This window comes from Actinia tenebrosa, unplaced genomic scaffold (assembly GCF_029948245.1).
Source record: "Actinia tenebrosa isolate PJP-AT-01 unplaced genomic scaffold, QUT_ActTen_1.0 PGA_scaffold2__45_contigs__length_23673736, whole genome shotgun sequence".
Taxonomy (NCBI): Eukaryota; Metazoa; Cnidaria; class Anthozoa; order Actiniaria; family Actiniidae; genus Actinia; species Actinia tenebrosa.
This window is the reverse complement of record NW_028292579.1, coordinates 22,510,162-22,575,627: the sequence shown is the minus strand read 5'-3', so window position 1 is coordinate 22,575,627 and position 65,466 is coordinate 22,510,162. Positions and strand designations below refer to the sequence as shown.

Below are 65,466 nucleotides of genomic sequence, written 5' to 3'. Positions count from 1 at the left end.
TGTTTTCGCGCGTTTTTCATGTCGCAAGGTTTTCACTGGGTACTCTGACAGAAAAGTTGGATTTTGGATACAAAATTTGCGTTTTGTTCTATTATTGAAAAAGCATTTGTATTGAGTTACTGAGCTTTTAATTTTTAACTTTCATTATTGAAGTTTTCTAATCTTTTCAAGCAAGTTTCAATTATTTTTATGATTTTTATCTGGCGTTTTGGCGCGCTTTTCATCTTCATGAAGTCGTTGACCAATCTCGTCAAAACTTCGTACTGCTGCTGGTTTTTTTTTTTTTAATTCTTACTATTTCTTTTTCCAGTTATGCGAAGATCTTTTTCTACCTAATACTAATACTTTTATCGATTTTTCAGATCAAAAATCATTATTGGAAGTGGTTATATAAAGTACTAGAAGCAAGAAGAAGACTACTGCGTATTGTAAGACGAAGTTGATGGTGGAAGATCGTGAACAAGTTCAACGAAAATTAACTGAATTGCTTTATAATCATTTTTTGGTTTGGTTGGCTCTAACTTGTTCTTGATCTTTCTTATTGTTGCATTGCAGTTAGAAGGAAAGAGGTGGGGAGATGCAGTTCCTAAATCAAAAGGAACTTTTTCAAAGAATGACTCACTAGGTTAGGACTTTGACTTGCAAACATCTGTGAAAAATATTCCGCTATCATTTACAGAGAAATCGGGTCATATGTTGCAAGTCAAAACTATTCTGCAATGATTTTTTTCTTCGTTATTTTTTCTAGAAACGTTTTAGGCTAGCAGTAGGAGGGGACCAGATGTAAGGCTGATCCCAGGGATTATTTGTTTGACAAGAAGCTACCACTATCTTAAAACTAGGTGGTGGGTATGGCGGATATTAGTGTTTTTGACTGGTCATCTCGACCAGGGTCAATTGGCCAAGACTAGGCTAGTTTTTCAAATGAACTTTAGTCACCAAGCTGGCAACGTTGCACGTCGATAAAGACACAAGATCTACAAATATAAGGTGTCAACTTTAGTCAACTGGAGTTCAGTCCTACTTGAGTAACGCTGGCCAGTTCAGATCACTCACTCCCCTCACACAGCGCCTAAGGTTAGATGTCTTCTATTCTTAGCTTAGACTGGCCAGTTGCGTGCTCTCGTAAGACTAGGTACAGTCAGGATCACCCGCCGGATGAATGACCTCGCCCCTCCTTTCGGTTGATGGTTGTGATGGAATCCTGACTTGCTGCTCCAGTGTAGTTTTTCTTTTCAGTCGTGGCTCAAGTCTACCAAGAACAGCCAAACTCGGCTGCCTCTAGTTTCTGTTTTATCATGCACCGGGCATGTCAGTGGTAGCTTCTTTAGGATAGAGTTTTGTATAAAACTAGAGATGTTTATGATTGATGTTTAATTTATGCATGTTCGTTTCTTGTTTTTTTCTTCTCTCCACAGTTGTATGTTAATTCTTTTACTTTAGATTTATAGTATGTTTTCACTTCGATAGCATGTGGTAGATCATCGATACTAACTTCGTACTTCTATATTTCGGACTTTTTTCGACGACAACTTTAAGATTCGTGTTCGAGAATATTTCTCTACGGCTCGAGGGTGTGGGTCTTGGATATTCCAGCTCTCTCTGAAGTATTCATTACTTCCTTGAGAATCCTGGAATATCCCCTCTTTTCTTAGTTTAATCTCATTCGATAGCATGATGTATAATAATAGATTCGAGGGTGTGGGTCTTGGACATTCCAGCTCTCTCTGAAGTGTTAGGTACTTCCTTGAGAATCCTGGAATATCCCTTCTTTTCTTAGTTTAATCTCATTCGATAGCATGATGTATAATAATAGATTCGAGGTGTGGGTCTTGAATATTCCAGCTCTCTCTGAAGTGTTAGGTACTTCCTTGAGAATCCTGGAATATCCCTTCTTTTCTTAGTTTAATCTCATTCGATAGCATGATGTATAATAATAGATTCGAGGTGTGGGTCTTGGATATTCCAGCTCTCTCTGAAGTGTTAGGTACTTCCTTGAGAATCCTGGAATATCCCCTCATTATGACTTTAATCTCATTCGGTAGCATGATGTATAATAATAGATTCGAGGGTGTGGAACTTGGATATTCCAGCTGTCTCTGAAGTATTCATTACTTCCTTGAGAATCCTGGAATATCCCCTTTAGTTTTATGCACACACATGTACAGACGATCATACATTTTTTTCGGTGACGGGTGGGGCTTCGGATATTTCTTTCTTCACTGAAGTATTTCTACCTCATTGAAGGCTCAGGAATATCCAACCCTTGATTACTAGGTACGAGATAATGTTGAGATTCAAAAGTATAAAACATATTTATGCTTTTGTATCTTGATTTGATATCTTTTCTAAATGCGGTGTGTTTGGAAAGATAAATAGTTTTCAGACAGTTAAGATTCAAAAATATAAAACTTATTTATACTTTTGTTCCTTAACTTTGTTTGAAAGAAAAACTTTGAAAAAATTCGAATGCTAACATATTTTCCTTTTTCTTTTTCTCGTTTCAGATGAAAAAATGTGAGGTTTATTCCATGACCTCTCAATATTCTTCTTTTTAAATTTAACAATTTAAATTTTGATTTTTTATGTTATTTAATTTGCTAAATTTGTTATTTAATTTTAATTACTTTTGTTTGTTTGTTTGTTTCAGGTGTGGAAGAGGAGCTTCCCAATGCTTTACATTAAATTTTGTGTTAACATGTTTGTTAAATTGAATAAGATATGTCGGCATGCAATGTACTAATATTTTTTTCTTTTTTTCTCCTTTCAGATAAATCCACGTTAATGCAATAATATTAATTAACGTGCACACGCAATGCACACTCTTTCAGTTTCAGTTATGTACACCTTTAACCCTCCAAGGTCGTGCGCTTGCATAAGGTGGAGGACTTCGTTTCCAGGGAGATTTTTCGGCCATTCTCTAGTCTCTGGTTTTTCGTAGCTGGCAGCGCACCAAAATTACACTAGTGATTTTCACGGATAAAGTTTTTATAAGGAATCTATCTAATTGGCTTTTTTCACTTTCTCAATTGGCTTCTTTTATCTGGCACACTATTTATGTCTTTATGTCTATTTATGTAAATAAAATGTACATCACTCTTGAGCCTTGTTCTAATGGATCATAAAACTTTCAGCTTTTTTGGATTTCAACCCCAGAAGTTTTCAACAAACTTTGAGCTGTTTTTTTGGAATTCAGCTCCAGAGGTTTTCAACATTTTCAAAGATGCCTTGGTTTTTTCCAGATGTCAATTCCATCGACGACGCCACGCCTAATTTTAAGGACGCTGTTAGGATATAAAAATAAAAAAAACTTCAATTAATTTGCACACACACCTTTTGGTATTTTTATTTTTATATTTTACAGCGTTCTATAAATTAGTCGTATTCAAGTTTTGGTTTTCCAACGAATCAGCATCGACCACATTGGATTTTGGACAAACGGCGACTCTTCAACGTTTTTGGTTTATCATCAAACGGGTTCACTGTTTTTGGTTTTTCACTGAACAGCGTTAAGGTTTTCTTTGGATTTTCAACAAATGCGTCCACTTGTTTTGGTCAAATGCGTCAACCTTTTGGTTTTTCAACAAACGCCTTAACTTCTTTTGGTTTTTCAACAAACGCCTTAACTTCTTTTGGTTTTTCAACAAAACGCCTTAACTTCTTTTGGTTTTTCAACTAACGCCGTAACTTCTTTTGGTTTTTCAACAAACGCCTTAACTGGTTTTGGTTTTTCAACAAACGGGTCAACTTCTCAGTTTGGTTTTCAACAAACGTATTACATATTTTTGGTTTTTAAACGTCTTCCAAGATCCCATGCTATCCTACTATTGAAGATGTTTCTGCCAGACTCGAGATCCATTCCATGTGGCGTTCATAGATGCTTTTAGATGAACTCCAAGACTCTGAAAGAGGCCAGTTCTGAGATGCTAATGGTTGAAAAAGATATATCCCTTGATACCTAGTTTTTTTTTAAATGTGTGCCAGTTTAAAATTTTACGAATGTTTAAAAAGTCAAATTACTTTTTATTTTGTTTGGCATTGTGTTTTGGCCTTCCTGTCTCTAAACACCACCTCCAAACTCAGTAGTGTAATAGGGCACGCTCGGCTTACGAGCCGAGAGGACTGGGTGCGATTCCCAGCTGAGTTGGTGGAGAAAATGAGTCGGGTTTCAACATCAGGATCTCGCGCAGTTTTAATTCCTGTCTGTTAATGATATTTTTATTTTAATGTTTTTATGAATAACCTTCAAATTTTATGAATGTTTCCGCGTTCCACAATAATACGATAGGCATCCGTTATCAAATGTCATTACCGTAGAGCATTTCCAGGTGTTTTTCGATGAAAACGCTCAGCATTTTCGATCGTTTTAGATCGAAAGTCTCATTAGTCTGACTGATAGGGCTGTTTGCGTAAGGGTAAACAAATATCAGATATTGCAGGGCCTACTAAATGAAATATAAGAGGACGCATTACTGATGTTTGGAATTTAAGAAATAGGATTTTTTGTATTGCGCAGAACCTACTGCATGATAAACATGTTGGTAAATTTAAATATATAAAACTTTTTGCATTGTGCAAGACCAAGCACATGCTCACAAATCCGTAGGTGTGTTGTTTTTCGTTTTGCACAACTAATATTCGGAATTTTAGAAATATAGGATTTTTTGTATTGCGCAGGACCTACTACATGATGAAAATGTTGTAAAATTAAGAAATATATATCTGTTTGCATTGTGCGCACGACTAAGCACATGCTACAAATCCGTGGGTGTGTGTATTTTTTTGCATTACTGATGTTCGGAATTTTAGAAAGAGGATTATTTGCATTGCGCAAAACCTACTACATGATAAACAGGTTTAGAAATATAGTTTTTTGCATTGCATTGCGCACGGCCTAACATATGATAGAAATTGGTGTTTTTTTTTTGTTTTTTTTTTTTGTTTTGCATTTCCGATGTTTGTTATTTTAAAAAAACAGAACTTTTTGTATTGCGCACGACCTGGCATATAAAACAAAATCGTGCTTTTTTTTGTCTGTTTTTTTTGTCTTCTTTTTTTTTCTTTTTTGCATAGGGGATGTTCAGAATTTTAGAAATAGGATTTTTGTATTGCGCAGACCTCATGTTGAATTTAGAGATTTTTTTGCGTGTTTTTTTTTTTTTTTTTTTTTTACATTACTTGCGGATTTTAATCATTAATTACGTGCGGATTTTTGGAATTCTAGGAATAGAACTTTTCGTATTGCTTATGACGTAGCACGCACAAAAAAATACGTGTTTTTTGCATTGCGCATGTTCAAAATTCTGAAAAAACGTTTTTTTCGTATTGGGCAAGACCTAGTACGAGTTAGAAATACAAGAGGGTTGGGCTGTATACTTACATGTACTAGTAACTTATTGGAATGTCAGCTTTTTTCACTGCTTGCATGTGTAAAAATGCAGGTATTTTAAGTTGGTCATGCCAATTGATTTTAGAATGTTATTGCATGCACAAAAGTTTGTCAAGTAATAGATGTACTTTTGGCATGTGATAACCTCTCACTATCAATCAAATCGAATCGTAGTCCTAATGTATTTCGTGTACTGCGTTTTACAATAACCTGTGCAATACTGCTTGCGGATCGAGGGAAATTGTTCGGGAAACATTCAAGCTTTATATGTTGCAAAGGAAAATACCGGCAAGCCTTAGAACTTTTTAAAAAAAAACATTAGAAAATCATCATTCTTTCTTACACTTGTGGGTTACCTGTGGTAACTTTTTGGTCGAGTGGAGACTGTTGAAGAGTTCTTCCCGGGAGCGCATTCAAGATGGCGGGTCATTTCTCAGGTGAGTTTTAAAAATGCCTTTCTTTGTCTTTATTTGCTATTTGAATATGTTTTTTTCAATGATTACAAGTCGTTCTTACGATCAGATAAAAGCCTATGATGCCTTGGCTCAGTTCTGCTAAACTTTGAAATGGAAAAAAAATAAATTTACTTGATCAGAATTTTTCCTTTCAAACTTCGAAAAAAAATTTGTGAAAGTTTCTCGTAATTTTCTTCTTCTTTGATTGTTGGCTTAACTCCTGTGTTTAACCAATTCAAGAAGCGTCTTAATGATGTTTCTACGACAACTTCACAAACTATTACTGTTTTCGACTCTCCCTATTAAATCAAAAATCAAAATTTTATCCGGCAATGTGACGAGAGAAGCACAGAATGCCCCCCCCCCCCTTTGAGGACCTAAGTTTCTATATCTTTTATACATAGAATTTGGGCTACTGCCAGAGATTTGCCAGGCAGTGGAAGACATGGATTGGTTGTGAGTATTTATTGAATTTATTGTATATTTGCAGAATAATGATTTGTATTTATAATAATTGATTTGATAATACATCCACATAGAAAGGGCGGTATATTTATAAATAATAAATCATCATCAATTAAAGAATAAATTAAAAATAAATGAGCTCTAGCAGTGCCTTTCAAAAAAGTGGTTCTTTATTTTTTATCCACTGTAATCTTACTGGCCTGCAGGTACGTCCCCTCCACCAAGTCTACAGCATGACATGCAAAGTATGACCAGCAATAATGTTTTTGCATACATTTATGCACAGGCTTTTGTAAGAAGTGTAAAAGCTCATTTGGCAGCAAAAAGCCAGTGCATAACTAGAAGTTTGCCAATACATTAAATGTGGTCATACTTTGCGCTTTATGCTATAAATTTGGGAATTGAACCCAGGTCACATTGATGGCAGGTGAGCACTTTCACTGCTGCAACTCATAAATGAGACTAAACTTGTGTGTGTATGAGCCATTACCAAAGATTACAGTGCTTTTAGCGCTATATACTTTATAGCGCTATATACGTTAATACTAAGTTAGAATAGGGACTACTAATTGTGTCACTGCCATTTTTGATATTCTGCAAACCCAGATATTCTGCAAACTTGGATATTCCAACGGCTTGTTGTGAAATTGTTTTTTTTACTGCCATCAATCAAAGACATAAATAGTACCCACTAATGATTTTTCGATTGTTGGTAGCAAAAAAGCAAATTGCAATGTGCAGCATATGACTACAGAGTTCGCAAAATATTGAAAATTGCGGTAAAGATGTTTTGTATATTTGGTACTGTGAATATGTTTCAGTCTACCAACTGATGTACAGGCTGAGGCTATCCCGCTTATCTTGGGAGGTGGAGATGTTCTCATGGTGGGTATCTATAGAGTAAGCTGCACACACATTGTAAAATCATGGTATGGAACTGCCAAGATCCTTTGAACCATTCACAGCAATACCACTTGTCTGTATAACCACTAATGCACTGTCCACATGCATCCAGATATTTTCGAAAACAGAATTTTTTCTTTGCAGATTGGCCTTCCATCCACACATATTCAGTTAATACGCCAATTGAAAATGCAACTTTTAGAAAACCGACACGGATGAAGACTGTTTGGAAAACTACCTTTGGATGCATTTTTTTTTTGAAAACTGAAAAAATATTGAGATATGTGTGAATGGGGTCTAAAAATGAGTGGTATGCCATCACCCTTAGGAGTCACTCATACACAGTCATTTACCCTCAAAGAGAGGAGAGGAACATGTATTTATGATTTACAATGTATATTCTAATTCTTAACCAAATATAACACATTTATTATGTAATACTAGACAGACTTATGGGAGTGTATTCACAGGTGGACATGTCCAATGGTTCTAGCAGTGTAGAACATAGGACATGAAAGACTAAAAATCTGTGCAACTAAATTTATATTAGCATCTTGCTAATGAACTGTACCTCCCTAACACAGCAAACACATACCAGCACACTCCATGCGCTTGTTACTTAAACCATCATGATAAAAACATAAATCTATGTTTCTCCCTTAATTCCCTTATCCCTTCCTCTCCACTCACAAGATAGCAGCTAGCATTATCTTAAAGATGTGTAACAGAAGCAGAAGCTATATATAGTTTATACATATTTTTATTTTTTGTTTTATTTAGGCAGCAGAGACTGGAAGTGGAAAAACAGGAGTAAGTTTACCAGTTTAATTACTACAACTTTAGTATTAGATGACAAAAATTTATTTTATGAAAGCTGGGGATATTATTTTTTTAAAAAGTTCCTTGATTCGTGGTAATTTTTTAGAATTTATAATAATTCTTTCACACTCTTCCTTACTGAGTGCAACTTGCAAAAGTTGGTGATAATGTATTTGGGAATGCATGAAATGTACTTTAATGCTTGGGCTTTTGTATGTTAAACCGACACATTTCAATGAAAAGCTGGCTGGTTTTGCCAATTAAGGCTTTTGAGAGCTGGTTTTGGCAGCAAAAATTCAGTACATAGATGTAAATACATTAATGTAGTCATATTTTTGCACGCCATCAGCAAATTCCACAACCACTATTCTATCCCTCAATCTTCTACCTGCATAGTACTTACTTACTTAGTATGTAAATACATTAATGTAGTCATATTTTTGCACACCATCAGTAAATTCCACGCCCACTATTCTATCCCTCAATCTTCTACCTGCACAGTACTTACTTACTTAGTATGTAAATACATTGTAGTCATATTTTTGTGCTTCATGCTGTAAATTCCACACCTATTACTCTATCCCTCAATCTTCCACCTGCACAGTACTTACCATACTTATTAGACTGCACATAACTCAAGCCTATTCACCTTTCTGAAGTTCAAAAAAAGACTAGATTGGCCTTGTGATGCATAGTATTGTGGGGCTCAGTTGGGAAATGTGAGATGGCCAAGCTTTTTGATCTCCTTTCCAAGTTCAGTCTCATGATGCTTGGCACTATGAGATTATACAGGATTTGCACCATAATGTGATGACAGCCATGTTAGATGGCAGGAACAATACCATCGTTTTACAGGAAATAATTCAATTCCCAAGAGCAAAGTGATTTTATTTTTCTGCCATCTAACCACATAACAAGGCAGCCCAAGTTATATTAGTATGGCAAAGTTAATAACTAACTAACTAACTAACTAAATACTGTAACTATCGAACGAATGAAAGAATGAATGAAAGAATGAATGAACAAATGAACAAACAAACGAATGAACAAATGAACGAACAATCAAAAAAATAAATAAATAAACCTCTATTACCAGAACTTTAGAAAGGGGGATTACTCCATGTGGTAATAATATGGTCATCTCAAATTGCAGGCATTTTGTCTTCCTGTCATTCAAATAGTCCACGAGACCGTTAGAGATGCCATGGCAGGCAAAGCTCCTAAATCCCTACCAAAAACAGCTGGTATGTTCTTTCTTTTATCATTATTCTTTTCAGTCCTGTTTTTGTTTAGATTGTATGTCTCAACAATTATGAAAAATGAAGAGGTTGGGCCCGGTTGTACGAAGGGTGATAAGCACTATCTGATAAATCCTTATCCAGTGGATGAGTCTATGCTGTTATCCAATAAAGTTATTCACTGGATAAGATTTATCCTTCCAATAGTACTACCTTCATACAACAGGGCCCTGGTGGTTTATTACCAGGAAGAGGGAAGGCTGGCAAGTTTTTGAATGAAATCAAGAATTCAAAGCAAAACTAACCTCTTCATATGCATACCTTCACCAAAAGAGAGCGAGCATAAATCAGCAACCCATCTTTGGGTCACTAAAATTGGCGGGAAACAAGATGGGAAAGTTTTTCGTCCAGGGCATGTGATCCTGGTTGCTCTGCCTGTACTCAGTTCAGTGTGGGTGAACTAATACAGAGATGAAGGACTTTCTTAATGTCAAAGTCTACCAGCCCCACTCTTGGATAAAAAATGACCAGCCCCTAAATGCAATATTGGATAATCTTCATCAAGCTACAAATTAATAACTTTGTTTGTGTTGATGTTGTTTTCAGGTGGTGGGTCTCAAGTGTTCAAAATGAACCCATATGATAGAGATGGAAACTTTGGTAAGAAAACACACCCACCCACCCACCCAACTCTTACCTGTATCTTTTGATTATGTCATGTTAGCATTATCTTAAAGTTTGTCGTACATGTGCACATTATTGGTTAAACAATTGTAAATGCAGTATACTTATACCTGTCATTGAAATTTAAAAAACAATTTTGAAATGACATGTATCACATATATACTATAAATAATTGCAGCCATTAATGAAGATGGATTATTATGTCAAAGCCGTGAGCTATACAAATGGCAGGGATGCCGATCAACTCTTGGTGTCAGAAAGGGTAAGTTGATATTGACTTTTTCTCTGCTTTTAGGTTAGCTTCTCCCTAGTTTTATTTCTCCCTCCATAAGTCCCTTCCTCCATCACTCCCCCTCCGTTCATCTGTCCATCCATCCATTCCATCCCATTCCATCCATCCCATCCCATCCATCCATCCATCCAATGCATTCATGCATCCATGCATCCATTCCAATCATCCATGCATCCATCCATCCATCTATCCCATCCATCCATCCATCCATCCATCCCATACATCCATACTTTATTCTTTTTTCCCTTTCTTTCATTTGTCAGTCCCTCCCACCTTACATCATGCAGTTTTGGACATGGTTTTAAAGAATACATATCATTTCCATTATTTACAGTAATGATATCAACTAAATTAGTTTATTACGTTGTTAAATAGGAAAGTTCTATTACGAAGCAACTGTTACTGATGAAGGCTTGTGCCGTGTGGGATGGTCAACAGCTGAAGCAACCCTTGATCTAGGTAGGCCAGGAAAATCATACAATTGTTGACCATCATATAAAATTTTGGTGACATTTTTTTTTTTTAATCATGAAATTAAAATGTTGTGGCACGAAAATTGAGTAACTCTCAATTTTAGAGAAAAGAAAGATTGAATTTAATGACCATCAAAAAGTATTGATAAAAGACCTTACTGATAATCAATTGATTGAGAACCAGCAATAGTGAATATTTTTGACGGGTGGGCTAAAAAAAAGAGCCATAAGTGATTTTAGAGTGATCGATAAACCACTTGATAAAAATGTGTTTGAAATCAATTGAATTTCATATGCAATGAGCGCACAGGGAAAGATAGATTTTCGAACAGATTATCATAAATGCATTCAACCAGAACTCCATTTTCCATTGGTGCTATTTATTTATATATTTTGGAATATTTTTTTCTATTAATAGGAACTGATGATGCAAGCTTTGGCTTTGGTGGTACTGGTAAAAAGTCGTGTGCAAGACAGTTTGACACTTATGGAGAGGTATGGCTAGGTTTGCCATAAGTGCACTCACCCCCCCCCCCCCCCCCCCCCACTGGGGTTAACTACATGTAGTTCAAGTCCGGGAAGCATCACTTGAACAACTAATAATATTATTAATAATTGAGAATTATTTATAAAATAATTGGGACACTACGTGCGCTATGATTGGTCGAAAACCATGTTTGATGAGAGTATCAAAACACACTACCATCATTTTTAATCTATCACGCGTGCTCATTGGTCAGTTTGAATAAGACTGCACGTAGGGAGAATTTACTTAGACTGCTTTTTTTCGATCTTTTTGTGCATTTGTTATTTCATAAAACAAATCAAAAACAGTTTTCTGTGTTTGATACTCTGATCAAAACACACGGGATGTTGGGAGAACACGAGAGGAGCGTAGGAAACCACGACACGTAGCGGAGTGGTTTCCAGCTTCTCGAGTGTTCTCCCAACATCCCGCGTGTTTTGATCAGAGTATCAAACACAGAAAACTGTTTTTGATCTGTTAAATTAAGGGAATCAAGGCTGGTGTAGGTGTAAGTCCTGGAAGCATCACTTGCGAGTAAAGTTTGTTAGGTTCTTTTTCAATGGGGTTTTCTTTAGGTTCTTTTTTTCTACCTCCACAAAATGTAATAAGCTAAATTTAAATTCTAACTAGCCATGTTTTAAATTATTATTATAATGATACCCAGCCAATCTAGTAAGCTCAAGATACTCCATGTTAATATTCCAAATCATTTTTTTCAGGCGTTTGGTATTAATGATGTCATTGGATGTTACATCGATCTGGACTTTGGAAGTATTAAGTTCTCCAAAAATGGTAAATAATTTAATCTTAGTAGTCAAGCTTATAAATACATTTTTATAAATACATTGAGTATTATTAACAAGCTGGGTAGCCGACACAAAACAATTGATAATTTACGAACAGTAAGGATCAATCATGAGTCAACCATTGGCTGATTGTTGGTTGCCCACCAACTGTCTGTTCCCGGCCAATGATCGGCCACCTGTTGGTGGGGTTTGGGTTAAGTGATGGAGAGAAAAGATGGGTGAAGTGATGTCTGAAACTTTGTTTCTACAGTAGTTGTTAATTTTGTTCACTCATTTCTTTGGGAATATACTCTGCAAATGTTCTTTTTGATCTATGTTTTGACCATACTTCGTTGGTCTTCAGGATCTGTGCGTTCTTGAATATTTTTACACAAATCTTGAACCATGGAAAGCAGTACTGGAAAAAATATTCAAGAACACCAGATCCTGAAGAAGACCAACGAAGTATGGTTGAAACATAGATCAAAGAGAACATTTGCAGAGTATATTCCCAAAGAAATAAGTGAACGAAACGATAGAGAGATGTTGGCGAAGTGACAGTGAATTACTCCTAAGTGTCAAGGATTTGTTGCTATTGATTTACTTCCTCACTAATCACACACACACAGGGGCGGCGGAAGCTGAAAAATTTGGGGGGGGGCACTCCAATATTTCACGGTACCTTGAAATGACCCCCCCCCCATTTAGCTTGATTACAAACGTGTATAAGTGATATTTCAATCAGTAACATTTTGCGCGCATTAAACCACTTGCAATTGTGCTGAGAGACACAAAAATGATGCAAGTCGTCGCTAGATATATCGTATATTTTTTAGATACAGAAAATTATGTAATGTCAAAATAATAAATAATGGTAATCATAACCAAATCTCATGCGGTTTTTTTTTTTGTGTGAGGCATTATATTCTGGGGGGGGCAGGCCCCCCCAAAAAATCTAGTGGGGGGGCCAGTGCCCCCCCGGCCCCCCCGCTTCCGCCGCCCCTGACACAAAAAAGCATTTTTGATCTGCCAAAAAACTAAGTCAGAGCTTGGCTTAGCAAATGATAAATTGAGTGTGCTGGTTTTTTGCAAAGAACCCGGGGGGGGGGGGGGGGGGGGGGATTAAACCATTGAATTAAGGTAGAGAGTCAAAAACTCCACTCACACATGATGCAGAGCCAACCAGAGACCTCAGAGGTGAGAGGCAAATGAACTACTAACTGCTACCCCACCCTTGATTTCCAAACACCTGGACCAAGACCTTCTTAGTCAAGACATTTTGCTATTTCTACTCAGGGATTGACTTTGGCGAGGCCTTTGCCATCCCCAAAAAATTTAATGGAAAGCCATTCTTTGCTGCTGTAGTACTGAAGGTAATCAAACTCCCTTTATTGATTTACAGTGCAACAAGCAAAAGTATGAACATAAATTATTTACTCTCATGTATTTCGCATATTTCTATACATGGGATTTATGTTGCCAAATGAGGTTTAATTTCACGTCTTATTCGGAAAAACCAGCCAGCTTCGCCTCAAAATGTTTTGTTTGTGTGTAAATACATTATTGCCAGTCAAACGTTTACATGTCACACTGTGATATATTTACACTGTATTGATGGTTTTCAACCGTCCTCAAGAGAATTAAATAACAAAAGACACGGCAACCATGTTGGAGGATATAACAAAAGAGTTCATTGACAATTCTTTTGTTAAGTTCCTCCAACATGGCCACCATGAAAACCATCAATATTTTACTGGACAGGTATATATTTTTTTAGCAATTCACTAAAGGTCACTTACACTTGTAACACTGTATATAATATTTATTTTTTAGAATGCAGAGATGAAGTTCAACTTTGGTGATTCTAACTTTTCATTTCCTCCAAAGGTAATTTGTATGCTGGATAGAACAATCTTTGAATTTAACATTTTAATCACATTTAATATATTGAATTTTAGCTACCATGTGTTCATGAGGCATAAAAGTTTGAGGCATTCAAAATTGTGTAATTGCTTGAACTTACTAGGCACCATTTTCTGTCTCGTGTTTAATGTTCAATAGCTTAATTGCATGAACATTCTTTTTGGTAAAATGTAGTATTCAGGGAAAAAGAAAAACCATGCCTATCACTTAATCTGTCAAACATTTTATTGAAGATGACAGGTCTCACACATGCATGTTAAATAATGACAGCACTATGTCATGCTCACCACACTACAATGGCTGTTAGCGTTTGACCACCATTTGGAGCAGAGAATGAGACCATAGACTTTTAATTATCGGCTGATTAAATACTAGCATTAAAAGTTACAAGACAGTTGTGTTTTGGATGTCAGTCAAATGATGCAGAGGTGTCTTTATTTAGCCTTGCTCTAGCTCAAAAGACAAATGGTAACCATCTCATGGTAGACTGAAAAGAGGGAATGAGTAATGAAAACATGCCTTGATGTACCTTATGCCCACTTAGATTTGCCCAACAGTCTTACCCACCATGCTGTTGTCATATACCAGTATCCTCTTAAACTTAGAAAAAAATAACTTATACAACAAATCAAAATATGGCAACCAATTTGAATAACTATTGCTCTGCACTGACTAGTAATGGACTAGCCTCATGTTCACATGGAAACATAATTGAAAGTGTTTTCCCATGTATGAGAGGCTAGTCACCAGTCGCTATTCAGTGCATCATGATAGTTATTCAAATTGTTTGCCAAATATTGATTCAGTATATTACCCAATGTTGTACTGAAAACCTATATAATGATAATATTAGAGTATGTACTTTTGGTATGACTGTTTGCTGTGATGTTTTTTGGAGAGAGCTTTTTGCATTACTGTATTCATATTTCTTTCATCTTCTCTTCTTCCAGGGTGGTTTTATAGCGTTATCCAAAGCACCAAACGATGCAGCAGCCACTAATAATATCTTAAATGTAGGAGGTATAAAAACATGACAATCAACTTACTTATTTATGTTATGCCAGTCATGTACACTGTAAAGGTGTGGGGCATTAAATGTAAATTACCTGCAAGATTTATGATTGCATATCATCACTGCACTCTCACATGACTGAGAAATTCAACTAATGTGGTACACATTACAAGAAATTCTGTAATTAAAAACACTGTTTCTTGTGCGAAACTATTAATAGCAGTCTGGGTTTTTTTGGGGGGGGGGGGGGGGGGGGGGGGGGGGGGAGGGGGGAAAAGGAAAGAGCACCTGCCTGGAAACCCTAGGATTTTGAGTAGCCACCTACTGACCTGCTTATCGTAGCATAACGAACCGCTCCCTTTAATACGCAATAAGAATAGAGCAATAACATGATAGAACCAAAACAAAACACTTGTGCATAAAAACATATCAATACATAAGAGTGGACAAGCATTTACTGCTCATTGAGTCATTAATGCTTGCAAGTTCATAATTTTGTTTTGAAAAAATCACTGTCTTTTAGGTGCTTCATCACAAACAAAGCCAGGAAAATTTAACAACAGATGTGCTCCTTCAGCTATTATAATTGAGGTAATATATTAGTCTAGTTGTCCATATTCGTGTACTATAGAGGGCTCACACAGAGTCATCACAGCCTGACTAGTTGATTTGATGCTAAAAATGTTCTTGTTGCATTCATGTACTATGAGTCATTGTCTTTTGCAGGGTTCGTGCTACTCCTTAAACTTCTTGAAAACTCCTTGAATTTAATTCACGTTTTCAAGGGCACTTGAAAAGCTCTTGAATTTTACGATTTCAGCGAAACTCCTTGAAAACTCCTAGAATTTTTGCTTTGATTATTACTTGCATGTTTCTGAAATAGATCTAGTCAAGAAGATTGGAAAATCTGAAAGTTGGCCATATGCAGCCACCATTCAAAATAGCTGAAAATACTCCTTGAAAATTCATTTTTGGGTCCTTGTTTACTCCTTGAATAGTCCTTGAATTTTAAGTGGTTACCTCAGCATGAACCCTGCTTTTGGCCTTTGTAAACTGTGAGTCTAATTTGAAATCTTTAATTTTTTATTTTCGATTCTGATTTCTTTAAATCCCAGCCGTCAAGAGAGCTTGCACAACAGGTAAATTTCTAAAATAATGCTAAATTTTGTGAACCTGTATGGCAGCAAACGTTTTGCTTTCTTTTTTGTTACTGATATCCTTTCTATCCTCCATTCATGCAGTCATTCCATCCATCCCATCTTATCCAATCCAATATTCCAATCCATCCCATACCAACCCAACCCAATCCATCCCCAACCCAACCCAACCCATACCAACCCAACCCAACCCAACCCAACCCAACCCAACCAACCAACCCAACCCAACCCAACCCAACCCAACCCAACCCAACCAACCCAACCCAACCCAACCCAACCCAACCCAACCCAACTCATCCCAACCCATCCCAACCCATCCCAACCCATCCCAAACCATCCCAACCCATCCCAAACCATCCCAACCCATACCAACCCATCCCAATCCATCCCAATCCATCCCAATCCACCCCAACCCATCCCAACCCAACCCATCCCAACCCATCCCAACCCATCCCAACCCATCCCAACCCATCCCAATCCTACCCATCACTATTGATCCGAATCCATTCTGTCCATCCATTCCATCCTGACCCAACCCAACCCATCGTTTCCATTCATCTACCCATGCACCCATGAATACATCAAAAAAATTTTGTGTGAAAGTGAAAACCTTTACATTTTTGTTGAATGATTGTGTTCCTGTTAGAAAGATTATACATACTCAAAATAGATGTTATTGTGATGCAATGTTTCAGTAACTCTTAGTAAATCTCTTTCATTAGACCCATCAGCAAATAAAGTTATTCCAGAAACAGCTTCCTGACCCAAAGATTAAGTAAGTAGAGTTAATAAGCATTGAGGAAAAAAAACACAATAAAATATTAAGAGCAACACAGCTCAAAAATGTGAGAAAACACAGACCCATTTTTTTAATCATTTTCAATATTTGCTCATCTCTATTTCATCTTCAGGTCAGTGTTGTTGGTTGGTGGTGAGAATACTAAAGATCAGATAAGAGCTATTAATGAAGGGGTAAGGTAGAAATATGACTGACATTACATAGGAATAAAACAAATCAAATTTTTTATTATTTAATGAAGGAAATAAAACATGACTAACATTAGGGGTAAAACAAATCAACAATATTAATGAAGGGGTAGGTAGAAACATGACGTTGCTTTAGGAAGCCAGGGTTGTACATTTTAAACCCCAACCACCCCCCCCCCCCACCCCTCCGCATCCGACTATATGCCAGTATTTGTTATTTATTATATGGTATTTATTATATGGTATTCATATAGCATATATATTTCATTATATGGTATTGATATTGTATTTATTATTTATTAATGTAGGTAATAATTTATTTATTAATGTAGGTGGTAATTGTATGGTGTTTATTATTTATTTTATGTTATTTATATGGTTTTTATCACTGTGGTATCCTAATCCCTACCAATTTAACCACGCTTATTTCAATGACCTTAGTCCCTAATGTCTCATATTCACTCTTCCAGGTTGATATAGTGACGGGAACCCCTGGTAAGCTGAGTGACTTCATATCAACAGACAAGATAAGTTTACACCAGGTACACCTCTACATTCAAATATTGATTATCATCATGTGGGGAAGCGGCGAGACTTCTCACTCCTCACCAATGTGACCTGGGTTCGATACTTGGACTCAGTGTCCTATGTGAGTAGAGTTTCTAATTGGTTCTCTCCTGTGCTTTGAGAGTTTTTCTCTGGGTTCTCTGGTTTTCCTCTCTGCAAAAATCATCTTCTAATCTAAATCCCAATTCAATCATGTATTGAGGGACGCAGTTTTTTAGTCGCTGACTATTAAGTGCTACTCTTGTGAAAACAAGGATGAATCCAAGTATAATTGAATGAAATCCCATTTCCAAATCCCACGACATGGATATCCCAGTTTCCCGTTTTTCAAATGTTATTTGTAATTCATTAATTTGCATTGAATTTCTAGGTCAGCTTTTTCATTCTTGATGAAGCGGTAAGTCTTTAACATCTAATAATCTAATAATCATTTCGATAATTTATCCCTTGTGTTTCTTTATGCATGGGTTCCCTGTGCTTCACTTGCTTTGCTCATCCATCCATCCATCCATCCATCCATCCATCCATCCATCCATCCATCCATCCATCCATCCATCCATCCATCCATCCATCCATTCATCCATTCATCCATTTATCCATTCATCTGTTCATTCATTCATTCATCCATTCATTTTGTTTATTTTCTCTTGTGTTTGCATGTACAGGATGGTCTGCTTGCACAAGGAAACAACGACCTCATAATGAAAATATATAACAAGATCCCCAAGACAAGCCCAACAGGGAAACGATTACAGGTGAATAGACCATGTACTTGATTGCAAAGTCTAGTCGTGTGGTACTTCATGTAGTACAAGCATGTGGATCACCAAATATATTTTTTGACAATAATAAAACAACATACAACGTTCCTATCAGTAATAAGCAAATTTTGGTTTTGAAACGCTAGTCAATTCATTATGTAACATTATAATCAAATCTAAAGCACCATATATATCTACTGTTCTTTTGAAGAAAAAAAGAAAGCCTCAGTCGGTATTGTGATATATTTTTAAAATCTCTAACATACATGCTTAGCCTATTGAAGAGGTTCATGCACATTCAGTCATAATCACAGTTTCATGGTGACCAGCACTCTCACTGTGAAATTTTTCACTTTTTTTCATGTTTTTTGTTTGTGTAGATTATTACATGTTCTGCAACTCTTCACTCCTTTGACGTGAAAAAATTAGCCGTAAGTATTTCTTTTTACTAATATGCCCTCGGTATTCAAATTGTCCAAATAAAAGCAGGTTTTCCAGTATCGTTGTAGAAAATAGAACTCAATTCTATAACTGCAACAAAATTACTAGTCAATTTCCAATGAGGAACATTGCATAGTGTACAAGTAACACTGGAATAAAAGTACTGTGCTTTCGTATGTGGTTTTACTTACGCTGGCATCCCAAATGAAAGCCACACTTCAGGGAATGAAATTCTTTGAACTAAAGTGGTTAGAAACTTTAGATTGAATTGTAATTTTGATTGAATTATTTGTTCTCTGATTTATCTTACGCATATTTTCTGCTCTTATTAATCAATCTTACAATTGTATATTCTTGATTTGAAGGATCGTATTATGCACTTCCCCACATGGGTGGATCTCAAGGGACAAGACAGTGTACCTGAAACGGTACATCACGTGGTATGTAAACTTTCCTAGCTTTGATTCGTTCTCAGACACTAGTTTTTCACTTCTGTCTTGTTCCCTTTGCACTGACTGAATCGAAATATAGTGATCAATTTAAATAACTATTCTTGTGTTCACATCGAGACATAAAAGGGTTTTCACATGTATGAGTCTAGTCTAGTCGCTGGTCAATGCAGAACAATTATAATTTTTTAAATTGGTTGTCATGTTTTTATTCTGTGTATTGGTTAGCTCAATTCTCCTGCAGTACTACCCTGCCCTACCCTTTATTGATATCATATCTTATTTCTCATATATTATATTTCTTCTGAGTGCAAATAAAAGCTTTTCAAAGTCAGATTGTATTACATGGGTGTGTTCAGTGCCTGTTCGAAAATTTGTCTTTAACTTGTTCTGTCAATAAAAATGGAAATTCAGTAAGCGCAAAGTCGTGCGGTACAGATACACTGTTGTACTGTGCAGTACAGCTGCATATTACAATTCCACATTCCACATTTCATTAGTTTTCCTTGCATGGAGGCTTAAAAAAATAACCAAAATTCCCATAAATAAGAAAGAAAACTGCTTTTCCGAGCTGCCCTCACTAATACAGGGTGCAGAACATAATGACAATGTTTAGCATGGTCACAGTTAGAAGTAACAAAAGAGGTGTATCACAGCACTTTTTTACAGCCTCCGTAGAAATCCTTTTATTGAACACCTAATGGAAAATTATTTTCATTTTTGTTAGGTTTGTCATCTGGATCCACGAACTGACACGTCATGGATGAACCTGAAGAATGCTGTTCAAGTAAGAAGAGGCATTTATGATTTTTTTCCCTTGAGGATTGAAACAACACAACCACTTTTTGCCAATTACTGTGGGCCCTGTGGTATCAACACGGGCACTGAAGATGGTCGTCACCAGTATCTTCAGTCTTTTACGTCCACCTTATACAGGGTTATAGAGTGAAGACAGACGGGGCCTACATTTTATGTCCTTGTCCGAGAAGACTTGAATGTCTAACCTTTAGTAGATGTAATTACGAAGGCAGCACCTTCTCCTCAGTTATTTTAAATCCGGTTATTTTAAGACCGGTTATTGGTCCAACAGACCGATGCTATTACCAACATACCGCTAACCAGGTGGCGATATTCTCACTTCTCCTTTTTCCACTTTCCTTATTTTCTTTTCACTTTCTTTTCACTTCCATTCACTTCTCCTGCCATACCCTTGCCTTCCCTTCCCTATCTTCATAACATACTTACTAGAAGTTTCTTTTCTGTTCATTTCTTTATTCATTTCTTTCTTTTCTGCCCAGACTGATGACATACACTATCGTGACAAGATCAAGCCCGGCAGCCAAACACCAGGTAGGTGTAAATGCTCAAAGAAACTAAATCTTGTTTATCAAGATTGCACTTGATATAGATTTATAACTAAGGATATGCGTGACGATTGTTCACACAAATTGCTAACTTTTGCGGAAAGGAAAACGATAGGAATTGCAGGAGAACATTGCGCATTTCTCTGCGCATACGCTTCATGCTTGTCTGTTGACAATAGTTCCCTTCACAGTTCCCTGCGCCATCTTGAAAGGTAGCCGTGCCTTTGCATCGAAGCGAGACGAACGGTGAGCTTGCAATGATAGAGACCTTTTTTAACACCTTGAACAATTATCCTTACGTCTCTATCATTGCAAGTTCACCGTTCGTCTCGCTTCGATGCAAAGGAACGGCTACCTTTCAAGATGGCGCAGGGAACTGTGAAGGGGACTATTCGCGCGAAGTTGCAGGGGGCGCAATGCCTCAGTAACATCAAATGTTTCCCCCAAAAATGGCTTTAATTTGTTTTCTTATAGAAACGCTCTCAGAAGCAGTCAAGATCTTGAAGGCGGAATACCTTAAGAAAGCCATTGATGTGCACCAAATGGACACTGCGATCATCTTCTGTCGCACAAAGATCGATTGTGATAACATAGAACAGTATTTACTGCAGCATGGTGGAGGTAAGACGGTTGAACCATTACAAGAGCCTTAAGCCTGATCAAGGCATTTTTTTAGCCTTTGCCATTTTCTGTTTTTTCCTATGAAGTGGGGGTGATGCTCCTGGTTGGGGCGATAAGCAGCTGTACACAAATTAGTGTCTTAACGCGCATCAATTTTTTCAATCGCTTTCATGGGCTGTCTTTTTTTTTTTATTCGAGGTTTTGTTTCAGTGGTTGCATGATGCCACTAAGAAGAGAGGATTTGAGAGAGTCGCGGCCAAATCTTCCAGCACAGGCATTCCAGCCCTCACAGTATTATTATTAGTACTTACTCGACACTGTCACGGTCACGCAACATCATACGACGTCACGACTGGTATCCGCAGTGTCAGAAAATTACTATGAATAAATGATATGATTTGTTCTTCAGGGCCAAAGTCTATGATAAATAAGTACTCTTGTGTAGTTCTTCATGGAGATCGGTCACCGCAAGAAAGAAAGACAAATCTGCAGCTGTTTAAGGTATATTTGTGCTATAATCTTAGTAATCTCCAAGGAAGTACATGCAATAAGGCAAACTAAGGAAAGAGAGGCAAATGCCTCAATCTCAAAATAAAATTTTCATATTAGCATAAATTTTGATTTTAAAAAAGTCGAAATATTCGAGGAATTCTAATGTTGGGAAAACAGAAAAGCTCTTTGCAAATATATCTTAGTTCTGTTCATTCCATGGCTTATATTTATTGAGTGCTGATTTGGCAGATACTGTCGAGCCAAAAAGGGTGTACGTACACCTACACTACTCACCACACACCCTCTTAGTTCTGTTCATTCCATGGCTTATACTTCTCGATTGCTGATTTGGCAGACAATGTCGAGCCAAAAAGGGTGTACGTACACATACACTACTCACCACATACCCTCTGGGACACTCAAAAGCTGGAAACCTCAAAGTAACTTCATGGGCTAACTGTTTATACTTTACTTAACCTTTTGAAATTTCAACAGGATAATGAGGCTCAGTTTTTGATTTGCACTGATGTGGCTGCTAGGGGAATAGACATCAAGGGAGTGCCTTATGGTATGATATTATTGATAATTTTTTGTTTTGTCTTTTGTTTTAATCTCAGAACATTTCTTCTCTAATTATAAACTGATAAGAAAGAAAAATTGTTTTCTTAGTTTTTGTGCAAAAACCTCATTCCACATATCCTAAAGGTTTATCAAATGCAAGTCATGAATAAAGGCGCGATCACATAAATCAATTTTCTCTGCAACTTGTCTCTCAACAGCGTTGCAACAAAATTTGCAAGAGTGTTTACATGATGCAACGGAGACTCAATCTTTGCCAAAAATAGAAACGAATTCTACTTTTCGCAACAATTGCTGCAACTTGTCTTGCAACATTTAAAAAATTGTTCTGTAGGTTACACACTACAAAGGGTACATGTAACTTTGTCGCAACGCCTTTGCAAGACAAGTTGCAAAGAAAATTGCTCCGTGTAATCACGCCTTAAGTCGGTGTGTGCACTGTCAGCAAAGCAAGAGTTCCAAGAATGATTCTCTTTAAATATGCAGGGGTTAGTATAGGTGCACACCCTCGCCTTCTGTTAATAGCAGTCAGTGAATTTCAACTGAATGGCACTACAGAAATTAAAGCCCTTTACATTTTTCTCTGGGTTCTCTAGTGATTCTGCCCTCCCCATAAATCAAAACATCCACATTTTTTCAATCATGTATCGAAGGTTACAGCACTTCCAAATCACACGCGCAAAACCGTACAATTTGCTGTTGCGACCAAAAATGGCTTAGTGGACTCCAATCAAGGCGTTTTCGCAACATTCCATAGGCACGTGCTCTTGAAAACTTTACATTTCCTGGCAATGTCATGGAAACAGTTTGAGTGACGTCCACCAAAACTTTATTCTGTTGAGACAAAAATTGTGCGATTTTGCATGTGTGATTGGTTAGCGCTGTAAGAGGTCAGGCAAAGTTTTAGGGAGGACCAAGGGAGCACGTTAAAATTTTGATTGTGTTGGTTTATCTTCGATTTTATCGCACGTAATCTAAGATATGACAGGCGTTCCTTGTAGTGCTTGTTTACGTGCGCGCGCTACACTTTATGGCAGGCGTTCCTTGCTTTAGTCGGGCTAGCGAATTTACTCCGAAAACCGACGAATATTTACACTCTATTGCTCCTATTACACTCGTCATTCCCTTCCTTACACGATCGTAGGTCATTCGGATCGGCCGAAACCAAAACACTACGAGGAACGCCTGTCACATGATGGATTGCGCGCGCTAGATAGATCAACCAAGAACAATACCTTTCCTTACACAAACAAAATTTTAATGTGCTCCCTTGGGAGGACTTAGGTGGATCCATGGATAGTGCAACCTTGTCTCAAAAACCTTGGGCTCTGTAACATACTTTTTCTTCTGTGAGCCTATACAGTGCTGGTCTAACGATTTTATAAGTAAAATTGTTTGCAATACCAGGTTAATCCTAATGTTTTTTTACTTAGTTGTCAATGTAACCTTCCCTGATGATAAACAGAACTATGTTCACAGAATTGGTCGAGTAGGAAGAGCAGAAAGGTAAGGAAAGATAAACAACTTAACGAGAGGATGGCATAGGAAATAATTACCTTAAAGTAGTCTTAAGGTGATGCTGCAGCTTTAAAATGTTAAACCTTTTTTTACAAGAGAAGATGAAAGTAATAATTTCTTCCTTGCAATCTTATCTTTATATCTCCTCCTTTGTTTCCACACAATAATAGATTATAACTAAATAAAAATGAATCTTATTTTGAAACAAATATGAAGAATACCAGAAAAACATGGTTAGCAATCAATTCCTTATTACATAACAAGAAAAGCAAATTAAAATCAATTTCAGCTTTAAAAGACAATTCTTTAGATGGTCAGAAGACTAATGATCCTACCAAATTACCTTTTATTCTTCATAATTTTTTTGCAACAGTTGGTGAAAACTACGCTGAAATGATTCCTAAACCAAGCATAGACTTTACGGAATATCTTAAGAGCATTTATCAACCTAATTCTTCGTTGTTTTTTTTCCCTCTGTCACGATGTCAGAGATAGAATATGAAATCTTATCCTTACCTAATAACAAGGCTTATGGCTTATATTCATGCCCTGTTAATCTGTTAAAAGCGTCTAAACATGTCCTTAGCGAACACTTAGCTAAATTAATGAATTTATCAGTTCAAACTGGGAAATATCCAACTAAACTTAAGATTTCCAAAGTTCTTCCAATTTTCAAATCTGATGATGATACTGACCCGAGTAATTACAGACCTATTTCATTGCTTTCAATATTTAATAGAATTTTTGAAAAAACTATGTTCAATAGATTGATTAATTTCGTAGAAAAGCATCAGCTTCTTTCCAATGTTCAGTATGGCTTTAGAAAGCATCACTCAACACATCATGCAATTCTTGACATAGTGAATACGATTCAGTCCAATTTGGACCAGAAATTGTTTACATGTGCTGTTTTTATTGATTTGGCTAAAGCCTTTGACACCGTTGATCATAAGATACTTTTAAAAAAACTTTACACATATGGTATAAGAGGATGTTTGTATGATTGGTTTGAATCGTATTTGTCCGGTAGGTCCCAAACTACAACTGTTAATAATTATATATCTGATAAACGAGAAATCAAATGCGGCGTTCCCCAGGGATCTGTTTTAGGTCCTCTTCTTTTTTTATTATACATTAATGATATTTGTCAAAGCTCTAAAGTTTTGAAATTTCATCTATTTGCTGATGATACCAACATTTTATATTATAATAAAAATGTTAAAAATCTAGAATTAGTTATGAATAACGAGCTTGCAAAGCTGCAAGATTGGTTTACTGCTAATAAACTCACAGTTAACATAAAAAAATCGAACTTTGTTATTTTCCATTCCTCCCGTCGTAAAGTAGGTGATCAAATTAAAATTAAACTTTTTGATTATAGAAATAGTAAATATATTTATCTTGAACAAAAAGATTATGTTAGATATCTTGGTGTATTGACTGATAGTAAATTGTCATGGAAACCTCATGTTGACTTACTGAGCAACAAAATTAGTAGAGTAGTTGGTCTGTTATCTAAACTAAGGCATTTTTTGCCAAAACATACTTTGATAACTATGTATAAATCTTTGTTACAGCCATTATTGATGTATGGAATAAGTATTTGGGGTCAGGCTGGGAAAAAACTGAAAGATAAATTATTGATTTTACAAAAACGAGCTCTTAGATTGATATTTCATGTCAAATCGACGCAAAGTGCTATCCCTTTATTTATTGAAACTAACATATTACCTATATGGCTACTTTATATTGAATCATTAGCAACATTGATGTATGACGTCACTAACAACAATGCTCCTCTCAATGTTAGCAAACTCTTTATTTACATTAAAGACATTCACACTTATGAAACGAGATCCGCTTATGATAACAATCTTTTCTCTAGATCATCGAGATTAAACATTCAGAAAGATTCTTTCTCCAGAATGGGTGTAAGATTATGGAATCAAATCCCAGATCGTATAAGGAAATTATCAAAAAATAGCTTTAAAAAAGAAATTAGGTCATTACTGTTTAAGAGTCTAGATTTAAATGGTTATTATGTTGAAATTCCAATGATGTTTAATTCATAATTCTTGATACGACTTCTCCTTCCGTTTGTGTTTATGTCTCACATTTCATTTTATCCAATTGTCGTTTATATATTATAAACTATAAATGTGTATCAATATTCATTATAAATAATACTTAATCATATCTATTAATTGCAAATATTATTTTCCTTTTTTGGTCTTTTTTTGCACCATAATATTGTAATTATTGTAATTATAGATGTTTGTCTTTCCTTTTAACCTGCCTTGAATAGCTTTAAGCTACTTGCAGGTAAAAGTGTAAATATTAATGTATTAATTGAAAACAATAAATGTCAAATGTCAAATGTCAAAAGACTTGAATCAAATTGAGCTGAAAAAATTTTGAGTCTTGAACGGGATTTGAACCCGTGCCCTGGCGATTCCGGTGCCATGCTCTAACCACTGAGCTAATAGTTTCATATGAGACTTCAAGGACGCATTAGGTGGGTCTATCGGCCCGATAGGAGAGATATATATGAGAATTTATATGAAATATATATTTGTACTGCGGTTGTAGTGTATCAAATTGAGCTGATCCTCGCAGTATATCAAGCAACTTATGCAGCTGCATGTTGACAACTGCAAAAAGACTTGAATTGCATTTTTCCTTTGATTTTACTTGTCAGAATGGGGCTTGCTATTTCTCTTATATCTGATGTCAAAGAAAAGGTAAATCTACAAACTGGTTATACTGGTTAATCCATAAGTCGGTGTTTTCGCTCTTTTGATGATTCTGGTTATCACTCCACGACCCCAGAAAGGAGCGAAAAAATAGGACTTATGGAATCAGCCCTATGAACTGGCACTATTAATTTGTCTTGTATGGGCTATTTTGGGAATCAAAGATGGCATAGATGGCTGCGGATTTGGACGAAAGAACTGACCACCAACCTTAATTATGGTTACTTCAACTTAACTTTGATGTTTTTGTCCAGACAGGTCAACAGTCATGGGCACGTATAATCTTAACAAATCTGCTGTTATTATTTTTAAGTTGAGTTTGATAGTTTACTCTTAAATGCTTTTCCAGGTGTGGTATCACTCGTGTCCAAGCAGAGGGAAAAACTGTAACAACACACGGTTAAAAGAGCAGGGGGGATGTGCAATCTGGTATGACGAAGTTCAGGTATGTAGCCATTTACAGTGGGGAACCCCTATTTATCTGACACCTTCGGGACCTTGCCTGGTGTGCACTTATTAAGGTGACTGCCTTCTTTTGGAAATTGATTTAAGAGTGATTGTCAGAGAAAACCGGGCAGGGGCAAAAGATCGGGGTAAACCGATTTGCACCAAATGTTCAGCAATAAAAGACTATCCGATTAGATGACGAACCATGGTAGTTAAAGTTTCGTTGAGCTTTTTTTTTCCCGAGATAGACCACCCCCCTCGGTTTTCGATCGTGATCGGCCTTTGCGATGCCAAAATCTAAGGCCAAACTTCAACCTCTCAAAAGTCAATTCTTCTTTATCTCTGCAAGTTTTAATATTTTGTTTGGGAAATTGATCATATGATCGAGAAGTCTTGAGGTTTTGAGTCAAATACGATGAGGTTTTAAATTTTGACCTGGACTTGAACTTTGCATACAAAGCCTGTTCAATTCACGATCTAAAAATTCGTCAACTTTCAAACATATTTTCTCAAAAGTGCGGCAGTTATTTTTTAAGTGAATAACATTTTTCCAAAGCTCTACGTCAGAACTTTCAGAAATCGTAAAGTTAAAATTGGGATCTAAAATTAAACGAACGCGAGCAGCTTTCAAAGTTGGCAAAAATCGCCTTCTGAATTTGCGTAATTGCGTTAAGTGTTTACTTCCGGTTGACACAAGGCTGCGTTACTGACTCCCGTCTTCGACAATACAAAGCTTAAAATTTGTTTTCAAAAACAATTTCAACTAGAATAACCTTATTTTATCCAAATTAAAGTTATCTAACGAAGAAATCCCAAGTAATACGACTCCGTGAGTATTAAAAGACTGTTTATATAAAGCTAATTTACATAAATTTTAAGGCAAGACTACTTTATTTGCATTTTATAAGACATATTTAAAAAAACAGTTTTCTCTCTGGGAACGCATGACTAAGACTTAAATACTACAATAAAAGAAGCAAAAAGGCACAAATTATTGCACAAACATTATGTTCGATTCGTTTTCTCAACGTCGTTTTAATTAATGAATTGTCATGGTTTTCCTTGTAAAGTGTAACGCAATACACTGAAATGATTAGTGCCGTCATGTAGACGTGTCCGATCGCTGTAACCACACATATCAACCAATTTCTAGATCTGAGATTGAAAGGTTGTTAAATTAAGTTGAACTGAAATCCCGATACCGCGAACAGTTATATCTAGAAACTATCTACCATTATATAACTACTCCTCCAACTAGGTGTTCTTGCACGAGCATACAAGTAAGAACTGTTCAATTGGTTCTACGTATGTCCTTTTTCTTTTCTTTGGCCCCTCAGCTTGAATTTCCAGGCTTTCGCAAATGGTTTGCAGATCAACTATCTGGAGGCTATTCAGTTTCCCTTCATAGGACAACTGACACAAATTTCTTTTTCCAGCTGTAACAGGATGACTTGGGACATTCATGTCTTGAAAAACAGCATTTCTAAGGCTTTCTAATGACTCCTCGGCTTCTAGAGCTTCTATGTCCTCATCTGATAGCTCGATTTCCTCATCGCTCGGATTCATTTGCTGTTGTTTCCGCTTGGCTGACAGACGCGAGAAAAAACTCTTTATTTGCTGTGCTGTCCTCCATTCCTGTGGCTTGAAAAGAGGCTTTCCATTTCTGTCTTTTACTTCTTTCATTTCCCTTGAAACTTGAGCGGGATCTACTTTCAGGCCCGTTGCCACACCTGAATCAAACTGTTCGATAAGAAATAATTTGGCTTTCTTTCCTAATTGTTTCCATGTCCTCGTGCTCTTTAATGCCCATCCAATAGCCGTTTCATTTTCTTCGATCTTTGAGTGCTCTTGTTCTTGGTTGGATCGTGGGACACTGTCTGCTGTTGTCCCTACAAATTTTACACCAGTCACTTTCTCAGCCCATGTTTTCCTTACTGAGTCATACATGGATTCCTTCTCAGTTGTTCTCACGTGCTTTCCAGTGTCCATATGTGCTTCTGCTTCATCTCTAGTCTTGAAAGTCAAAATGCAATCAGTCTCACTGCATGAGTAGATGTCGTGCTTGATCACAGGGTTTTCGGCATGCCGTGCAGCTACTAAACCAAGTTCTCTCTAAGCCAGTTTCCTGTTGGGCCTGAACTTGAAGCTCCTTGTACTTGATCAGACGTCCTGGTCCGATGTTAAAACTTCGCCAGGCTCGTATCCCATGTTTTTCGTAAGAAAAATTGTTCAAAAGACTTATTCCTGGTATCTTGTTATCTTTACCATTATCTCTCAAAGGATTTACTTTGGCTACAGCAACTCGACATCCTTTGAGGCCACCATGCGACTCGAGAGCTTTTTTCATATTCTCGGCTGAAGTAACATCATGCTTTTCGTTTACCCACCTTCTGATATGAGCTTTCATTGGGGCAATTTTGCGGTCGCAGATGTCCTTTCCTGCTTGAGGATCTGAAAAGTCGTATCTCAAAGGCGTAATACCATTTCTCTTACCAATGTATGGTAGGCTTAGTAGAAGAGGGCCATTGTGGTAGCATGAAGCATTATCTGAGCGCATGTAGGCTTTCTTGATGGAAGGATAATCTTGTCTGACAGCATGAAACAGGTTTTCGACAATAGATGTTACTGAAAAGGCATCTTGAACACAAACATTAAAGAGATGTACATAGCACTCAACGTGGTATGCTCCGTCCTGTTTGGTGATTACAGCAGAGACGTGCCAACTTCTCCCTTTCTTGCCGAAGAAGTCGCTCATGCGCTCTCGATAACGCTGGGGTAGGAACTTCATAGCCCAGTCCATAACGATTAGGCAAACGTCATCAGTGAGGTTGGATAGGGCTTGTTGCTTTGCTTGGTCTTGATTGATGAGTCGCAGTAAATGTGATTTCCAGGCATTGATAGAACGAATACATTCTGCAACTTCAAACCCCTTGATTGCTCGCTGTTCTTCAGTATATGTAATCTCGACAGCCTCGATTTTTTCAGTGATATCTTGAAGAACGCTTTTTAGGGATTCACATCTTTCGCATAATACATCATGGTTGTGTTGACAATCACTTGACAAAGCATCAACGTTTGGGTCGCTGAGGGCATATTTGATGCAATGGTCTTTACAGTGCTCGTTACTGCTAACATGTGATTTATAGTCAGCCTTTAGATACCTTCTCCCTTCTACCAGTTGTTTTTGAGCTACTTTACCCCATTGCTCACCAGCTCCGTTTTCCACGAAGGAATCTACTACTTTCATCACGTTATCAAAAGCCTCAGTCCCTTCTGCAGTCAGGTTGTCTAGTCCTTGAAGAGACTTTTGCATGGATGCAGAACATACTTGAAGCATTCTCCATAGCGATCGATCACTAGCTGGCTGGAACTGATGGAACACGCAGTAGCTTTTGTACTGAGAAATAATTCGTGATGGTATCATCGTTCTGATGACCGCCGGAATCAAAATATTTTCTCCTGAGTCGAGCTTCATGGTTTTGGTTCCAAAAGCAACATCTTGTAAGAATTCTGGTTGGGATATGTACTCTATAAAATGGTCTACCTTTGTTTGTTCGATTCTTTGGCGAAAGAGAGGTTGAGTAGACACAGGCTGACCTTTCCCTGTCTCGATGCCATGTATACGTGCCTGGTCGATTCTCCACTTTGACAGTCCAGGTATTAATTCTTGAAGTTCAGTTTTTGTAAAATCGTTAGCAAAAAGAGACAGAATTTGTCTTTTGATTTGCCATGACGCTGCTTGGTTGTATGCTTTCACAAGAACATTCACCAACCCTTCGGTTCCATCAAAGTGAAGCCTATTAGGACTACCAGTTGGTTCGATTCCAGGTAAAGTTCCTCGTTTGATTGACTCCCACAACTTGTGTTCTTGGCCAGGGCTGAAAGTTGTCAGCGCAGTTGATATCATCTCCTTTGCTTTTCTTGAATAATATTTTTGTTGGGTAATGGAGATGTCATCCCAAGAAGTATTTAACGTTGATAATACAGGACTAATGCGACCACTGCTCAACTCGTTGATCGCTTCATTCAAGGTGTGTCGTTTCTGCCGTTGTAGCTCCATTTCATCTTCCCATATGCTGACTTCCTGGTCAGGTACAGTACTCTGTGATGACTGCGACGATGTTGTTTCAGTCTCATACTGAACTTGCGGAGATGGGGAACGTGGTTCATACTGAACATGCGCAGATGAGGTACTTGGTTCATACTGAACATGCGCAGATGAGATACTACTTGGTTCACACTGAACACGCGCAGATGAGGTACTTGGTTCGCAGAGGTTATCAGACTCCAAGGAAGATAAATGAAATGGTGCTTCATGCTCTTCTTCACGAAATACCTGTCAAATGCATATGTGAACGATTGAACTAAAGTGCACAGGAAAAACAGAGCGAAGTCTAGCGAAAGAAACGGTATAAAAGGGAAAAGAAGTGCATGGAATCACTGGCAAAGAAAACGTAACCAACAGTCAGGTGATCTAGCGATACATTTGTGACAGAAAAGATTAAAGTATGAAATATACAGCCTACCATGCACTTCCCCTTCCGCTATCAATGTCAAAGATGTCTATGTTAACCTGTACCCAAACTTTCGTGTTAAGTTCAATGTGGCCATCTAATCAAGGGATGGTTTAAATGTTTTTATGAGCTTGAATATGAAAACAAAGTACTCAGGACTTTAATTCCTTCCTGAATTTCTTTGCCACGCCTTTTATAATGCATATGTCGGCAGGTTTCGCAAATGGCTGCAGAAAAAAAAGTAATGGCAAAGAAAGCAATATTAAGCCTTTGAAACATCATTCGAGACAGATAAAATTGGAGGGAGGGATTGAAAATGAAAACGAATCTTTAAAAAAAGAATGAAAAAATAGAATAAACTCAAAATTTAGCGTTTGTCAAGGGAAAAAAAACAAAAATCAGAATGAAAATTAAAATGAGAATAAGAATTACACTGGACGACAATGAAAATGCAAAAAGGAAAGAAAAAAAAAAAGAAGAATTAGAAAAGACGGTAAAAATGAAAATGAGAATGGAATATGGAATCAAAAGCCGTACTCACTCTTGAGCATATCAAAAAGCAGTATTATCGATATGACCAATACTTACCAGAACCAATCGGGACAACAACATTAAAAAGATGATAGATTTCAGCAGACATTGAAGCATTTATTCTTCGAGGGAATTGCATCTGTTTTCGGTGACTTTTATGGCATGGGTAGCTGCAAACACGGCTTTTACGACCTTGCCAATCAGTGGTCAGATTTTTTCGATGTTTTGGGCAGATCGTCATTACTTCAGTTTGAGCGGTGCTGAGATCGAACAATCCTGCACGATTTAAGATGAGATCTCTCTCCGAAAGGCCTGTTTTTCCCCGTCCACGTTTACTTGTTACTTGGAGACTAGCTAGATGTAAAGTCATATCCTGAGTACATGCTGATAAAGGGACAAGGGCAGATCCTAATCCAGTGGTACTACAAGAAGAATCTTGAGATGCGAAAGAGCAGCTCACTTGTGCAGCCATTACTGACTCCAGGTATTGAATATTTCACAATCAAGTCGAAACGAGTTGAAGTTTCTAAGTTACGCAAGATTAATAAAATACACTTCATTAAAACGACGTTGAGAAAACGAATCGAACATAGTGTTTGTGCAATAATTTGTGCCTTTTTGCTTCTTTTATTGTAGTATTTAAGTCTTAGTCATGCGTTCCCAGAGAGAAAACTGTTTTTTTAAATATGTCTTATAAAATGCAAATAAAGTAGTCTTGCCTTAAAATTTATGTAAATTAGCTTTATATAAACAGTCTTTTAATACTCACGGAGTCGTATTACTTGGGATTTCTTCGTTAGATAACTTTAATTTGGATAAAATAAGGTTATTCTAGTTGAAATTGTTTTTGAAAACAAATTTTAAGCTTTGTATTGTCGAAGACGGGAGTCAGTAACGCAGCCTTGTGTCAACCGGAAGTAAACACTTAACGCAATTACGCAAATTCAGAAGGCGATTTTTGCCAACTTTGAAAGCTGCTCGCGTTCGTTTAATTTTAGATCCCAATTTTAACTTTACGATTTCTGAAAGCTCTGACGTAGAGCTTTGAAAAAATGTTATTCACTTAAAAAATAACTGCCGCACTTTTGAGAAAATATGTTTGAAAGTTGACGAATTTTTAGATCGTGAATTGAACAGGCTTTGTATGCAAAGTTCAAGTCCGGGTCAAAATTTAAAACCTCATCGTATTTGACTCAAAACCTCAAGACTTCTCGATCATATGATCAATTTCCCAAACAAAATATTAAAACTTGCAGAGATAAAGAAGAATTGACTTTTGAGAGGTTGAAGTTTGGCCTTAGATTTTGGCATCGCAAAGGCCGATCACGATCAAAAACCGAGGGGGGTGGTCTATCTCGGGGAAAAAAAGCTCAACAAAACTTTAACTACCATGGTTCGTCATCTAATCGGATAGTCTTTTATTGCTGAACATTTGGTGCAAATCGGTTTACCCCGATCTTTTGCCTCTGCCCGGTTTTCTCTGACAATCACTCTTAAACTTTTTTTAAAACTTCGATTTTCCGAATTGAAATTTAATGCTGATTCCAAATCTGGAAAGAAAAATAGGGTGTCCCGAGCTCGTTTTCGAGATAATCAGCATTTAATGGAAGCCTACGCACGATTTTTTGGAGTAAAAATTGCGCCACCGGAAGTGATTAGAAAAAAATTAAGATTAATAAGATAATAGTTATTTGCAGACTATGATTGCACGAATGAAGGCTAGTCAATCATTCTACAATAATACATGGATATTTTCGACAAAAATACAAAAAAATACATTGATTTGTCATATTTTGTAGTTTCGGTGCTCTTAAAAAATCTCATAAAGTCGAACAAAAATCCCTACAAAAATCTATTTTTTCATGTGTTACTGATTTAAACTTTTTCTAAAATGTTGATATAACCTAGATTTTTAGGAGTTTTTTCAAATGAGCTATTAAAAAACAGAGAGTCCCGTGCAAAATTTGAGGGTTTTGCCCTGTTGAAGCTCAAAACACGTATGGTTCTTCAATAAAATCTTGTAGATTTTTCAGCGGTTTTTGAGCGCGCGCTCATCGTGGGCTCAATTCGAACGTTCAAAAGTAGGCAGCCACCTTAATCATAAAGGGTGTCCACGGAATGGAAGTTTGTTTTACAGTAAATATGATAAGATTCGGAACTTCACAACTAACTGCCCGTGTAATTGAGTGTCCGCTTAATAGAGGTCTGTTTTACAGAAAATATAGTAAGGAAATTTCAGGACCTTGCATCTAGCTGTTGGTTTAAAGTGATCCTCATCCCTAACTCAATATTTTCAGCATTTATTCTACTTGAAGTGAATAGTTGAATGAGCTGCTCTCAAAGCACCAGAGAAAGTACTTCGTAAACCTGACCCGTCTGGCTGAAAGTCAACTTTCGTTAACTAAAGCCTTATTACAGTCAAACCTGTTTATAAACGGACCTGTATATAGCGGTCACCCCGTACATAACTCAGCAATTCCCCGAAAATCTTGCCATACATTCACTGTAAATTTTACACCTGCATAGTCACCCTTTTGACATCCGGAATAAACAGCTTCATTGTTTTTTTTACCTCTATGTAACGGTCGCTATACGACCTATGCATTAGAAAATCATAACAAATCTTTATTCAATTGTAGCGTGTCATCATGCATGTATTAATACTGTTTACACGATTGATTGACATTTCCGCATTGTTATCACACGATAAAAGCTACTATAACGTAGATCAAAACATGCAGTTTGTAGTATGTTTTAATAGTAAACGAACAGTAAATATTAAATGTCTATTCGAAGCGAAACTTTGTGTTTAAGGAAAACCTTTTTATAATGGTCACCTGTCTATAACGGTCACTTGGCCATTTCCAAAGCGTGACCGTTATAGACAGGTTTCACTGTATTAGAGGAGAGTACAAACAAGCAACTCTACTTAACATATATGCTTGTAATTTTTAAATTTAAATGACACCGAGTTCAGTTGTCTAAGTTGTGAAAAAACACCCAAACATTTCTGTTTTTATTTACTTAGTATCTTGCAGACGTAGAAGATCACCTGGGTGAAACTATCCCTGTGGTCTCTTCAGACTTGAGGGTGGAAAGTAACGAGTTTGACGGCAAGGTCGTGTATGGAGAAAAAAGAGGCAAAGGTACAAACCAATTTCATCAATTTTGTAATTTTTAAGTTTCAGTATTAGTTTCCCTATAATAGTTTTTTTTCCTGTGCTCTCGATGCCTCTTTTTAATCTCCATTTAAAAATAGAAGGAATGATTAGGAATCCAGTATTCAGAAACCAGTCTTTGTGGTTTTGTTGTATTATTGTTTGTCGTCCATATTTTCTCAAAGACCTCAGAATGTGCCAACAGCAGTGCATTCTTAGATCGAGAAAATGGGTATTCTTGCCTAGTGCTTGTGAAACACTATATTATAAATGTGAAGTTCCAGTAATTGTGTTCCCCCCCCCCCCCCCCCCACAGAGAAATTTGGAATTTCCGAGGGGTGGGTCAGAGAATGGCCAAAATTACGTTGTTTGTAGTCCTCCATGCGTGTGTGTGGGGGGGGGGGGGGGGGGGATTATGGGCATGGGAAAGTAGAGAGTGTGCCATTTCTGGTTAGCATTTTTGGTTCAAGAGATACTCAAGTTTTAATTTTATGCTAATTAGAAAGTTGATGACATCATATTCTAAACTCGCATTAACAGATTCCAATGACACTAGAGAAAAGCGTTTGCGCATGCGTGCATTTCAGCACGTTTTCTTAGAATTTTGAAGAGTTTGAGTAGGAAAATAAATGTTTGTTTTCTTCAAGTATACAAAAAAGAGTATACTTTTGTCAGACCAAGATACTGTATTGACAAACACAATATGAAAGTACTAGCATTGAAAATATCGTCATTATTTCCTTTGGTCTGCTTTACTCTCTTCCAGGCATGGCTTTTGAAACCCACGCATCCGAATTGGCACCATCAGTGAGAGACTTGGCTAGTCTTGAACAGAAAGCCCAATCATCATTTTTGGATTTAAAGCATCGTAAATGGATGATAAATGCATACTAAGATGGGCTAGTATTGGGAGAATGAATTACACGATGGTGAAACTGCTACAGTCGTGGCGTGAGACCAATGGATATTGGTGGAATCAGATCTTGGAAAACACAATGTGCGCTTGCCTGCTGGGAAAAGACGAACATTAAGTACTTGAAATAGCAGATATCAGAGTTACATTATATTGCCTTCAAACAATTGTTACATTTGGGACATTTTCTATGTATTTATTGTATCGACCCAAATGCCTAGACTTGAAACAATTTATTGTCTGAAGGCAATAGAGTGTAACCCTAATATCTGCTATTTAGATAAATAATGGGAAAATTGAAATAAAATATAAAAAAATATATGAATCTCCTTTTTTATATGCTGTAGGCTCCAAAGTTAGAAGCTTGTAGGGCCGTGTATATTCCATATATGCTCTTTATCTCAGTTACTGTATTCGAATTTCTATAAAACAAACAACTCTCCTTCCTTCCTCTCCCCAGTTCCCCTTCCTTTCCCCAGTCCCCCTCTCCCCAATCCCCTTCCCTTTGGGCCGTTACGCAGGCTATATGCTGGGCTTCCTTTCACTTTATGAGAAGCTCGAATGCGCACGAGCAGCAGTAAGGGGGACTCGCGATTGATGCCGTATATTTGCGGGTTTTACCCGGGAAATTACGAACGCGGGTACAGCAGATTTACGGAAATTCCGCGGTGTGTCCCTTACTGCTGCTGTGTTGGGTACTGCAAACGAAGTATAAGGTATTCTGTTGGATATACGATGCATGAATGTAAAGAGTTCGTAAACAACTTCTGCATAGTTTGCTTAGCACCTAAAATTAACATACCCAAGCCCAAGGGTTTCTGGTGTTGTGGTAAGAAAATGCAAATAGAAGACGACACGTCAGCACAATGTTACGAGTGTGGTAAGAATATTCGTAATGCTGTACCAAATGCCACCAGAGAGCAGTATTATGCTAATGGAGGCCGTAAGAAGACTCCATACAAAAGAATAAAATACTTCAGAGACTGGATGAGCTACATTCAAGGTCATCAGCCAGTATATTTAGACAACGAAGTAATGGAAAGAATTATAGGCCACTTAGAAGAGCCAACGCCACAAAGCCTGCGGAAAACGCTAGAAAAATTAAAGCTAGGGAAATATTACAAAGCTATTCCCTATCTTTTGTCTGAAATTACCGGTAAGTCTATTCCTGAGGTTTCTGATATGAGCAGAGCCGAGTGGATGTTTTGTCAGCTGAATAAGGATATTCCTTATTACCCTGATGTAATCTATGAAATATTTTACAAAATTGACCCCAACCACCCCCTGTTAGAATGGATTCCAAGGCGATGATGTAATTAAGTCAATTTGCATATGACAGCCGGCGTTCAATATGCAAATAGAATCCTGTCACGCTCTTTTCAAAGCAAATCTTTACTGAGCGAGTTTTCTTTGAAGCTCTTCTTTTGCTTCTTGGTAGATCTTTTTGCGAGATTCCTCGGAAAGATCTCTTACAATTGTTTTTTTATTTCTTACATCCGACTTTAATTTCTCATACTTTTCCTCTTCAGCTAGAATAAGCGAGAATTCTACATCATCTATCTTTCTGTCACACAAAGCCTTTGAAACAAGGTCAGTGATAGTATTTACTTTAGCCTTTGACAGAGCTATTGTCGTGTCATGCTTGGATATCTTACTTGACAACTGTTTCATAATGCCTGTTGTAACAGCGGAAACGATGCCACAGACGGCGCCGACGCTAGCCAAAGGAACTCCAACAATTACCCCAGGTCCAGTAAGCGAAGTAGCAACGCCAGTGCCTGTTAACGCCACGGACATGGAGCCGGAAGTTATTGCGATTTTATGTAAAATGCTTCGGGCTCTGATGTACTTTTTTCGGACTTTTTCATAGTGTTTCGTTTGCCCTTCCAAGTAAGCCAGGATTAGATTTACCTTATTCAAACGAAAGTTCTCGGCATTCAATTCATTAGGTAAATCAGGATAGAGCGGAGGTGCTGATGCTATAACATCCATTATATATATAATGTACGACGCTTTTGGGAATGATATACAGGACAACCAAAAATACTGGAATTGGAGAGAATTTAGGAAAAGGTTTCCACATGCGGGTGCTAGTAAGTTCGAAAGAAGACCCGATGGTATTTACTATAACGGTGAAAGAATGTACAGCAATGAGGATTTAAAACCTACGCTGGTCGATCAGGTGAAGCAATTACCGAACCCCATTAATAAAGCACCTAATTTCCCAAGGGATTTATTAATGAGCAAGGAAGATTACCCATTTTACGATGCTGAAGGTGGTGTAAACGAATTTGAAACAATGGTAACGTTCCTGAAGATTTCAGTGGGTAAGCAATCATTTGGCGTAGTAGTAAGGAATATCTATGGGGATACGATGTTAAAGCATACGTCAGGTAAAGAGGTCAGGGAATGGTTAGCAGGACCCAATATGCGATATTGGCCACAGCAGTTAAACTTTGCTGTCTGGGCTGCCACTAAAGGTTGTGGTGTTGCCGCGGACATGTTCCACATTTCATTTATGCGGTTTCACGTTGCCTTTACGGTTAGGAGGCTGTTGAAGGAACTTAATGTACCTTTACCGGGAGATAAGGCATTTAATCCAATGAATAACCGATATGACGCCGCAGCCCTGGAAAGGTTAATTAATGAGTTCAAACCACAGCAAAAAGATTTTCGTTACAAAGAGGGTAAGACACATGGGCTGGGTATAGTTTACGTTTGGGGTGCCAACGGTGAGAAGCCAGCCGACTACGGGCATCAGGAATATCCAAGTAATGAGTTAGAGTTCGGTGATATGGGTGGTGATAAGAGTAATAATTCTTTAATTACCAGAATTCAATCGAACTACCTCGGCACTTGGGATCCATTCGTGTTAATGAAAGGAAAAGGTCTAAGAAACCTAGCCAGGATTAACCGCAGCATTGAAGCATTCGTGTACTGTATCTTAGGAGCGCAGGTAAATACCCGCAGCCCCATCATTGGATCCCAAGGCGCTTCGCGGGAAACGCAAGAAGAATTCCTAACTTTATTTGAGTCTGCAATAATAGAAAATGACATATCTAAATCGGTGCAGAGATATCAATTAGCGGTGCAGCAGTCTAAAGTACGACTGGATTATGCTTTGTCACCTGGTTGTTGGTTAATGCCAAGTAATTTGGTTATTAACACCAATTCCGTTGTGGGTTATAACAATAAGCTGCAGCGAGCTACCAAGGACATGAAGTTTGGGATGAATGACGTGAACTCTGACATGACCAAGAGCATTCCTCACTTCGTAGAGAAACCAAAAAAAGAGGTAGAGAAACCATCAAAGAAGGTGCCGCCAAAGAAACCAGTAAAGAAGGTTATGCCTGAGGAATATGACCATAACTTACTAAAAGCCGGCTTAGCAGCTGCAAGTATTGGTCTGAGTTATTATATATGGCGATGAACAACCCCTACGTAGCTGGAGTAGATTGTGTTTATACGACTTACACAGGCGAGAAAAAATACACCCAAGCATCTTGGGTTGATGTCACGGGTATGTCAGTGAATTTGAACTACTCGGGAAAGAAGTTAATCCTTTGTAGTATTTGCATTGGTGTGAGTAGTCATGCCAACGTAGGATTTCGCTTCTGCGACGACAATGGAATACTGCAGCCTATGCGTGCGAAGACAAACAACAGGGAGCCTACGCATTTCTCCGTAGAGCCGCCAGCGAATAGCACCGAGAATTTATCGGTTTGGACTTTACACATGGTTACTGATTGCCATGGGAAGGTAAAGCTGCAAATGCGTGTAGATGATACTGGGAGCGTTTGTGTAAATAGCATAGAAGATCAAAGAGATGCGGCTTATAATCACAAGACCATAAGCACCTTGACGGTAATAAGCCTTTAGAAAAATAACCTTGTTACCCCTCAAACGAAGGGAGCCTGTTTTTTTCCTGTAATATATGAATCCACATTTAAGTGAAATGCGCTACGTCCACTATTTAGACGTGAAGGAGTACGAAGGACATGAGTGGTTCGATATGGGAATGTGGGTTAAAGTTGGTGGACCTGCGTTAGTTATTTGCACCATTTGCATTAACACGGGAATTACCGCGAACGTAGGGTTTAGACTCGTTGATGAAAATAACGAGCCTTTGCCTTCCTATCGGACTTCTTCGAACAGCAGAAGAGCTGTTCACTTTTCGATGGAGCCAAACAAAATTAGCTTAGAAGACTTAACGCCGGTTACGTTTCATATGATAGTTAATTGTAAATATGCTAAGTTACAAATATTTCCCGATGATGCTACCAGCGATGGGTCGATACTTAGCAACGCAAGGATAAATAGCATTGGTATAGGTAGTAGCATTACCGACGCAGTTTGGAGTCATAAGCCTATTTCTACTATAAGCGTGCTGCCGCTAATACCAAATTATCAAGGCGGTGTGAATACTATCTTTACTTATCCCCCGTCGAGGACGCTTCGGAGGCTTGACGATGATAAGCCCCCAGTAATACATAAGGATAAGATTAACCCTTCATTTTCTTTAAGAGTACCACGCCAATAGCTACTACCAAGATCCAAACGTTATTCCCCACGAACTTCAATAGTTCTCCGCCGGCCCTAAGTGCCAAGGAAACGACCGAACCCAGCAGCCCAGGCAAACCGGCTGCCATCTTTTTTCCCAAGTCCGTCAGTCCATTGCCTAATTTTTTTACGCCCGCGCCTGTAGCCTTAAGCGCGGTCATAATAACTCCTACTACGCTTGAAATAGCGACCGCGAATGCCAGTGGAATACCATACTTTACCAGAGCTCTTTTTACCTTTTCCTTAGTAGTAAGCCCCAATTCTCTTTCCAGGTTTTCCTTTTGCGCATGTAATTCCGCAAGGCGCTCCTGAAGAGTCTCTACTTCCCTTTGAGCTGCTTCCCTTTCCTCATCGGGGCGAGTTTGATCTGCAACTATTTCCTGCTGCCGCTCTATTTGTCCCTCCAGGTCTTCGATAGCCTGATCTCTTTGTCGGATTTGTTCTTCTTTAGCATTGATTTCAGCAACCAACTGCCGCCGTTCCTCTAAAGAGGTAGCTATGGTGGTACGTAAGTTCCTAGCTTCTTCCTTGTTTATGTCTAGGTCTTGCAAGGCAAGTTCAAAGGCCTTTTGAGCTTGGTCCCTATCGCGTAGGGCTTTGTTTCTTTGTTCTCTCATTTCCATTATTCTTTGGTTCTTGTCGTCAACTTCTCTCTTTTGAGCATCAAGGAGTAGTCGGTTTTGTCGCATATAATCTGCTTCCCTTTCTTCCAACGTTTCTTGTAGTCCCTCAACGCGCTTTTCTAGCGCGACCTTTTCATTCAGGGTTTCCAACCTTTCTAACATGCTTCTAGTGGCACGCTGGAAGCCTTTTAATCTTGAGACGTCACCCCTAACTTCACCATCTTTATCAAAGAGGGGTTGTGGTTTCGTCCAGCGGTCTTTGTCAGGATATCTCAGGTCCTGGACGCTTATGAGGACTTTGTTTCCGCGTTCTGTGAGCCTTACGTCGTCAGCATCGAAACGGGAATAACGCTCATTTAGCTCTTGCATTGCCCACTCTACAGTTTCCCGCGCGGTTGCTTCACCCATGTTTTGAAGCTCCAAGTACTCAGGGATGGGTTTGCCGTGGTGTCTTGATTTCCACATGCGATTTAAGGTGGCCTTGACGCTTTTCCATCTACTACCATATTTATCGTGTAAGGCTGCGTCGTAGATTAAGGGGTCGGTTTCCAGGCCTTTAGTCCATGCGTCGTATTCTTCATCGTTAATATCGACTTGACCTTCTTCAGTGGTGGGATCAAAATCTGTTCCTTCTACTTCCATTATATATGATAAGCTCAAAGTTAAACCCCAATATATTACCTAAGCAGGTTGGCGGACTGAAAGCAGAACGCACCTTTCACCGGGTCACCTTTACCCCCAGCAGCGCTAGACCTGGAGAAACGCTGTACGTAGGTGTTCCCCGACTAACAGATAACCTAGTCTTAGTTCCTGGCACCTTGGCACTAAGGTTTGATTTGACGGTGCAACCTAACGCCGCAGATGAAAGGATTATCGTTAACAATCTTGGTCGCAACATTGTTTCAAAGATGCGAGTAAAGTTTGCCGGGGAATCCCTCTTAGACTTAAACAACTATGACCTATACACCACTTACAAAGATCTGTGGTTGACTGCATTCGAAAGGGCACAAAAGATAGAGCAGGGTATTGGTAGCGCAATCTTACGTAAGGTTAGGACTCCTACCAAGACACAACCTACTGACGGCAGCGGAGAAACCGCAGTGGCAGATGCAAAGGCCATTAAAACAGCCTATGGTACTAAATACGTAATACCATTGGACTTTGAGGCTATTACCAGCCACGGAGTTTATTATCCTAGACAGTTGAGTGAGTTGCAGTTTGAAGTGACCTTAGCCAACATAACTAACATCATTGGTGGGTTAAGCACTGCGTTGTCGGGAAGTATTCCTCCATATGCCATTACCAACCTGGAATTGCAGTATGAAACCATACATTCCGAAGATTTAGCACGCAGCGCTGGCATGGAATACAGCTCCGGAAAGGCTTTCTTGTACGACCACGCGGTAATGTACAAAACCTTTAGTTTCCTGGATAAGACAGACGCGGTAATTACTCAGAGCATTAATTTACCACGTCGTAGTCTTACAGGGCTGATGTTGGTATTTATCAAACCTTATGAAGCCGGTAAGCGCGACTCTGAAGCCTTTCATAACCCCAACATCACCAACGTCGGGATTAGCATCAATGGAGTTCCAAATAAGGTGTATTCGCAGGGAATGAAGCCCTCAGACATCTACAGGGAAATAAAAAGAAAGTTTGGGGATCAAGTTGCACCCGGCGAGTTCTTTACCGATAAGTATGCATTGTGGATTGACATGCGAACCACCAACGACGAGGATTTACATGGGCAGGGATTGCGTCTGGTAAATACCCAGGACGGCATTACCCTGGAAATCAAGCGTGACCCAAACACTAGCGCAAGTGACTCAGACAAGATCAACGCATACGTCTTCGTTGTCTCTGACGCGCAACTGACTGTAGAAATGAATCAGCTAAAGAGCATTGCATATTAATGCGCTTCCTTAACCAAAAAAATATCTCTTACGTATATAATGCTTCGCGTATTCGAAAACAACAACACCAAACTGCAATGCATAGTGCAAGGCGATAAACTTTATTTCAAAGCGAAGGAGGTGGCTTTGGCGTTGGGCTATGTTAACTCTAGGGACGCAGCTAGAGCACACGTCTCAGAGGAAAACAAGGTAACTTTGGGGTCTATAAAGGGTGTCAATCTGACTGACACCCTTAATGCGCAACCACATACCGTTTACATCACTGAAATGGGTCTTTATGAGTTAATATTCGGATCTGAAAAGTCCGTAGCTAAGGAGTTCAGAAAATGGGTGTTAGGCGATGTTCTCCCTACCCTCAGGAAAACAGGTAAGTATGAAATAGAGCGGCGCTTTGACAGTCCTAATAAGTTAATATTCAAAATAGAAAATGAATTTGACCTGCATAAGAAGGTCGTAAACTACATACGTCGATTCCACCCTATCCTACTGCTGGCACCAGGTCTTGGAGAACTACAGGACTCAGCTAGCAAAAGAATAGTATGTTGGCAGAAAGGTTACCAGGCAGGTCAGCCTGACATCTTAGTTCTCAATGCACATAAAAAATATAATGGGTTATGCTTGGAGTTGAAGACACCTAAGGGTAACGGCGTATTATCCTCAAAACAAGAGGCATTACTCGCACAATACGAAGCAAATGGTTACCTAACTATGGTGTGCAATGATTATGACCTTATATGCAGGGAAATTGACCATTACGCGGATGGCATTCGTGTACCTTGTCCTTGGTGTATTAAGGCTTTTAAGACGCAGGAGGCGTTAAGGACTCACCAAAGAATATTTCATAGATATAATGATAGTTGAACAGACACACTGGCGTGAATTAGTCCAAGGCATTTCATACAGAATAAAAAATTATGTTGTATTCGAAGACATTAGCCGTTTAAGGTTGGTCTTGGAACACGACGGTAAAGAGTGCACACTGTGGGCACCCGACTGCGTGCGGTATGTCCTTCAAGGTGAGGAATTCACACACATACGCAGCTATGGTAAGGTCAACGGTCGATGGAAGTTCGACGTTGAAAGGAAGGTAGATGCTAATCCTCTGTGTGATTAGAAGTCATCCTCATGGGCGGTTAAGTATTGGTCTGCTACGGCGGACCTCATTTTTTCTGTTATGTGGTAAGCGGATACGGTAATTAAGACGCCTCCTACGAATGCTGCGATTTGAGGTATCATATATCTTTATCATTTTTCCAAGCCTTTCGTACCGCCAGGTAATGGTCTAAAGGACGTGGTCCGTCGTATAGACAGCACCAAATATGTTGTCCACTCCGTTGACAGCCGCAGCGATCGCAAATAGCCTCCCAGTGTTCCCTGTCCTCCCATTTAACGCCCTCAACGTCGTCAAAGCCTACAAAGGTTTGGTCAATTTCCTTCTTACGTTTTGTCAGCGCCCGGGAGGTTTCAAGGGGACAACAGCGTTCGGCTATGTCACCGTGGGTTTCACAGGCAATACCTTCTAGGTGGTAACGGCGGCAGCGGTACTTATGCCAGTTCTCTTCAAAGAAGGGCTCATCACAGCGGTAGCAGTAGTTCTTTAGACAGACTTTGTTGTCGCGGTGATATTGTAAGGCTTGGAGGGTGGACAGCTTTTGACCGCAGTCACCGCAAAGGGTGCTTATGGTCTTTTGACGGTATTGCAGTCGCTCCATATACATACCTTACAGATCCTCTTTGTAAACTAAAGTTCTTTGTGTTTTAGGATCTGTGGGACACCAATGCCCAACAAAGGATCCTTCGGGGAATACCTTATTACAATGAGGACAGGTGTATTTTTTCTCCTCACGAATTATGCAGTCGGCAGGTAGTTCACATGTAATGCAGTCCATATATTGAAAGGGTAACTAGAATTCCTCCCAGGCTCCTGCGCCTTAACTTTGATGTAGTATATCGGTGATGTAAGGAGATCTTAATAATATCTTATTATTCTTTCTTAGGATACGTTACGTAAAGACTTATTTTAGGGTCCTTCATATTATCCTCTTTTTATTTATTATATTAAGTAATGTTAATGAGATATCATTAAAGAATAATAAGGTATCATTAAAACTAAAGGCCCTAAGAATATGAGCCTAATAACATTCAAAACATTAAGAAATAATACCCTATCATTAAAACTAAAGACCCTAAGAATATAAGCCTAATAACATTCAAAACATTAAGAAATAATGACATTAAAACTAAAGGCCTTAAGAGACCCTACCCTATCAGCAACAACGAAGTAGGATCATTAATAAGGCATAAAGAACACCCTACTATAATGACGTGCAACGATTGCAACAAACGATTCAGTTCCTTACAGCGACTTAACTATCACACCGAAAACAAGGTCTGCTTTAAGCAACGCGCAGCAACGACATGCGAACATTGCAATAAGACCTTTACGACCAGCCAAGCTCGTTCCTACCACGTCAAAAACAAGGTCTGCTTTAAGCAACGCGCGACAGAAACGACATGCGAACATTGCAATAAGACCTTTGCTACCGCGCAAGCTTGTTCCTACCACGTCAAAAACAAAGTCTGTCGCCGAAACAACGCACACAACCTTACTTGCGAAGAATGCTACAAGGTACTAAGCTCTCCTCAAGCACTAGCATACCACATGGAACACAGAGTCTGCCTCAAATCTCTTTGCAAAAGCTGCAACGCATCCTTTGAAGATGCCTGGCACAAATACAGATGTAAACGATACGACCTTTCAGAAGTCGTCTGCGAAGAGCATGGCGACGTAGCAGAACGTTGTTGTCCAGTCGACACGGTAAGGCAATTAAACAACCAGAAAAAAGAAATAGACGACCTCTTTGTGAACTTCGACGTCACATTTGAAAAGGTCGCCTGGGAGAACGTAAACTACTGGAACGACACTTGCGATAAGTGTGGCTGCGTCAGGAAGGAACAACACTTGTGGCAGTGCTTATACGATCCATCACAAGCATGTACTTTCAGTCGCTACGCCGAAATGCGTATGAGAGATGCGCTGCTACAGAAGGCGGAAATGCTACGCCAGCAACGACGATGAAGTCGCCTAAGGATGCCATTGCGCGATGGACCTAATTCATTTCGAGGTTCCTTAATTGTTAACGTTCTATAGAGGATATTGAATGAAGTCCTTGATGGACTCCGTAGCCCACCCCGCTATCGTCAAAAGCGCACCAAACCGTTCTGCACGCTTCAGACTGCACATTTCATCGTACAATTCCTGCACGCGCTCTTTTAACCGGTCTATCTCTTCCCTTTGTATTTCTATGGTGTTTTTTTTATCCTTTGCGTCGGCGGTCATTCTTCTTACTGCTTCCACTGGTTCCATCTATATATGAATCCAGATCACATGCCTTGTAATGCTCTGATAGTAGGACCCACCGGCTGCGGAAAGACCCAGTTCATCGTGGAGCAGCTATTAGGGCCCTTTAGATACCGCTTCGACTACATAGTGTTATTATGCCCCACCTACGTGAATAACCGCACCTGGGAAGGCATAGGAGTGAAAGATGACGACTTCTTCGTAGATATTTTAGACCCTAACGAGTTATCCAGCCATTTGAAGTTCTGGCACAAGCAATTCCCTAAAGATACGCAAACCTTGCTCATACTGGATGACATTGCCTGTGGGGACGACGTAAAAAAGCGCACCTCCGAATTAGTGAAGCTCGCTTTCAGCGGCAGACATGACAATATTAGCGTTTGGTTGCTCTCGCAGCAGCTTACCAGTGTCTCTAAACCCTTCAGGGAAAACATAGGCTCCCTGGTCGTATTTTATACACCCAGTAAGTCTGACCTGGAAACCATCTTAAGCGACTACGGCGGTGAGATATCCAAGGAACAGTTGCATGAATACATGCGGCATTTAAAGACGCATCAACATTCCAAGATGATCTTCTCTTTGAGGTTTCCGTATTCAATAAAGATCTCAGATCTTTAACTCCTAATGTATATGGAGATTGAGCAGCTCTTAGATGAAGTCCCCACACAGTTAGACGAAAGTAACCTCAAGGAACAACTCAACATCCTTGTGTCTTCGGGGAAGTGTAAAGAAATGATAGGCAAGGAACTTACCCATGAGCAAGTTAACAAGTTGTCAGAAGAGGAAGTCAAAAAGTTCCATAAGAGGTACGAGGCTGCCCTTGCAAGTAAGACCACGGACGCCGTCGCAGACTCCGCTATCCGACTTGCGACTAAATTGCTTGGACTTGCACTGCCCATAGACGATGTGGAGCAACTGCGGAAGGACATTAGCGAGGACTATGTCATATCCCAAGAACTTAAAATAACCTGCGGGTGGTTGTCTTTGAAGTGCGGTAAGTTAATGGCAGTAGCCTCTGCGGCTTTGCACGTAGCTCAGCACGTCGACTTGAAGGAGGTACTAGGTTCCTTCGGAACATCTTGGAAGGACTTCAAGAAGGATAGAGAAGTCGAAAAGGTCTTCCAGGCAGCACTTGCTGATGATCAAGTTGCCTCAAGTACTTAGTCAAGTCATCCTTAAGTACTTAGTCAAGTCATTGTCAAGTACTTAGTCAAGTCATCCTTAAGTACTTAGTCAAGTCATTGTCAAGTCGTCTTAAGTACTTAGTCAAGTCATTGTCAAGTACTTAGTCAAGTCGTCTTAAGTCATTCTCAAGTACTTAGTCAAGTCATTGCCAAGTCGTCCTTAAGTACTTAATCAAGTCATCCTTAAGTCATTGTCAAGTCGCCGTCAAGTTATTATCAAGTCCTTCAAGTCCTTAGATATAAGATGAGTGGCACCGAAGAACAACCTCAGGAGGAGCAGAAGATTACCAAGGCTAAATCTGCAGGCAGAGTTGCCGCGGGAAAGAAGCTCGCGGAGATGAACAGAAAGAATAAAGCCAAAAAAGAAGAAAAGGTGGAGGACGAAAGCGAATCCTTTATTAATCCCGGCTACGTCATTGGCGCGATAGGAATTGCTATAGCAGCAGGCAGCCTTTACTTACAATGGCGGGCTACGAAGCCAGAAGTAAAGCGGGAGGCCTCAACGTATCACGCACCTGTGGAGGTTAGAAAAAGCAAAATCCCTGAAATGGAATGACCTTCTCGCTTTGTAATATAATGTCGACTGCATTGTTGAAAACTGTTGAAGAGGCAGCTATCATTACTTCTATTGTTGCTGGTATTGGTTGGGTTGGTAAGAAAGTGCTCAAAGAAGACTTTACTGAAGACCCAAGCAAGAGCTTCGCTAATTTCGCTAAAATGACCGCTGCCGTTGGCGGGGCTATCATGCTAAAGGATTACCTACGAAAGGAAAAGTACCTGCCTAACATATAATGGTTAGCTTAGTCGCAGGTGGAGTTATTGCAGCTTTAGCATTTACAGGAGCTAATTATGGCGGTAGATATCTGGATAAATTAGTTAGCGGTGATAAAAACGCAGAATCTAACGCCGAAAGAAAAAGGCACGACTTAGCGCTGGAGAAATATCAGCGAGACGTGGCGGTTTGGAATAAAAAAAGACAAGCTTACAGGGATTGGTTGGATAAGAATTACCAAGACAAAATGCAGGCGGATAAGAACTTCGAAAACACAGACTACGCCTTCAAACTTTATTCGCAGGCGCACCCCACAGTGGTGTTAAAGAAGCCTGACTTTAAGAATTACTACCAGCCTTCTAAGAAACAAAAAGATAGTGAGTTGGTCTTCGTAGGAGTCGCAGGGCTGGCAGGAGGCGTGGCCTTGGCGTATCTATTATAATGATCGTCTTTTTGGAAAGCGACAAGAATAACTTTACTACTTATCTGAATCCTCCCATCCGCGCGGAAAGGGTTCGGTTGGTTAGTTGCTCTTTGTACAATTCTTGGTATAATTCGATTGGCGGCTTTGTCGTTGACAATGCCGCCAAACCAAAAATACCAGATTCCCAATACACACCTATAACACTGGCTAAGGAGCTAGCAAAGCATGGATATACTCTTACCACAGGATTACCCCATGAAATGAAATTCAAAAAAAATAGTGGGAGCGTTAATTTAAAAGGCAGTTCATTGGTAGAACTCCTGGGCCTTACTAGTACCACAATAAATAGCGGTACTACATATGATGTAAAATGGAAAGTCGCATCCTCTTACGAAGTCTATTGCGACTTGGTCCATAGTTACAACAATGGAGAAAAGTCTTCTCTTATGTCCAAGTTTCTACCCAAAGGTAATCCATTTGACCTGGTAGAATACACCCCCATTTCTTTGAGCTATGACTTGTCTAATTTGGTGGAAAGCATAAACATCACCATTAAAGTGGACGGAAAGACGGTGGATTTTAATGGACGTAAGATCAATCTTGTTTTATCCTTCGCTTGAATCAAGCGAAGCGCGATTCTATTCATATAATGGGCCGAACTGAGGACAAACTTAAAAGGATTTACTATGGGCCTGAAGGCTATTGGAAAGGAGCGTCGGCTATTAAAAAACTCGCGACCGCGGCCAGGGTATCAGAAGAAACGGCTAAGAACTGGTTAAAAAAACAAACCCTCTGGCAGGTTTATCTTCCCGTGCCTAAGTACATTCCCAGGCCCAGCTTTACCGTAAATACCCCCAATGAAGTTCATCAGGCGGATTTGCTCTTCTTACCGCACGACAAGGTGAGAAAGAAGACCTATAGGTACGCTTTGACCGTAGTCGATATCGCAAGCAGATACAAGGACGCCGAACCCATAACCAGCAAGGATTCTGGGGAAGTCGCAGAAGCCCTAGGTAGGATTTATAAGCGCGTTTTGAAATGGCCTAAGCTGCTGCAAGTGGATGCGGGGACAGAGTTCATGGGGGTGGTTACTAAGACCCTGAAAGACCACGACACTAAGATTAGAAGAGCTGAAGCTGAGTACCACAGGGGTCAAAGCATCGTCGAAAGATTTAATAAGACCCTGGCCGAGCGTCTCTTTGGGTACCAGTATTGGAAAGAGCTGGAAGATCCCTCCAAACGCAACAGGGAATGGACTCAGAGGCTCCCCCAGGTCGTCGCGGCTTTGAACAACGAGGCGGCCAGGGCTACGGGAATAAAACCCAGAGATGCCATAAAAAAGAAACACGTGGAACACAAGTCCTACGTCAGAAGTTCGAGGGCGGTCGGACTGAAGGAAAAAAAGCTACCCCGCAACATAGTGGTCAGATACCTCTATCAGCCGGGGGAACTCGAAGGTGGCAGTAAGAGAGCCACGGATCCTAACTGGTCTTTGGAAACGTATGAGATTTCAAAGTCCGTCACCAAGGAAGGGCAACCCGTGTTGTATTACCTAAATGGCCCAAGTCGTGGATTTGTCAAGGAAGAGCTGCTCATAGTCCCCAAAGACTCAGAGTAGCGCAGCACCGCGCGCCCGATTACACTCTAGGCATGTCAGTCTTACGTTACCTCTGCAATGCCCGCGTTTGTTGTTGATACGATCCACGGAGAACTGCTGATCGTCATTCGGGTCAAACCTCCATAGTAGAGGTATGTTACATTTGGCACACCTTGCCCCTTTCTTATAGACGTCGTCCACGCAGAGGTCGAACGTCATATTTTTTTCTTCGTCGTGGCGCTTGTAGCGAAGGAGTTTCTTCGTAATGTTCTCTTTGGCTACGTCTTCTGGGGTCTTATCGTAACGCAGTTGCGGACCCCAAGCTCTTTTCAATTGCTTGGCGTATTCTACGCGGCTTACGGCGGTGTAAATTAAGTTACTCCAACACAAACGCTGGTCTATGATCCACATCGTTTCTTTTACGGTTAATCCCTGGGCACTATGTACCGTCATGCAGTAACCAAGTCTCCAATCGGGGTGGGAAGTAATCCTTTCTACGTCTTTCATTTGCACCCAGGCTTTATCGTGGGTAACTGCGTTCTCTAAAGTAATGTCAGTGCCAGGTACCCGTACGTCTCTTTTCTGCATTCTGGTATCTCGGGGCTTATAGCAAACGGGTACGAGATTAGTGGGGAATCTTTCGCGGTGAATATTTAACAGATCTTTTTGAATACGGGCCTGAGAAGCACGCTTACTACTTAAGACAACATCTTTGGGGTTCCAGGCCTGTATGAATTCCTCATAGGACTTGGCTCGTACTCTCTTACGGAGTACTTTACATTGCTGAGCGTCTGTAAGGCCCCTTAGTTCCGCTTTGAGGTTCCTTACTTGATCCTTGCTACGGTAATCGGTGTTAATTTCCTCTGCGTAATCTACCATTCCTTTTAACCATTCGTGGGGCATTTCCCCTGCTATTGGGGGTGGCTGGCAAGGATCTCCTGCGAAGATTACCTGGCACTTACCTTTTAGGAAGTCTACGAACTCTTTTAGGATTTCTAAGGGCACAGTACAGATTTCATCCCATAAGATCACAGGAGGAATATCATGAATAGCTTCTGGGACCCATTTAGTGCCATTCCAACGAAAGAAACTGTGGTAAGTTTGTGCTTCAAAGCCCTTAGCGGTGAGTTCGCGTTCTAAACGATGTGTAGGAGTTAATACGGTTACTTTAGGGAATAGTTGCAGGACTCTGGTAGTCTTACCACTGCCTCCTGTTCCGTAAAGATAAGAGAAGCGGTGGTAAGAAATGGGGTCTGTGACACTTGGTAATGGTTCCTCAGTCGGGGTTACCGTTCCTTTAGTATGATTACCGTCGTAGGTTACTCTTGCTCGCCAGGCCTTTATCTCTTCGTCCTTGACCCTCCATTGCCCGCTTTCTGCTAATTCGTCGTCGGTGTAGAACTCTTGCACCTTTTCAAGCACTGCAGGTTTGACGTACAAAGAGTCAGTAGCTACTCTTGGAATGTCTTCCTTGTCAAACCGCAGCAACATCGCTAAGAGATTAATGTGGGCGTAAGCTAACATGCTAGCACGCAGATGGTAATACTGCGGTCTGTGGTCTTGATAGTAACACAAGGCATTCCATTGTTGCAGGGAATCTGTGAAATGATCCCACTTCTCTACTGACACCATTGAACCTTGGTCGTGAGCTCGTTGCACGAGGAAGCTTAATTCTCCTTTATCTGTGATTAAGCGGCGTTGCATGTGCTTCTCCCCTTCCTTTGCGCCCTGAGTGAACTTACCAATAACTATGCGGGCGGTAGCATTGTCTTCTGGCAACCATTTGGTAAACTCCCGGCGACATAATATTGCCTCGTGAGCAGTGTACGTAAGGAGTTTCCGTTCTTCAAGGAACTTTAATAGCGGCACAGGGATCCATTCCTTTTCTTGCAGATGCTTCCCATACCACGCGTAAATTATGGGATGTAATCCCTTCTTTAGCTTCCAGCTGGTCAATCTAACGAATCCTGTTGCTGGGGCATCGTACGTACCATCCAAAGCTACCCTAAAGAATTGGCTGCCCGGATGTCCGTAACGGTCATAATACTCTTTACAATCTCCTAGGCCTTTGAAAGACGCAGGGTAACAATGTTTCATATCCAGCGAGACATACTCGTCCTCGTCGTATTCCATATTCCAAAGACCTCCGTGACCATGTTCTATGCAGGCTTTTGGAATTGGAAGGTCGCTAGGAGTCGGCTTCCAGCCATTACGCTTCTTTGCGGCTAAGAAGTCCAGGGAACGAGAACTTAATACTTCTGGAAAATCTTCACCCAGGTCTTCACAAACGCTGTCTATCTTCAGCTGTTCCATTTCGGGTCTATACAAAGTACCGTCTTGTGTCATAAATTGCCTACCTTCTGCGTCCATTAACCAGATGGAATTCTCATGAACCAAGTCTGCTAACGGAGATACTTTGTAGACTGAGGTCTTAACCTTCTTAGGAAACCTTAGTTCCCGCCAAGCGTGCCCATTATGTTGGTAGATAACAATAGGAGCTCCTCTACCTCCATATTTGTGAGTCCCAGAGTAAATAAACCCGTCTGTGATATCTTTGACGTGTATACGCCGCTCTAATGCCACTTCCAACTTCTTAATATTGGCTATGGTTCCTCCAGTCTTGCGGGTAGAATGCTCCCACTTTCGAATGGCTTCTCGGCGCTTTAAGGTTAACTTACCACCACGGGAAGCATCTTCAAAGAATTCCCGGACTAACTTACCAACACAATTACCAGGATGTCGCATTGGTTGTAACTTCTTTACATCTGGCGTGGGCATTTCATACGCCCCGTAAATTACCACTGTAACAGGGTAAGCAACCTCATAGAATAACATGTCAATTCCTTCTAATGCTCCCGGGTTGGTAGCCTTACTTAAGACGAACAGGTTCTTTTTACCAGACGCTCTAATGGGATTGCGGCCCCTTTCAATAATCCATTCCCCGTCCAGATACTTTATAAAGGTCAACTCCAAACGGTAATTACCCTCGGGCATTAGGTCGATTATCTGTTCTGCTCTTTCCTGTGTCATAGTCTCATCCGTATTACCTTCCATAAATGTCGTAAAGGCAAAGTCTGCGTCTAACCTGTCCAGAACCTGGGTTCTAAGTTTGCGCACAGTCTTGTTCTTGATACTTTTGATGGTATCCATTATATATGACGTATTTTATACTTCGTTTGCAGTACCCAACACAGCAGCAGTAAGGGACACACCGCGGAATTTCCGTAAATCTGCTGTACCCGCGTTCGTAATTTCCCGGGTAAAACCCGCAAATATACGGCATCAATCGCGAGTCCCCCTTACTGCTGCTGCACGTCCTGGAACGATACATACTGCGTATGTTCAGCTAGTTTTTTCGTGTCAAGAGAAAGCGTGATATGAGATATTAGATTTATCGGAAAAAGGGGTTTACTTTTAAATTTATCACATCGATAATAGTAAAACTGCGAAGTTTCGTAATGATGACGAAGATGTGAATTTTTTGGAAAAGTAACCTTGCTGTTTATGGGTTTCCTGTGATTTGTGATCGCTTCCCTGTGTGGTTGCCTTTGATCGGTTTACGTTACATAAGCTCAATCAGATCCGCGCTGTACATCGATAGTTCAGCATATCGTTTTCGTTACAGTTCAGACTTCGATCATCTTTAGATCTTTTTCCTCACAAAAATGCAGAAATGATTAATATGCTCATTTATATAACCATTTGCGAGCATCAAGCCTCTATTGATGGATTTCACGGCGGCCTTACATGTTGTAGGAACTTAACAAAAGAATTGTCAGTGAATTCGTTTGTTATATCCTCCAACATGGCCGCCGTGTTTTGTTATTTAATTCTCTTGGGAATGGTTGAAAACCATCAATAGTTGGAAAAGAATTTCAGTTAAATTCGGATATTTTGATCAGTATACACCAATCTTGAATAACTATTGTTCTGGAAAGACTAGCCTCGTGTTCTCGTGGTAACATAAAAGCGATTCAATTTAGGAGGCTTTCATTTATTAGCGTATGCATGGGTTGGGGGAAACGGGGTCGGCAAAATCACACGGAATACAAACAAGACCCATCCCCCTCCATGCTAGAGGCAACAATTGCATAAACCCCTTTCATCACCCTGCAATAGTTCCCCCACCCCTTTAACATATGATAGCCCCCTAACCACTCCCTCAAAATAACGTAGCCCCCGCTACAATTTTGCCGACACCTCCCCCCCCCCCCCCCCCCCCCACACACACACACACAGACACAAACACCCCATGTGCTAATAAATGAAAGCGCCCTTCATAACATTACGTAAAACAAATATCGTGGCTTCTACAACATCTACAGTATTACACGCAACAAATTGCATGGTTTGAACTTATCTAACAACTCGATTAGCAACATATCGACTATCGTATCATATAATCTTTGGCGGTTCAATCAACTTTTTTTTGTTTACTTTCTTATTTCTCTTTAATTTTCCAACTCGTTTGCACTAATTAAAAATGGAATTCACAAAATAGCCAAAAAATAAGGACTTGTATGCTTTCTTTTTCCTTCATTATATTTCCGTAAATTCTCGTGTTCATTTTCAGTCTTCCGTGCGATCAAACAAACAATTTTTTGTTATAATTGATAAAACAATTATAATATTCGCACGAGGCAGTTGAGGAGATAATCACTATGTTACAAACACATGGCAATTGGTCTCGCATAGAGTTCCACAATGATCTGAATATTTATAAACGTTGGCTTAGTGGACAACGTAGCGAGCTATTTTTGTATAAGGAAAAAAGATATAGTATATTCCAAAGCAAAATACGCAGAATATCTAAACCTCTTTGTATTCAAGCAAACTGTTGACTATACTCTTTTTATAAAACAAACTTACTTTATTTATTTATATATATATATACGTATTTCAAAATCGGGTTGCCGGAGGATATTAGAGATATTAGCAATAAGCGATATGTCATTAAGTAAATGGGAATCGTGGGCGAGCACATCTAAACACCAATAATCGTAGTGTTTCCACTGTTTCCACTGTTACTCCAACGAAATTCAACAATAGATATCTCGACACTAACCCCCGTGTTCTTAAAGAAAATAATGATGATAAGGAACACAATAAGTCATCATGTGTCCAGCTAGCTATATTCTTGGATCTTGGAAAGGCCGGACCTCATCTCTTATCTTATCGCTTTTCGCCTATAATTGCCCATCGCCTTTGGATCAGACAATCTTTTTTTTTTTTTTTTTTTTTTTTTTTTTTGAAATAGGAGGGATAAAAGAAAACTATATCAAACCGGCTTTATACATAGAATGATTTTTTTAAACGACTCTATAAGAACTGAAGCAACGCTGATAGAAATTAACACGTGTTTAATTTCTTTATCACATAGTTTTCTCTTTGAAAGTACTTCTGCAATGATGATCGCAAGTGATGAGTTCAGGAGAGTCTCTCTCTCTCTCTCGATCTAGCTCTCTCTCTCTCTCTCTCTCTCTCTCTCTCTCTCTCTATATATATATATATGTATATATATTATTGTCTCTGTATTAATTTCTTAAAGTTATTATAAGAATTTTAAGTTTTTAATTTGTATTTCTTATAACACTATTATTGATGAAGTTAGTAGCATGAGCAGCAGTTGGTTTCTGTTTACATACGGCTTTCACGTAAAGAAGTTGTGAAACTTACGGAATTACCGTACTTAAATAAAAATCAATCAGTCAATCTCTGTCTCTTTCTCTTTCTCTACGTCTCTAGATAGGTCATTTTTAAATCCTTCATCTCATTTGTAACAGTTTTGCAATGAAAATAGCCGTTCATTTTTGACAGTGGTTGCACGCGCAGTGAACTAGTCGACCCGGAAGTGCATACTGATCGTATCCAACAACGTGCGGTAAACTTACACAAAGCTGCTTCCCATCGCAGTAATATCTCTCGCAGAAAGGGCTCACTTCAGCAATAAACATCTTCCTCTCTTCTTCAGATGCTCTCCATGCGGAATACGCCAAATGACCGTCGCTGTCGATTTGCGTTGGACGTCTTGACGCGTTTTGTGATGGAATGTCGTGGCACTCTCCACGAAAGATTCCTGCTCGAGTTTTTTCACCAGTCGTTAGCGAGAGACGTCTTTCAACTCTTTTTCCCTTACTTATGATTTTAACTTGTCGCCGACTAAAATCACCCTGGCTGAAACTCTCAGCATAGTTTTCGTGAATCTGCCAGTAACATGATTTGCCAGGCGGAGCTAGCCCTCCTTTGACAAAGCATTCATGAATGGATAAATTATGACGGACTGTGTTCTTCCAGCCGGCCCGCGATTTTGTAAACTCGTTGAACGCATGCTGAATAAACTGGTAAATTTGTGCAAGGGTTGCTTTCTTGATTGGAGAGGATAGAATTGCTACGGAGATTATAGCCTTGAATGTCAGTGGTGTCGTCTTGTGCTGAAGTGGCATTCTATGTACGGAGACATCGCCATCGTCTTTCCTACGCTTCATCGTACTTTCCTTAGCGATTTTACTTTTGTCTTCCATCGCTTTAAATTTGAATGGCTTTCAAAGCATATACAGTGAACCAGAAGATTACGACACGTAATGCAAATTGAAGCCAGTCTGATCGACTAATCGACATTCCTCGGATCCCACACTGTGTCCTATTTAACCACTCGCAGAGCAAGACAAGATAACATTAATCTAGCTCTACAACTTCAACACGTACATACAACTTTAGTCTCGGCTTAAACTGCTACTTAAAGCCCCACAAACTGGTATCTAAGCACCGTTGAAAAGACCGATATAACTCTTTCCATATTCATAAGTTAACTCCATGGGGTATCTCTAAGAACCTCGAGCTGAAAGGACTCGTCTCTACTCCTGTTGAATATAATCACCAACAGTTTTTAGACGTCTCACTGACCATATTTATTGGTTTGACTGTGCGACTCAGGTAGTTGATTGCTTTAATTCTAGAAAGATCTTAATTAAAAAGTAAACTTGTGTTTCTAGTTTTAAAATGAATAAATAAAATCACTATAAAACACCAACACACGAAATTGTTATCCGAGTTTTTAACAAAAAGGGTTCCTGTTCAGATATATTCCAACTGAGAAACCGTTCATTAGTCTAAAGGGTGCCTGTTTGCTCAAAATATGTAATTTCCACACTTCATTTAATTTCTTCCGTAGAAATAAAGAATCTTTAATTTCAATTCAAGCAAATTGCATTAAACATTTAGCTGCTTACTGGATATCTTTGTTTATTGCTCTGGGCGGTTCAAGCCATTAAAGCTCGGTTTTTGTCCAATTTCAAAGAAATTGTTTTGGTTAGAATGGAACCGAGTTTGTTGGTATCGGTTAATTTCGCTAACAAATACAGATTCTAGCGCAAAAATGAGAAGTTTTTTTCTTAGTTTATACCGTTGAAATGGAATAAGTTGTGCGTTAATTTCCCGCAAAATTCGCTTGAAACGAAACGATAGCTCCTCGATCGGTGTCGAGGTTGGATTTCATAAAATACGATCAATGTGTGAACACAAAATCAAGTCTATTACTGCGAGCAAGAGAATGCACGGAAGTAAAATATTTCACTCTTGCTGCAAGTTAAGTTAGATCTAGACTTAGTCAAGAATAAATTTACATATTGGCCAGCAGTGAACTTAACACCCCATCTGTGCAAAAAGGTTAGTAACTATAGTGACGTTTCTTTGGACGTTACTCTAGTCCTTTGTCGGAGTGAAAAAACTAAGCCATTGCCGAAACGCTTTTCTTTTCTTTCTGTCAAAACTATTCTAATTATCAAAAATCGTCTAATCCTTATTTCCTAGCGCGAAATAATATTTACATGACAGTACAATCCCGCAAAAAGTGAGTATCATAAGGTTCAAAATTTCGCGGAAGTACCTTGTATTTTTGTTCCTTGCACAACTGGGCGCATGTCTACTACAAGTCAGTATTCACCCGCAGCTCTCACAGCAGCAAGTCAGGCTTTATTAGCCGTATTTACCTTGGACTATGTTATCAAATTACATGTACAAGTTTTGTCCGAATTTAAACATATTTTGACGGGCAAATAGTTCATCATAGCGGATGCGAAAAGAGTTTGCAACCAGACCCATTGCAGTTTTGAACACTGAAGAAGAAGCTAAAAGAGCCGCCCGCACACGCAAACATAGAGAATACTAGTTAAATTTAAGCCAACCTAGTGTTAAACATACACTCAAGTTTTAGTCGTCATTATTCGTATATCTTGTCTCAAATTTCACCCAAAATTAAAACAGTTTTTCAAAATGTTTTCGTGGCCTTCCGAAGCACGCGCATAATTTTCCAACGTGAACTAGACGCAGACCTTGTATATAACTGGTACCCACGTGCATTTACCCTGTCAACCACAATATATAGTTTATTTGGTCATACCAAGCCAGCTGGCATTGAAGTGTCTGTGTGTCGGTATAGATCTTGAGTGTCTGGTCATTGCCTTGCTATGACCCCCTACTAAGTTAAGTCATTGCTACACTCCTTGTTTATATGTCTTGAAGTAATCAATAATTGAGTTTCTTGAGGGCTCCTTCTTATCCAATTCTACCCGCTGTAATATCTTCATTTTTAAGGTTCTGCTTCACGGTGAAAGTTTCCTGAAGCTTATGCCTTTGCATCAATCTTCAAGAGTATTCAAAGGAGCCTCAAAGACGTTGCATCGTTCTTTAAAGTTTATCTTGCGCGCATCCCTGCCGATTCGCCTTTTCCTCTGGTCCTTTCCAAACACACTACTTTGGCGCCGCTCAACTTTAGTTTTTTTTCAGTATTGACTACCTCCCATTGATCGCATAAGAAACTCATGTGCGCAGCACATGTGTCTTCGTTTTCTAGCGGGCATTTATGGCATGATGGTGTTGGTGATGATGATGATGATGGATCCTGGCCGATCACCCTCTATTGTCCACAACAACTGATGCACGTAAGGTACTCAACTGGAAAGAGCCTCACTCAACGTAGAATTATCATCGTTGTTTACACATTTTCAAATGTAAGAACAATTTCTTGTTGTCAGATCTCAAGTTGACTGGCAAGCTAAATGAGCATGGTAATAGCACAAGAAATGGAAGTGAGTTTCGTTTGCCAAGTGTTGACAAATTTGGAAAACAAAGGACATCTTATCAAGCCATGAAAGAATGGAACAATCTTAGTAATGATATCAAACGATGCTCTAAGATTTCTTAGTTTAAATCCAATTACTTTGAAGCTTTCCAAAACATGTAATTTTATGCGTTTATCATTTTGTATTTCGTCTCATCGCCGGATATTTTTCATAACTCAATTTTGTTACATTATTGAAAATCACTATAGAGAAGAAGCATCCTGTTTAAATATTATTGTAAATAAATAAATAAATGATGATATGAAGAGGAGAAAGAGGAGAGAGCGTGATTTCATATACCCTACTGTTCCAGAGTAGAATCGCTGAAAATCATACCCTCTTTGGCGGCACGTACTCGTATAGCGATGATAGGAAAGTACCCCACCCCCCCCCCCCCCCCCCCCCCCCCCATCATAAATGACCTGTTAGTGCATACTATTACTCCTGCTAATATAAACAAACTAACAAACTGTTTGACATGCATTTTGATTGGCTACGCTTCTAATGCGTAGGTATACTAATCCATGATAGCCCTAGTATTTTGCCGAAGTTTTTTGGAAAATTTTCAAAATCTTACCGGTTATGATACTCTTTTCTTAATGACCAATCACTAAAACCTATACTGAAAATGCTATTTTGATATGTTGCCTTAGGAACAAGTAGGTTTACTGCTCCTTTATTTTGTTAAAGGTCCAAAACAAAACACATTACGCAACAAGACACGTGCTTACCACAGGCAGCCCAAATCACTCATCTAAACATCAAAATCAAAATGGCGACGAATGCTAAAGGAAACGTGAAACACCTTGTTGTGGATTCGGCTGGATTTATTAGAAACATCGAACTCCTTACCCTTGGGGAGCGAATATACACTATAAAAGAAGTTGTGCAAGAAATACGAGATGCAGCAACGAGACAGAGATTATCTGTCTTGCCGTACGAGTTGATTTTCAGACAACCTTCGACAGAGGCCATCAAAGCTGGTGAGGAGAAAATGCCTTAAAATGATTATATGTTTTACGTGTTTCAAAAATAATCCTTGGGCTATTGAACGTCTCATTTAGTTAGAAAGATTATAATAGGTCATAAAACCTTTGATTTTGGCTGAATATTCGTTCCTCATTGTTGAAAAACACTTTTTAAACACAAAGGTTTCACTTGTTTTTACATGTAGTTCGTCTTCCTTCCATTAAACCTATCATTCATCATTATGGTTTTCTCCTGGGTGTTTCCACAGATCGTTAGCCTTGTAACAGTATTAGAAAAGAGAATTAATTGATGAATGGGATGAATGTTGGCAAGCTTTAAAATTCCTAGTGCACATTTTACTATGAGGGAAATGTTCTCTGAGGAACTTATTCCTATTGTAAAGTATAAATAAACTACACGTAGAATATGTATGCATTTTCAAGACTCATAAGTTTTTTTTTGAGATTTAACCTCATTCTTTACTTTGTATTCTTTCAACTCAAAAGGGGGTTAATTGGCTAGTCACCTAATCCACTGGTTAACATAAAGTCAAGACTGGATATATATACTTACTGCAACCTTATAATAATTACTACACTGACTTCTAGTCTGACCTTTTTTGAACTACCCCTTTCCCAGCTGGCAGAGGCTTCTTTTTTTCTCCTTTGTTTTCAAGGAGAGGGAGAAAAAAAAGAAGCCTCTGCCCCTTTCATTAAAAAAAATTATTTGATCTAACCTCCATCCATGGTTGTGGACAAAAAAACTGGTTTTGTTAAGTTTTTTCATCTTTTCACGGTGTATAATTTACCTTTTCATCATTACTGGTTTTGAAACCGTTTTTTTTAATTGATCACCTCTACACATGACAACCACAGAGTCAGTTGGGGGTAGAGTCTCCTTTTCCTCGCAAATGCTGATCCAGCAAAAGAAAAAGAAAAGGAGACTCTGTTAGCAGGGAACTGCCTCTCACCCCTGAGACAATATTTTCAGTACTGATTCTACATGTGAAGTAAATAGTTGAATGGTAAAATATTTCTTGATTTGATTGATGTGTCTTTAAGTTACATGAAGGTTTATACTTCCAATATCATGTTAATGACTGTGGTGCCAGGGAAGGCTTCATTATACATACATTAATTAGTCTAACCTTGTGGCTCAGCTGGTGTAGAGCATTCTGGAGTACTGGTAGTAGGGGTCATAGGTTCATAACCCATCATTTTTTCACTGATTTACACAAATGGCAATCCTCAGATTTATATCATAGTGCTTTTTTAGTAAAAAGATATAACTAGCTAAAAACTAGTGTGAGCTGCGTCGGTGTTTCTAATGAAACAGTAATGATGAAAAGGTAAATTATACACCGTGAAAAGATGAAAAAACTTACTGACGTTTCGGACGCTAGTCCTTCGTCGGAGTAAAAGAGAAAGAAGTGGTAGAAAGGAGTGTATATATGATAGAATAAGACAAAAGAAACCAATGAGAGCAAGGTAGGCAAGGAAACAAAAACAAACAATCAAAAGACAAAAGAAAAGGTTAGTTGAAAATAAAGCGTTCATTAATCCCGTTGGGACTAAGAGTGCCCAATAGGTGAATAAGCCGCATTTCTTTGGTCTTGCGACAATCATTGTTGCCGTTAAGCAAAGAAAGACCGAAAACAATGAAGTCAGAAAGAGAATGGTTAGCTAGATTAAAATGGCGGGAAACTGGTTTGGTGGGATCGTTATTGCGAATATCATAAAGATGATTGCAAATGCGATCACCAAGATGGCGGCCAGTCTCGCCCACATACAAAAGATTACAGCGGGTACATTTAATACAATATACAACATTAGGAGTGGTACAAACAAAATGGTCAGTGATTTTAACAGTGGATTTAGGACCGACAACAGAAGTGTGAGAGACTATGTGAGGACAAGTATAACAACGTTTACGAGAACAGCGAAAAGTACCAGGTTCTTTGTTAGAGGGAAGAACTCCCTTGACCAAGAAAGAACGGAGATTACGATCACGTTTATAGGAAAAGAGAGGGCGGTTGTTGAAAATAGCAGAAGTGCGAGTATCAGAGTCAAGCAGAGAAAAGTTGCGGTTAACAATCGGTTTAATGGAAATGTTAATAGGATGATACGTAAGAGTGAAAGGAATGCGGTCATTAGAGGGACGAGTGTGAGGAGTGAGAGAGGTGGTACGATCAATAGTAGAAACTTTACGAATGGCGCGATCAATAACATGAGCAGGATAATTACGCTTAAGGAAGAAGGAACGCATCTCAGAACATTTAACAGAAAAATCAAGATCATCACTACACAAACGACGAAGACGAAGAAATTGCGAGAACGGAATAGCGTTAAGAGTGTGCTTAGGATGAGAAGACAAGTAGAGTAAATAAGAATGAGAGTCAGTAGGTTTGTAATGGACACTAGTGCTAAGACGGTCGTCATTAACACTAAGCAAGATGTCAAGGAAAGTGACTGATGTTTCACTAACCTCCCACGTAAAGTCTAAGGCAGGGTGAAAAGAGTTAACAAAAGAGATGAAAGAATCTAAGTCATTACGCGAACAAGAAGTAGCACCAATACAATCATCAATATACCGTCCAAAAAACTCAGGTTTAGGTCCAGTATATTGTTGAAAAACAAGGTTTTCGATATAACCAACAAACAAATTGGCATAACTAGGGCCCATCTTAGTACCCATAGCAACACCGTTTATCTGCCGATAATACCGATCACCGAAAGAAAAACAATTAAGAGTAAGAACAAGTTCAGCTAAGCGTAACAAAGTGGGAGTGCTGGGCTCGAGGACAGGACGAAGATCGAAAAAATGCTGAAGAGCACGAAGGCCCTCATCATTAGGAATAACAGTATACAAAGATTTGACATCCATAGTAAACAAAAGCTTAGAAGAGTTATCAGGAAAGCGAAAATCATTAAAAATACTAAGAGCGTGATTAGTATCCTTAATATAAGTAGGTAAAGACTGAACAATAGGCAGCATGAGAGAATCTAGATAGCTAGAGATGAGTTCGGTAGGACAACTACAAGCAGAAACAATAGGACGGCCAGGGTTGTTAGCTTCTGTTTGTGTCTCTTGTTGGTTTTGATCCTTTTACACATGTTGAACATAGCAATCACAATGTTTTCAGTCATTCCGTTGTCACCATTCCCGAAGATTTACCTCTTTCTGATTCTGAAATTTCAGTTCTTAGCAAGGGTTTGAACTTCGTTCCTCTTGCTAAGAAATCTGATGAATTTCAGGTCAAGAAAGACTCTGAATCTTTTTTTCGCCGTACTCGCCTTAAAGCTTTTTTCTCCGACTCTTCTAACTCTAACTGTGAACGTGATGTCTTTGAGCGCCTTTGTCCTCGTAAGTCTAACTGGGTCCCTCCCGAGGGACAATTTTCTTCTCTTGATCTTTTTGTCAATAAGTGTCGCCGTGATATTTCTAATGTCAATCTTAACCGTAAACTCAGTTATTCTAATCTTTCTAAGGACGAGTGGTTGGCTTTACGTCAATTACGCAATCGTTCTGACATTGTTATTAAGCCCGCTGACAAAGGCGGTGCAGTAGTTGTCTGGCGTTCTGACCTGTATAAACAGGAGGCTTTACGTCAACTCTCTGATACTAATTTTTATTGTGAAGTGGATAAGGATCTTACCCCTGACAATCAAAAATTAGTTAAAGACACTGTTAACTCTTTCATTTCTGATGGCTCTTTACCCTCCACTGCTAAAAACCTTTTTGTTATTACTCCTCGTACTTCTCACGTCTATTTTCTTCCTAAGATTCACAAAGCTAACAACCCTGGCCGTCCTATTGTTTCTGCTTGTAGTTGTCCTACCGAACTCATCTCTAGCTATCTAGATTCTCTCATGCTGCCTATTGTTCAGTCTTTACCTACTTATATTAAGGATACTAATCACGCTCTTAGTATTTTTAATGATTTTCGCTTTCCTGATAACTCTTCTAAGCTTTTGTTTACTATGGATGTCAAATCTTTGTATACTGTTATTCCTAATGATGAGGGCCTTCGTGCTCTTCAGCATTTTTTCGATCTTCGTCCTGTCCTCGAGCCCAGCACTCCCACTTTGTTACGCTTAGCTGAACTTGTTCTTACTCTTAATTGTTTTTCTTTCGGTGATCGGTATTATCGGCAGATAAACGGTGTTGCTATGGGTACTAAGATGGGCCCTAGTTATGCCAATTTGTTTGTTGGTTATATCGAAAACCTTGTTTTTCAACAATATACTGGACCTAAACCTGAGTTTTTTGGACGGTATATTGATGATTGTATTGGTGCTACTTCTTGTTCGCGTAATGACTTAGATTCTTTCATCTCTTTTGTTAACTCTTTTCACCCTGCCTTAGACTTTACGTGGGAGGTTAGTGAAACATCAGTCACTTTCCTTGACATCTTGCTTAGTGTTAATGACGACCGTCTTAGCACTAGTGTCCATTACAAACCTACTGACTCTCATTCTTATTTACTCTACTTGTCTTCTCATCCTAAGCACACTCTTAACGCTATTCCGTTCTCGCAATTTCTTCGTCTTCGTCGTTTGTGTAGTGATGATCTTGATTTTTCTGTTAAATGTTCTGAGATGCGTTCCTTCTTCCTTAAGCGTAATTATCCTGCTCATGTTATTGATCGCGCCATTCGTAAAGTTTCTACTATTGATCGTACCACCTCTCTCACTCCTCACACTCGTCCCTCTAATGACCGCATTCCTT

The 65,466-nt window shown here is 39.1% G+C and overlaps 2 protein-coding genes and 1 pseudogene across 2 annotated transcripts in view; 2 read left to right on the top strand and 1 right to left on the bottom strand.

Moving 5' to 3' along the window:
• The first annotated feature begins 5,788 nt into the window (after positions 1–5,788).
• On the top strand, positions 5,789–36,535 carry LOC116287546 (ATP-dependent RNA helicase DDX1). Its single transcript, XM_089034456.1, has 32 exons — positions 5,789–5,826; positions 6,249–6,300; positions 7,131–7,194; positions 7,993–8,022; positions 9,185–9,275; positions 9,876–9,929; positions 10,132–10,215; positions 10,621–10,704; positions 11,137–11,213; positions 11,964–12,036; positions 13,326–13,402; positions 13,863–13,916; positions 14,903–14,972; positions 15,488–15,555; positions 16,080–16,103; positions 16,844–16,896; positions 17,033–17,093; positions 17,579–17,650; positions 18,046–18,072; positions 18,341–18,430; positions 18,817–18,867; positions 19,243–19,317; positions 20,054–20,113; positions 20,625–20,676; positions 21,165–21,311; positions 21,721–21,812; positions 22,299–22,371; positions 23,816–23,888; positions 26,599–26,641; positions 27,003–27,098; positions 35,174–35,291; positions 36,070–36,535. Exons 1-32 carry the CDS (start codon positions 5,808–5,810, stop codon positions 36,195–36,197), a joined length of 2,232 nt encoding a protein of 743 aa, XP_088890582.1. The 5' UTR covers positions 5,789–5,807; the 3' UTR covers positions 36,198–36,535.
• On the bottom strand, positions 28,037–32,617 carry LOC148909623 (uncharacterized; annotated as a pseudogene).
• A 23,983-nt stretch (positions 36,536–60,518) lies between the features above and the next one.
• LOC116299481 (RNA-binding protein NOB1) overlaps positions 60,519–65,466 on the top strand; it is a 10,290-nt gene continuing 5,342 nt past the window's right edge. Inside the window, exon 1 of the mRNA XM_089034316.1 lies at positions 60,519–60,752. Within this exon, the coding sequence (XP_088890442.1) occupies positions 60,542–60,752 (211 nt within the window). The 5' untranslated portion in view covers positions 60,519–60,541. The remainder of the gene's footprint in view (positions 60,753–65,466) is intronic.

Excerpts from the sequence above, each read along its gene's own strand:
- LOC116287546 (XM_089034456.1), top strand. Across the intron at positions 21,312-21,720 it reads TTTACTGCAGCATGGTGGAG|GGCCAAAGTCTATGATAAAT; the intron begins GTAAGACGGTTG and ends TTTGTTCTTCAG. Across the intron at positions 35,292-36,069 it reads TGGAGAAAAAAGAGGCAAAG|GCATGGCTTTTGAAACCCAC; the intron begins GTACAAACCAAT and ends ACTCTCTTCCAG.